We start from the raw sequence: 54,947 nt of genomic DNA, 5'->3' as shown, positions 1-54,947 counted from the left end.
GAAGGAAACCAGGACAGGCTTGAGCTGCTCTTCCTCTTAATGCAGTAGTGGCTGCCTCCAAGAAAACACATTTAACGGATTGTGAAATCATCCTGCAACTGTCTTGAAATACATGAAAAAATAAGTTGTGTCTCAGCCTGTCACAGTCAGCTGAGATGGTTTCTACTTGCTTTCCCAACTTCAGTTCGATCCCCTTTGTTCAAATTTGAGTGTTCTGGCTCCTGTAATTGACAAAAATGGTGGCAACCTTGAAAAGTCCCTTCAGAAACTAATCCTATGATGTGTGATGTCACAGGTGCTGCTTTTCCAATTTCCTACACCCAGTGGTATCTACATTATCTAAGTGGCCTCTATTAAGGTGTAAGTTTACTTCAGCTGAAGTCATCTGAAACTTCCTCCGCCTCACCTGTCTGACATTGGAACTGGGGGGAGCTGCACCCAACAATTTTTGTTACTTTCTGAAACCAACAATCTAACAAGCACACCCACTTCATGCAGTGACCGGCCAGGTGTGCATTTCCTGTGGGGGACACGTCTTTACATTCCTCACGTGGACAGAGACACAAATCCAAATAAATGCTAATATAATGTGTGTCTTTTTCAGTTAATTGTTAAGATAATGAGATATGCTATTGGTTTCAAAACTGGCCAAGGGCCACAGTTTTTGGTCACAGTCAAAAGATATTATGGTTCAATGGGTTATATTTTCCCTGCAACCCTGTACGCAGGATAAGCAGTTGACGATGGATGGATGGAGGTTATATTTTTTCCCACTATAAGGCTACTTATTCTGTAGCTGAACTGTGAGTTCTTCTTAGACCTCCTCCTTACCTAAACAAGGGCAGAAACTGCAAATACCAGGAAGACTGTTTCTAATCTATTATGGTGGTATTTAGATGTTTTGTCATTTAATTTCAACCAAAGCAAACTAAAATGAATCTAACTATTAGCTGTCAAAATACAGTAGCAGTTTTAATTGAAATAGTAGTTGATACAACAGCTTGTGTGAGTGTGTGTACTAAAATGTTGCAATATTGCAGCTTGTAGCTGCATTGTTATGAAAAGTGTTACAATTTCCACCTGACGCCTGCCTCTCTCTCTCTCACACAGACACACACAGACACTGCTCCCTTACCCCTTTAGGCTTTTCTCTACAGAGTCAGGCAGGAATATTGTATCTCCTCCCCCCTCAGTGGAATCTCCCTCGAGCATTCAACTTCACGCCCTTCTGAGATGGACATGGTGTATCGGATGTCAAGAACAGAGTGCTGCAGTTTGTCACTGTGTTCACGTAACTGCAACACATGCTACTATGTACAGTATGAAGTGTTTTTGTGTGTGCAAATGAATGATTTATGGTATCATTTCTTGTGTTCAACCAATTGGCACCTTGCATGGCAACCTCTGCCATCAGTGTATGAAGGGATGAATGTGACAAGTGTTGTAGAGCGCTTTGCGTGGTCGGAAGACCAGAAAAAAATCTCTTTACTATTTGCCATTTATTCTTTCACATGTTGATACCAAGGGAACATTCCTGTTTACACAGGTCATATATGCCATGTACACACACGCACAGAGTTGCATCACATGTTTACACCTGGACTGTCTCATGGGATACCATACTGATCAAATTTTGTGCGGTGAAGGAATTACAACAGTATCATTTAACTTTAAAGATCTTTCAATTAAAAATATCTAATATATAGTGAGTGGTGTAGGTGGGGCTCCCTCTTGTGTTCAGTATTGGTTATCTTAAAGATGAGAGAAATCATACCTAAAACTCACTTTTAATGGAGACATATTCTTAAATCATATAAGTTAAAGAATGAATGCAGGACTAACTAAGGAAAAAATGGAACAGAACTGAGGTGTATTGAAAAATGTCAGTGTTTATTTTGCTGCTGTAAGGTATTTTTAATCAACTTTAAAAGGTAATAAACACTCACTCTTCTGATCAATGTAATTTTTTTCAAGTGACCTAAGGTTTTTGTACACTACTATATATATATGTGGCTTTTAGGTGTTACAAATGCATACCTCTGACAGAAAGGCTCAGAGTGAAAGCAGAGGGCAGGCTAATCTGGGAATGTGTGGTTATGATGCCAAAAGGAGTCCCAGTTTACCCTCTGGGGCTAGATTAGGACAGCCAAACAGACAGCTGACAGTATTGATGTCTGCGTGTGTTTGGGTATGTGGCCAGAGCATTGCCTCTTACTTGGTTTCTTTAGGCAGTAGTTAGTTGCGCACTATGAATCTTTTTATTACCAAATTTACATCTGACTGATACGTGAGCCTGCAATGGTATACTGAATATTACTGCACTAAATATACAAAACTAAACTGCATAACCTACATTCAAATGTGTTAAAGACCCTAATAAGTAACAATTCATAATAACAAAGTTTTAACAGCATGGTATCACATTTGAGTTACTAATGACACACTGAAGAAATTTAACATCTTCAACCTACAGGGAACCTGATTTGATAGCATATACACCAGTATAACTAAATACAATAACAAAATAAAACCTTTTCAATATTCTCATTGAACTGTGTGCTTTTAAATCTTTTCTTTGCTAACAAAGTTAGCTTGCTAACGCCCCTTACAGCTTTTCAGTTTACTTTTACATTATGAGAAAGGAGACATTAAATCACACACATCCACAAAATGTCAACGATAACACAATGAAGACCAAGACTTATTTCTATGGTCGTCTTTGATGAAGACAAAGTAGCATTAGCTAGTAGTTAACTTTTTTAGTGTTAACTTGCTGGTCAAAGTGCATTCACTACTTTTTTAGAAGAGTTCGTACAGTGATGCTACAGCAGTACAGTACATGGCTGGACGGATTGACATTACATGCTCTGGCTGGTGGAGTTTTAAACAAGCGGGAAGCTTTCTGCGAACTGATGCGAATGTGGTCCCTTAAACCTGCATTCTTTCGAATGGCCAGCTGATGTATTACCTCAGTAAACACTTTCCTAATAAGTTTATGATCTCAGTCGCTAGTTTCATGTCTTCTTCAATACAGCATGATGTTCATTTAGTAAATTATGGTCCCATTTAGAGGGAAATAGACCATGAAGCAGAGTATGCTTCAGGGCGGGATTATCTATGATTGACAAGTTGTTACCACGGCGATCTGTCAATCAGGCTAGAGTGACTTGTACCCACGGCGCTGTGTAAATTTAACCAGCGCCGTTGAAAAAGTGTATTAAGAGTCGGCTGTTCACTTTCTCTGGTGAGTACATTTAATTTTAAGACTGTTGTTCGCTAGACCAAATTATAAGCCATGTTTAAATGACAGCTAACGTGAATTACAGATGCACCTAGCTAAGCAAGCTAGCTAGCTCCACACACGGCCGTTAGCTCCACCGTCTCGTCCAAATATGGTCACGTCCGGTGCCGCTGGTTGCAAAAACTCAACATGGTGGCGCCCTATTGGCCAAACTCGACGTTTCAAAATGACAAAATCCACAAATCAACGGGTGACGTCACGATGACTACGTCCACTTCTTTATAGTCTATGGTTTTAAATCTAAAGATAGTTTCAGCTAGGTCGCTAGCTGTATAGTGTGCTCTATAAACGGGAGCGGCACATACAGGTAGCCTACTTTGCAAAACATCTCTACAAAATCAAAGATTCTACAGATGTCAATGCAATTCGACATGTGTTTGGATTACAATGTTAACATGCTTGTACGCGTTGATTAAACAAACCTTTGTCAAGTCCAGCAATATTTTTTTTGCAACCTTGCTTGAACTTGAGCATTTGAGATACCATAATAGGTTAAGGTTGATGAGCCGTCAAGCCTCCACAGTCTTTTTCCATCCAGAATGATCAATGACCCAACACAGCGGCTGACAATGCTTTTCCGGACATCTATACATATTTGATTGAATCACAAGGTATCTAATGGCTGTTGTTTGTAAATAACTGCTCTGCCAAGGGGGAGGACTTGGCTCTTAAAAACATGATGCCGGTCTGGTCCCTGTCTTGATCATCAGTAATAATTTATTGCAGTATTTTCAGGTAATCTAGGTCGCCACACAGGCCTCTCCACACACAAACCTTGGACCAACCAGTGTTATAATCCCACCTCATCATATAAACATCAGGAAAACAGCGTGGTGAGAAAAATTTAAAATGTTGTATGTGGAAAATAGGGAAAAGATAGATAATTAAGTGGGCCAGGAAGTCATATTGAAGCTCCATAGTGCAGTTTCTCTACTATAAAAACAAACCAAAGAATGATAGGAATTATTGCAGAAAACTTGTAAAACCCTGTAAAATGAAGGATAAAAGAGCTTTACAAGAGCAACAGAAGTTTTTTTTCCCCAGTCGTTCTAATCTTTGGATGAAGAAACATCTTCTGACTGTCAGACACAGATTTATTTTGTTATGATTTGCTTAATTTACTCTATGGGTTTGCATGCCCCAGAGGCCTGTCTTACTTTGACTTCTGATGGTCTTGAATATAAGGTTAAGAGAAAAAAAATATGTTATAATATGTGATTGTTTTCTTGTGGTCTGTTTTACGTGGGAATAAAAAGGCGTATCTATAATCCCTAACACCAAAATGGTTCACACATGCAAAGTGTTCAGGTTCATTTATCCATATTTCAAGAAAGCATTTCTAATGGGGAAATGAAAGAGGCCAAAACTCACAAAACAACAGTTTATATACCAATTATATGATACTTTTATTTCCATTTATAAGTATTCATCTGAAGTGGACAATTTACATTACAGCCCATCAGCTCTCTGGAATTGTCTACAAGTCGATGTGCTGTACGTCAGCAAAAGAGGGAGAAGGGGAATGGAGGCAAGACTGAGGGACACCAGATAAGCCTAAAACAGGGGGAAGGACAGGGGGAGGAAATTGTGGTTACTGCCACCAGATCCCGGATTCAGCCCGAACCAACACAATGTTTGTCGCGCCATGATCACCATCATCGTTGTCATCATTCAGTCCAGTGCTGTTGTGCAGAAGGGAATGCTGGGAACTTGGAGGACTCAGTGCAGTGGACCCTGAAGAGAGGAGAGTGAGAAAGATGAGATAAGAGGAGTAAGACAGGGAATAGTTGCTCTTTAAGCTAGCAGGGGTAGGAGGGGTAGATAGCTGACCGTTCAAGTTTCTGAAGAATGTGGTCACGCTGCACAGATTGCATTTACACCTGGCTGAGATGCGATCCCAATGTGAGCCAGACTACCCCCAGATGTGGTCTGGATGGTCCAATCGCAGTCTGGTCACAATGATTTCTGCATGCATTTATCCCTTGCATTAACATTAGTTTTAGCCTAACCTAACAGGATGTCAGGATACAGATCACATGTTAATCCCAATTGTAAATGGGTTCTTATTTCAAACAGGCTGTCCAAAAGCACAGCTGAGCCTCAGTACAGCCCCAGAGCCGTTAGCCTGGCTCTTCCTCTGGTTACTTGTGTTTTAAAAAAAAAAGGGATTTCATCAAGTTATCATTAAAGCTTTTAAATGTTCATCATTTTTCACGAGGAATTCACAAAATATATAACAATCAAGCAATGAAGACAAGAAAGGCAAAACCAGCCACAGTGGTATAACCATGCAGTCAGGATTGTTTTAATCCTTATACAATTGAGGTGACAGAATTTTCTTTTGACATCAGATTTTTCTGTGAACAGTTTTTATTGGAACTGCATTCTAAAATTTTTCAGAGACACATCTGTCAAAACCTTGAGAAACTAAACCAAAACTATCTGCATGGCGGGGTACCTCTAAAGGGTGAATTTTTATTTATTCTAATTTGAGTGTACCGACCCTTTAAGAACAGACCTTTTTCACAGCCGACACTTTGTCATAAGTCGGAAAAGCACAAGTGTTCTCATAACATTAGCTTTATTCTGTTCAAGTGTCCCAGTAATCCATGACAGTGTGATAGTGAGCCGGGATTTGCAGTACCAGGACCCTGAAACTGAAGCAGCTAAATGGAATTCAGCTATCAACTCGGGAAGTGGATGTCAGGCCTGTGACCGTTTCTGTTGCAAATGAGGCAATTTGGAGGCAAGTTACAGAAATAGCATCATCCATTAATTAATTCCCAACCTGAAGCTCATGTCTTTGGCTAGGTCTGAATCAGCAAACTAAGCAACATCCTTACATTTGAGGTTGGAGGACGACCCCTCATGACGTCCCCTCAGCTGCACTCTTCACACAAGCAGCAAAGGCCTCCATCAGATCTTTGCACCCCTCGCCTCCCTTCTCTGCCACACTGGAAGAAAGATGACAATTCGATCACAAATCAAGATAACCCAGATTTCAGCACCATGGCGTTTCATTTCGGTCATTGCATTTCAATGTCACCTTCTCACACAGATGACACAGAGTTGAAAACAGAGCTTTATTTTAGCTTTTGTCAGCAGCAGTGGACTCAACAGAGTCCAGCGAATTATGTTGACAAAACAGACGCTTGTTTCATGTGCTAACAGATTTTGATGGCAGAAACAACAGCATTCAAGCAGTGAAAGTATTGCAGTCTCCCCATTGGTTGAGGACACAGTTGGATAAATGAATGAGGGAAAGATTACTTAAGTTATTTTCCTCCTCCTCAATATTATATACTAAGACATGGAAAATGCTATCAGGGTCTTCTCCCTCAAAAACTTCGATCGCCACCAGTTTTAGCACCAAAAAGAATGGATTTCCAGGGAAATGTTCCCCAAACGATGGCTGTTCCATATAGTCATGCAATGACTGATAAAGACAGAAAAGGTAAGGAAGACTGAATGGAGGATGACACAGAATAGGATGAGAAAGTGTGTGAGAGAAAGAGAGAATGCGGGTTACACAATATTTCAGGCTCCCACGCAGGAGCCAACACAGCAGCCGACACTGCCACAGAGCATTAGTGTGATGGAGCGAAAGGGAGGGAGAGGCAGAGAGAGTGGGCAGAGGGAGGAGTGAGGGATACAGAAAGCCATGTGGATGGACCCATCTGTTTGATAGGACACAAGTAAGGGAGGAGGGGGAGGGTGGGATGCTGGCGTGATAATGCAGAGATGACAAGACACTGATGTAAGAACGTGAGCCCACAGGAGGAGGGGTTTCATGATTCATGAATGTAAACCCTTCCTTTGGCTCCTCCTATTGCTTCATGACGTCTGAGCATCCCTCAGTTCTGCATCTCCTCCAACCCCTTTTCAGCACATTGAAAGAACAGAACAGCAATCCCCCATCTCCTAAACAACAATTCCTCCATACTGGATCATTTTAACTGCTTGCCATTCAAATAACAGTTTTGCTACTTATCCAATTTCTAGAAGTACTAATTTAAAGGATAAGGCTGGTGATACGGTCACGGTATAAGCAATTGACATTTAACATTCAGTAGTTATCTCTCTGTATAGTAGTTTCAATGATTAGAGTCTATTCTGCAAATCTAAAAAGTGTTTAAACCAACACATTACAGCATCCCAACGATTTTAATACACTAGCTTAGCGAAACAGGGCCATCTCTGCTGTATTGTGGCTGGGTGCCTGATGGTGATGTAACACACAGCTGGCCACTGCAGATTATCACTCAGCGCTTTACTTTGCTGGGAGCAAGTGAGTTTATGTCACTGCAAGCATGCATTTCTGGTGGTGGGTTGGGGGGGTGTTGTCAGATAATCATGCCACAGAACCAACTGATCCACCACAACACACACACACTTTTCAATCTCCATTCCAAGAGAAGCTGACTGAACTGTGGTGGGTGGAGGAATCATATTGACAAAGTGGTTGCAAAACTAGAGCAGCCCAAAGAAAACTGCCATTCAGATGTCACCTAAACCAGTTAAAACTGAAAAAAAAAAAACCATTTTCAGCACTATCAAACACAAAAAAAAGGTGTGAGACGAACTACGTACTGCAAATGTGAGCTCTCCTCAAGTTTGTATTTTTCCAAAATAAAAGCACAGTTTTGTTTGAGCCTCTAAAAAATATATCATTAACCCTGATAAAATCAATTTACTATGCAATAGATTGTCATCTGATTAATTATTTTCAAATCTATAAATCCTGATGCATGTCAGGACTGGGATTACAGAAAGCATCAGAGCAGGGCAGTCACATGTGCTGTACATGCAGAGAAGGAGAGAGAGGAGCCTGCAAAGCAGCCATCACCATTACCTATTGGATTATATGAAACAACGCCTCTGCTATTCAGTTTATGAAGTGAATTAATTGATGTAACTGGTGAAACACTAGCATAACCAGCACCTCTCCATTTGTAATCTAAACCAATTGAACTCTATTGAGCGCTACTTGCATCCAGACACTGTGATGTCAGCGTGTCCTGGTCTGACTGATTTGGAAGAGTGACGTCTTCCTCCCGTCTTGGAAACAATCAGGAAATGAAGGCTGAATTATTTAGACTGAGCTAGCTGTAGTCCGTCCTCTGAGACAAACATGCATAATAGATCACTGAGCAGGTGCAGCAATAAAAGACCAAAAATCAATCAAGTTTATTGTCACATACACAAACAATTATACACAATACAACATCTGGAGAAATTTGATGTGATGATGTAGAGGCCAAATATTAGTCAAGAGATCATGTGATTAAAGCTGAGTGTGTGGTTTCTTTATCTAGTGAGGGGAAAACAGGAATCAATGAAGTGTCCCTGGGCACCTCGGGACAGTGTTTCCCAAACTTAAAACAAAGCAATGTCTACTTGTGACCTGCTGTCACAAAATAAACACTGTTGAAACACAGAAGGTTGTTTACAACACTTACCACCACTGTTCTTAGTAAAGGATTTTTAGACTTCAAAGACTCTTAAAAACACCAGGAGGGAAAAATATTCTGTTTCCCAAGTTGTAATAATATTTCTTAATACAGGAGTAAGAAATAATCCATCTCCGTGCTCATTTTGGAGAAAATATGTTGTCACTTCTACCATAACAGGGTTTTTTAAAACAAAAAGTCTTTCAGAGGTAACCTGACCTCCTAGGCTTTTCAGAAGTCAGGGGATTTAACTTTCATCACTCAAATAAAATGGTAATACATGAGGGCTGGTGCTACCAAATACAGGTGGTCATGAAAAGTTCTGTTCAAAAACCTTTGTTACATCCGAGTTGGACTGCAGACTTACAGTTTTGAAAAGTGCTTGCAATTGTGGATTAACATATCTATAGTTCATACATGGATTTGTCTCCATATTGACAAGATTCTTCATGTGCAGAAAATCAAAGAAACTCTTTGGCCTTTTGATCAGGATTCATGATAAATAGTGCAGCAGGGGGGGTTGAGGGAGAGGGGGGAACATTGGTGCCAGTGTGACAAAACTACAGCACTCAGATTACTGACTTCTGCCGAGTCACCAAATTCCATAATGAAAACCAGCAGAGTTTCCACTGGCAAGAATGTACATGCATGTCTGCACATACAAAATTTTAATACACAAAAAATACAACATTATGGGGCGGCTGTGGCTCAGGAGGTAGAGCGGGTTGCCCGTCAATCGGAAGGTCGGTGGCTCCTCCAGGCTGCATGTCGAAGTGTCCTTGGGCAAGATACTGAACCCCGAATTGCCCCTGGCGGCTGTTCCGCCATTGTATGACTGTGTGAATGTTAGTTTCTGTTTGAGCACTTAGGCTCAGTGAATGAATGTGTGCGGTGAATGCAGATGTAGTGTAAAAGCGCTTTGAGTGGTCGAAAAGACTAGAAAGGCGCTATACAAATACGGAGCATTTACATTTACATGCAATCAGTAACAGAGAATGTGTACACAGGCTTGCCACTAACCAACATGTTAACTATAGAAGTTTGCAAGATACAATAGAGGATAAATATTAGCAAAGAACTAGTATCCATATCCTAGCCCTGCAAACAAGTGTCCACACTGCAAACAACTTTAAAAAGCTTTAACACTTTTCTTAAGACTGATACTGAGAATATTTAAACTCTTATCAAATTGAAGTTGTGTTCTAGATCCAAGTGTCTGTATGTTGAAACAATACAGCAGGTCTCTGCACTGGAGTCAATAAAAGCTAAAGTACATTTTAAAATACTTGAAAATGGTTTATACACTGTACGTGCAATACATTTTTAAAGACATGGCATGCTTTATTGTCTCACACACGCTTATAGCCTGTTGCTCGCACTTCACCTCTGTGTGACTTTGCTAATGTGACCTTCACAAGGTCATAGCCACTGCTACGATCTGACAGAAAAGTGCAATAAAACAATGGATTCTCTCTTAACCATAAAAAGCTGGTCCTGAAACAAAGAAAAAAGTATCCAATCTCACCTAGAGCAAATATAAAAGTTGTTTATCACCACAACATGAGGGCCTAAAACCAACATGGCCGACCCCATATGTCTCCAGTGTGAATGTGAAGTTGTTGCTTATTTGCCCTGCCTGGTTAAAAGCAGCCGGTGTCAGGCAGAGCAGTAACGTGATCTTTGACAGGGAACATTTCATGGTATCCTGCACATACTGTCTCACTCTTACACACCTCTGTCCATGGCATCTATAAATATATAGGGGCTCCAGTATTCATTACACAGAGTCAGCCATGTTACATCGGTTGGCTTGAAGTGTGGCCTGGTTAGAAATAAAATGAAAGGCCCAGACAGGTCAGCTGTGTGTTCTGATGGAGGAGCATTCGTGGCCACATGCGGAGCAGAGGATGGGGAGGGGCGGGCACGAGCTGAGTATTTGAAATTTGAACACACTTTCCCTTAGGCAGACCTAATAATAGTATATTTAACCTGGATTAAGAATATGATAAACAGGTTACTTTCACAGTGACTACCATGTCCCCCTTCAGTCTTAATCAATGTCAATCTTTGACCTATTGCCAGCAGAGTTCAAAGAATTTGAACAGTGCTTAAAATGGCAGGGCCCAAAGCTGAGGTCAATGACAGCATATTAAATTTACCCCACGTCACATGTAACAAGGGAATCTTGGGAACATGGTTAGCTTGCAATATTGAGAGAAGTTGTGAACGGCCAAGGCATTTCATTTAGCTCAAAGATTACACCAGGGTTGTGCATATGTGCAAAAGGTTGTATGAAGCCTTTTTTGGCTCCAGAGGGAGCTGTGTGAAGTCTGATAAACTGCCCTCAAGTGGTGCCACCTGAGTCAGCGTCGATTGGTTACCAGCATGTTACCAACTCTTGTGGGCAATATCTGTAATTGAAGATCACGGGATAAGGATGCAGAGCGAGCAGGGTCAAGTATCCAGTCGTATACTGTGAGGGGCCACAGTGGCCCTCAGATTAACATTGGCAGTTTAAGGCCCCATTTGCGGCTATCAAGATCACGGGTTGATGTTCTGCATGTAATGGCCCCCGCACACCTGCAAACATGAGCAACAGAACGCCTTATAATCATAAACCCACTTGTGGTGTGTTTTAAAGACTCACTCTCTAGAGTGCCGACCTTGAGTTCCCAGTATGGGTCTACTTGAACTTTAACAAGCAGCAATAAACAGCATGGACCCTCAGAGAATTTTTGTTTATCAATGTTGGATCATTTATATTGATAAAACCTAAACATAGACCTGTCAACAAATATTACTGGATGTCACACTAACTATCAAGCCTGCAAATTCAAATGGATTTTGAAGTGTCTTCAGACACTTAAAAAAGTGAAAATGGGGGGGAAAGTTAGCACTTTTTCACATGATTAGCCAACCACCCACACCCTGCAACCCCTCCCTCCCTTCTCCACATCAACCTGCTGTCTTATCTAAAGGCTTCACACACCCACTGCCACCTTATCAAGGCCTGGCGCTCTGGCTGGAACAGACTTGGCAGCCTTCACTATAGGAAAAAAGTGTATTCTGCACAAATATGATTCATAAAAACACAAAAAAGGCTAAATTACAATATCCAGTGTTCAAGAAACGTAGAGATACAAGTTAACCGCTCATGATAATCCATCGCAGTTTCGCAACCATCCACCAAATGAACCCTGTCAAAATGGTCTGTCCCAGAGAAGAGGTGCAGAGCGTTGATGCGCAGAAACCAAGATGATGTGCACCAAAGTGTTTTTACACTGCACTTCTCTGTAAACAGCGCGCACACACACACACAGAAGAGTGTCTGCTGCGAATAAATGCAACAAAAATATCACCGAGGTGGTATCGCTGACCGTTGACACAGCAAGAGGCAGAAAGAGACGACGGGGACAAATGGAACGAGCTAACGCGAGGTATCCTGGGTAAGGGAGGCTAGTGACGAAAGCAGATTCCCAGACTTCATCCATGCGTGTGGATGAGCATCAAACAATCACCCCGCTGCCACACATTATTAATCCCCAAATCACTCTGCCTTACATAGGGAACCCCAGATTTTCATAACCCTTGCCCTCTGCACCCAGCTGGGATGTCGAATTCAGTTACATTTCAACATGCAGGACTACATTCTCTCTTGGTGGTTTTTAGCGCTAACCACAGCCCGAAGAGACTCCATTTTAACATGGCGCATTTTGGGTTGCTAATTCAATCGGCACTTAGACCTGTGCATGATTAAATAAGCTCAATTTTTTGTTCTGTGCATGGATGCGATGCTCTGAGGCAACGTCCAAGCCCAGAGCAAAATGATGCAAATGTTCAGGTTTTTGCCACCTTCAGCTGCTCAACACCTCAGCAAATATGAATGTTTGAAGGCAACTCCTGAAGCCAGAGGAGAACATTCAGAGTTGGACCAACAATTGCAAGAGCTTCCTATGGGCTCACTGAGTTTGGTGTCATGAAGAACTGTTTTTCACTGAAAGTAAAAGAAACACATTTACTTATCTTCTGCACATCTTTTTGCAACATGCACACCGTCACCTACCATTTGTCCAGGTCAGCTTTGATGCTGGCACAAGCAGCAGGGACGGGGGCCTCGGCGGGGGCAGCGGCGGTCTCAGAGTCCGACATGTCTGTAGTGCTGCTGTGTGGTGTTGAGGGTGTGTGTCCTGTCCTCCGAACGCCTATGGATCCCAGAGCCGCCAAGAGAGACAGAGAGAGAGAGACACACACACAGAGACAGTGGAGTTGAGAGTGAGTTGCTAAAGGGGGAGGGGCCACAGGAGGAGGTGGGAGGAGATAAACATGTGAAAGGGCAGCACATGTGTGTACACAACGGTTAAGGGTGGGGGATTAGATGCAAGGGTGAAGGGGTAGTGACCTAGACTGAAGTACAAAGGCCGATGATTACAAAACAGGGACAAAAGAGGGGAAGCAGCGCGTTCAGGTCCCGCATGGATGTCAGGTTCTTCATGTGGTATGATAGTTCCAGTACCACCTCAATGCCAAGTAGGATTCCCACCCAACTGTACAGCTCAGGCATGGAGGAACACGCTTAAAACTGATATCGAATGCTCACCAAATACTACGTGTCAATGGTTAAACTTCATACATTTCACAGCCCATCTACAATGTGATGGAGTGAAGTAACTGGCGTGTGTGTGTGTGTGTGTGTGTGTCAGGGCGGTTTGAACATGATCAGAATGACAGGCAGTTTTCAAATAAAATAGAAAAGAATAGAATACACTTTATTTTCCCTGAGGGGAAATTTGTCTTGTGCACAGTGCAACAAAACGGAATCTGTCCATTGAGTTGTGCCACCTAGTGGCATCCTGCTGCTACCGCAGTCTTCATCACAGCACATGGCAGCCATGCTCCTAAGGTCAGGGAATGCGAAATCATCAGTCTTTCATGAAGGTCTTTTATAATCAGTTATCATTGTAGATATATATAATAAAGTATAGTGTTTATATATTGATTTTATTCAATCCCAAGTAGGAGCAGTGGCCACATTGAGACATATGTCCTTGTAGGAACCAACAAAAGTTTTCCCAAGGTCACAGTCAGAACTTAATAGAACTTCAAAACGCCCCCTGAAAACTTTATCTCTGGAACTACAAAATGTTCAGCTCCATTACCTCTCTACTATTACCTTACTAAAAAATCACTGAAACAATATAATTCTGTCTGCCTACTAATCAATTAATCGACTAATGGGTTTCAGATCTGGTTTGGACCCACACAGCTGCAGAACATGACATATCTTTTTGTGATGAGACTGAGATATCTGCCACTAATGTTGAAAACCCACAATAAGATTTTTCATCTGAGCCTACTACCAGACCAGAAGACCACCAAATGAACAATATTTTCTACCCTGACAACACTGGGTTAATAATGAGTACAGGACAGCCCACAACAACTGACACTGTGTCAGAAAAATATGTTTTTGGTTCTTTATGTTACCAAAACACTAGATTAATTGAAATTTGTATGTGGAATAAATTTGCCTCCACTTTATTAGGTTGCTGACATAAGTCTCTGTAGCCTTCTGTAAACTAAAAACGGAAAATATTTAATTAATAACAGATGTGTTTTTTTGTACTTTGGGTGAAGCTACCCTTTAACAGAATGAAATCCCAATTATGGCCGAGGATGATCTATTATCACTGCGACACACTATCGTGTTGCATCACTGCACCGCACTCCTCACTTACGCAACAACCTGCACAAGAGGATCTGAATCTGCCGCCGCTTTAGCACGCACAGAAAGGCACAAACTCTGACTCTAGAACTCTAGTGGTGCGACCACGTTCATCCTCTCCCTTTCTAAAACACATAAAAGTTGAGTTAAATGACTATATCGTTTACTTAACCTGCCTTTCCGGACGTCTCACCTGCCTCGTGCGTATCCACTCCACACCTGTTTAAACCTCCAAAATATTACGCGAGCCTAACAATTGTGAGATATGTAGTCCAGGGCGAATGTACTGGTGTATGCTTCACAACCTCCAGCAGCATATTGTTGAATCCTTGCAGCCAAAGCAAAACAGAGCAACAGATTATCATTGGTAACCTCTGCTCAACAACTGTGTGAGCGCAACCAACATTAACTGGGCTCTGTTGCTGACCCTGAAATAGTGCTAGCTACTCATTCATATTCCACAAAGAAGAATAAAAAAAGTGTGAGTGCCTAAATTACATTAGCATCAAATGCCAACCAATTAACTCCCTGCATGGAAAAACCTCCTCTTCTTGTCTCCTCTTACAGAAATAATTCATACATTCTCTGGCACAAGGACATAAAGCAGGTACAAATGATGATCACTTGCAAAACAGGAAAACAAGTCTAAAAGTGATACCATGTTATGTAGCCTTCTGTAAAGATGTAGTAGAAACTAAAAGGCTCCTCTGTGAAACATACAGAAATGTACTTCAGTGGGAAGCTCATTCCACACTTCCCTGTGAGGCAGTGTGCACAGAGAGAAGAAAGAACACCATGTACTTTAAGTAACATAAGTGGCTTCCTGTGCAGAAACCCAGCATATGAGATTGAATTCATAAAACAATGGCATTAATTCCTACCTATCTGCAGATGGGACGTCTTTGTCCTGGGTTGGACAGCTCAGAAAGTGTTTAAGTGTGCAGAAATCACCAGAAAACGCCAAGGGGGGGGGCTTTAGTAGGCTGCAACTGCTATGTAGTGAATGTGAGCTCATTGAAAAGTGGGTGTGTAGCTTTGGTTTACGTCCGTGTCTGCATGCGTGTGCATGCGTGTGCTCATGGTATGTGCGCTGCCTGGAGCTGAAAGAGAAAATGGGGGAGGGGTGAAGAAGGACAGACTTTAAAAAAAAAAAATTGTAACATGGATGGAGTGAAGAGAGCAACAGACTAAAAAAGATGACGCGCCGGTTTGAGATTCCAAGAGGGTTAAACACAGCTATACAGGGAGATGGGGGAGATGGGACATACGTGTCTGCCTGACTGTGGAATACAGCGGCAAGGTCGACGTCTCAGCCCATAAAAAGTGAAATATAGCTTCTGTCACTCTCACATTGTTTCCTCTGTCTTTACTTTATTTCAGCCTTTATTTCCTTTTTGTGTGTCTCTGTGTGCAGATTCCTCACTCATACCCTCAGGCTTCATGCTGACTTTGCACAAGAAGCACAAAACACACCCTCATCTTTGCATTGTAAGCCAAAGTCAGCAACATTAAACCTGTTTTCCAACAACAAGTGGACATTTGCTTGCAGAAAACAGGGATTTGAGCACAAACGTGTGTGGGTGTCTCAAGAAACTGCAACTACTGGAGGTGATACTTTGACTTCAAAGCCAGTCTGTAGGTCACACATTGGAGGAGCTGCTGCGCATGTGCATGTTTGCACATGTGCGGTCCATCATGTGAGATACTATTGATTGTATGGAAGAGACTCGAGGCTGGCAGTAAAACACAGGGAGGGAAATACACAACACATAGGGGACCTCTTGGCTGCTGAACAAGAAGGAGTGCGCCCATGAAGGGGTCAGGGGGCTGAACAGTTTAGTCCACAGGGAAAGAATGTGGAGATGTCCTTGAAAGGTGAGTTGATATGTAACTTTCTGAAGGTTTCCTGTAAAGGACAAAGGCACAATGAACTTAACAAACACACATAACATAGTTTTATGAGCGTAATTCTTGACTTTTCCTAGTTGTATATACACACACAAGAATTTCTTATAAAGATGATTTGTGACTGGTGTTGGCAAGACTTTTGATCCTGCATTACACCTCCCAAATATTCAATTTTGTTTTTTTACAGTTTGTTCACAAGAGGTTTAACAGGAAGGCTTACCTCTTAGGTCTTCACCAGACTTCAGAGCAGCTTCTTTGCCCAGGGCTGTGAGACTCTTAAATTCATCCTCAGCACTGCATCATGCAAAATAGTTAATTTCTGTATATATATATTTTTTTGTGTGTAGCATAAAAGGTACTACAAACTTCATCTCATTGTACAACCCTGTTGTAAAATGACAAATAAATTTACCTTGTACCTTATATGAAGGACTAAAATGACAGTATAACTAATAAATACATGTATGCATTAGTAAATGTATGTATAAATAAATAAATGTAGAAATGTATTAATAAAAACATAAATGCAAAAATACAGAAATAGCATTTTTATTACCTAAATGTATTTATTTTTATTTATGTATTTAATTATTTATTTCTGCATTTATTTATTTATTTATACTTGTCATTTATTGTTCTTCATATCATAATAATGTCGGGAGAAAAGAAATATGTGATGGGGAAAATACAGAAAAATGTTGCTATTGTTTCTGTTGGGGCCAGTGGGACCCCGACAATGAAGAATTAATCCCAACCTCAACACAAGGGTTAACTTTGGGAAAGTTGATTCATTTTCTCTTTATGTCATGCACCATACACTACTCTGTTCCCTGCCTTAGACAAAACCAAACACGCTAATAATCTGATCAGCCCCTAGCCTCTGCCCGCTCTCTCTGTCGCCAAGTCATCACATTATTTACAGTATATGGTATCAGCTGATCACCTAAGCTGTCATTCCACATATGGTCACCAGACGTCCCCATTCAGTTCTTGCTTCTGTCCGTTGACTAATCTGTCACCTGTCCTGCACAATTGTAAAAAAAAAAATGTTTTAAATCATGAAAACTTGGAGCAGTTACCATAAAACCTCTACCTGAGTGACTTTTTGGAAAATAAAAGTAATCCATCTGTTCATCCATAGCCAATAAAACATTAAATATTTCCTTATTTGGTGTAATGACAATGCCTGATCAAAAGTGATGGCCATGTTTGTGTCTGTAATTTGAGTTCAATCATTTTCTACATATTAGGTTTAATATCTTAGACGAAAACTATTTAAAGGAAAACGTTTTTTTTAAATCATTATAATTCTTTGTTTTAAACCCATCCAGCAGTGGGTTCTGTTTGATCCCAAACAATAAGGAAGTAAAGCCAATGTCAATACAACACAAAGGTTAAATGAATCCTATGTGTAACTCTTTACACTGTACATTACCAAGTAAATTGTTAACATAGTTCAAAATCGGTGGATTGTGTGGAATACACTGTTTGGTAAGGTGCAGAATTATTATTCGATATTAGAATAGAAAAATTGTAAATTAATTTATTTTTGGTTTTATTGCATATATTTATGTGTTATCCCAAGAAGAAATAGAGGTCTGTTAATAATTTAGATGCATACATGACCCTTATATGAAAGTTTATCTACAGGGGAACGTCCTTAAAAGACTGATTAATTGAGGACTTTGTGGAATTTTAGTAAATAAAAAAATGACATAACATTTCTTCTATGGAGGACATTACTTCCATATATAGATGATTTGATGATAATCTTTGCACAACACTTTCAAAACAATTATAAAGGTTGTTTATATCTCTCACCATTTTATGATTTTTTACAAACCACACAATCAGTCGATTAATGGGGAAAATAAGCAGCAGATTAATCCATCACGAAAGGAGTTATTAGTTGCTCTCCGAAAGAAAATAATTCAAAATGAGCTCTAACTCAACAAACTACAACAGTAAAATCCTGCTTTTAAACAGTCAAAGGGATTTTTTTCTGCATTGAGCACTTTTACTTTAAATTCTTTAAGTACAGTCTTCTTATACTTACAATAACATCTTCAGTGTTACAGAATATTTGTGTGGCATTAGTACTTTTACTTTGGTGAAGGATCTGAATACTGCCTCCACCACTGGAGAAGGAGGCAGGTAACTTGCACCTACTTTAACTCATTTATTGTAAATTAACCATCAAATTAAGTTGTAATGTAATAAGACTCGTGTCACATTGTTATTACAAAACACTGTGTGTGTACGTCAGTGTTTTTATTCATTAATGTAATTAACATCAGGGAGAAACTTTGCCACACACACACCATCATCAACCTGTGACTGCATCCTGTTGCATCCATTCAAATCTCCTTGACCATGTTTCTCATTATGAAGTGGACAAAAGAAGTGCCAGTCAGCACACGCTCACCCTGCTGCATAACCAAAATGTTGAAGCCAAGGAACTATAAAATGGGGGCAAAATGGAGAAAGAGAAAGAAACAGCGACGAGAAAAAGACGCAAAGACAAACAAACCGGTGGCAAAACAAGAGAGATGGCTCGCAGAAAGACTAGTGGAAGCAAACTCCTCATGACGGGTGAGACGAGCCTTTTGATCTGTGAAATTATTTGATGCTATAAGATGCTATTCTTTACATAATAACAAGAATGTAAATTTTTCCAGTGTTTAAAGACATTTGAATTCAACTCTGTACATCTTTGTGGCTTTCCATGCTCCCTAGTGTTGTATATGGTGGCAGCGTGCAGTGCCATCCCCATCAGTGACCTGCTGGACCGAGCCTCTCAGCGCTCTGACACACTGCACTCCCTCAGCACAACACTGACCCAGGAGCTGGTCAGTACCTGCTTTTGTGTTTGCACTGTCTGAGGGTCTAAGCCTTCCCACACAGACATGTTTAACCACCTGTTAAAGCCCTATTCAGCTGTGCTCATTGCTTCCTGATTGACAAGGCTCTGAATTTGCATGCGGGTCCTTGGGAACCCTGTTATACTTGCATGAAAGTCTGCAAGCACAGTGGGAGTAATATACTACATGAGACAAAAGAAAAGAATTAGCTGTGAATTTTCTAGGATGTACGATCTGGTTTTAATTTTTTTTACATGTTTAACCTTCCATCACAGTAAAACGTGTATTTGCCAGGTAAGCAGTTAATTGTGAATATAATAATCATCATCTGTCTCTTCCAGGACTCTCATTTCCCTCCTATTGGCCGCATGATCATGCCCCGCCCCTCAATGTGCCACACCTCCTCTCTGCAGACACCAATTGACAAGGAGCAAGCTCTTCAAGTATCAGTAAGTGACCGTATGTATGTCAGTTCTTCATTTCTTCCTTGTTTTTTGCTTTCAGTTTTCTCAGTGTTTTCATCAAGTTACCTGTACAGTCTTCTCTTTGCCTCTTTTATCTCCCTTTTTATTGTTGTCTCTGTCACTGTCATACATCAAATAACATCTCCTATCCAGTAGGAGTCAGATCATTTGATCAGAGCAATGTTTCTGATTATTATACTTCCTTAAAAGACAAAGCAAATCCAACAAATTAAACATTGTGAAATCAGTCGAGACTTGACTGAAGTTTCTATGAACACAAACAAACATTAAGGAGCTATCCACCATAATTTTCAAAATCCAAGAAACTGGCAGCCAAACAATTGGATTACAAATCTGAGAGATCAAAATGATGTGGGTGTGCGTCAGATGGCAACTGAACCTAACCCAAACAGCACTTTGAAAGCGTCTTGCAAAAATTTATTTATTTGATTTCAGAATAACAACATAAAAATAAATGAGCATTCATTGGGTGGATATGAATTGAAAATGAGTTAACAAGTAGAAAGACATTTTAATTTCATTGTGACATTAACTTTAAGAAATGTGTAATATTACCTCTGACCACTTGGAATTACAACATATTTGGAAGACAGGTTGTTGCCACACTAATATCTGCACATACCAGAGATGTCTTTGAGCTAGAGTCCAAGTCAAGTCTCAAGTCTCTCGTGGTTTTAATGAATGTTGCATCACCTGCTGCGTTCAAACCAGGCTGCTTACTGTATAGCTATAAAGGATTCTGCAACTGTAACCTGTTTTTCACTTACAGAGCACAACCATGTAATGTGCACACACAGACTCGAGTCCAAGTCTCAAACTCAAGTCCCCATCTCTGGCACAGACTATTGCAATTCAACACAACAGTTCTGTAATTCTCACTTTAGATATTTTCTCTTGGATTCTGACCTCATCTCCCTTCAGCTTATGGAATTATCTAATCATCATCTGTTTGACTCTTCACCAGGAGTCAGACCTGCTGTCATTGGCTCGCTCCCTGCTCCAAGCCTGGGTAGACCCCCTGGTAGTCCTGTCCACCTCCGCTAACACCCTGCCTCACCCTGCCCAAAGCAACATATCTAACAAAATCCAGGAGCTGCAGCAGCACTCCAAGAACCTGGGAGACGGCCTGGATATCCTATCTGGCAAGGTGTGCCAGCATGGGAAGAAAACCCCTCAGACACATTTTGTTTTGCTTTGCACCCATTTAAAATGTTAATATAAACTGTGTTTTAACAGCTTTCCTCCCTCTCACTTCCTCTGCCTCCTTTCTCCCTCAGATGGGCCCAGCGGCTCAGACCATCTCCTTACTGCCCTACAGAGGAGGCAATGACATCGGCCAGGACAAGATTTCCAAATTGACCAACTTCCATTTCCTGTTGTCCTGCTTCCGCCGGGACTCGCACAAGATTGACAGCTTCCTGAAAGTCCTCCGCTGTCGGGCGGCTAAATTGCTACCTGAGATGTGCTGAAGAGTGAGGCAGCCAGCTTGAGGGATGATTTTTTTCCCAAACTTGCCGTCCAAATAGTTTAACACAAACTACAAATCTCATATTTGCGCTAATATTCCTCTTGCTTTCAGAAGGTGGCGATAAGGAGCAGTTACATGGCACGCACAAAAATCTTTTCATCATCTTTTGTTTGAAGTGACACATTTTAGACATCACAGCGCAAGAACATTAACATCATCGATCCTATTCTCAATTTGAATGTATATTTGCCAAGATATAATGTCAAACACATGGTATTATTACCCTTATTGATTTTGTTGGAAGTTTTGCCCTTGTACATTCACCAAAGGGTTTACTTCTTAAACAGCTTCCTTACTGACTTAAAGTCAGTGGTTAAACAAGTAGGTAGGGGAGCAGCACATTGAACCTAGGAGTTTATACTGTGGTCCAGTCTTACTAATGGGTCACAGGAGGACAAAGCACGGTTTATACACTTCCCCATATGTTTCCAGCTGGTCTGGCAAAATTAACTGACCACATTGTGGTCACAAACTGAGGTAAATCTGTAAGTTATTTCTCCTGTGACACTTCCTTGTCCTTTATACCCTCAAAGCCAAGCTGCCAAAAGAGCTTTGCAGTGGTAGGCAGGGTGTTATTAAGTCATTCTTCACACTGGAAGGCAAGGCTTCTGTAGAATATCCCTTTCTCTTACTAACTAAGCTTGTCTCATGAAAAACTGCAGCATTTTTCATTTTAGATTTAATGACACTTTCTTGAAAGCTTTTTGCATGTGATGTCCAGCAATTAAAACATTTCTTCAAAATCTCTATATCAATAAAAATCTCTTGCACAGTTAACATCTCTGTGTCAGTTTTCTATTTGAGCACCAATTAGAGGCAGCGTTTTTTTTAATGATGTCATCATGTAGACTTCTCACAAAGTATTTTACAGTATTTTTAAACTACAAAATAAAAAAACACTTAGGCCTAAGTATTTTCAGAAAGAATATAAATATTTAAATATTGCCCACGGTGCCGTCAACGCCGTGACTTCACCGCCCAACAAGACACAGTGACATCAGCGCCTCCGTTGAAGGGACAGTTCACCTTTATCCTGTAGCTCAAGACAGCAGAAAGGCCAGTAACAAAAGAAAAATACGGGACTGGATCAGCCAGAAGGGAAGAAAAGGGCTTCAGCAACCACCTCTCATCGATTCTTAACACAGCTTCCTTCAGTTGGAGCAACAAACAAGAGGAATCACGGGACACCCCTCCTCTCACCCGGTTTCTCAACAACGGCAACAGCAGCCTATATTATCCAAGGCAAATGAAACCGGGACATCAGTGGCCCCCCATCATCCCGCTTCAGTATTCAAACCAGCCAGCATTAACAGGGGAACCTGACACTGCCAGCTCCCCTGCCTGCTTTTCAATAACTAGTAGGCCTACTTGTGCATCTTTCACCGGAGAGGCTCAGCAATGTCCGCATTGTAATATTATAAATGAGATAGTTGCCACACTTTAGTAAAACAGTTAGGCTGTAGTAAGTAACGTAACGGCTGGAGTGCAGAGCAGGAGGCCGGCGACTGGATAGCAGGACTGGAGTATCAGTCTAGCCGTCTAGCTCTAGAGCAAGGTCTAACAGAAAAGAGACCAGTCTCTTGTGGGCCATTTTGAAAATTGATCAAAGTCATTCTGACATAAGTTCATCTAATGTTTTTATCATTTAAAATAAGCTGTAATATATTTTTTAATTGTGTTATTTTTTTATTTATATCTATATTTACATTAAGGGAAGCCTTAAGATAAGTTATGCAATTGTTTAGAGAGAAAGATATTTATAGTTTTGGTTTAAGAAGTAAAATGCTAGATTAGTATGTTTGGGGTAAGACGCCCCCCTCACCTTGCCTCTTTATGGTTGATCGTTTGTAAGTTAGATGTTATTCAATGGAATGCCCCTTTTGCCAACTGGCAACTTCACTGTCAGAAAGTCTGAGGTAAAATCCTGAGGTTACATATGCTCACATTGCTAGTGCGCACGTTGTGTGCAGCAGCTGCGGACACAACATGCCTCGACAAAAACACCTTGATAAACATGTTCTGGTATTTTTAAGATCGCTCAAGGTAACCAGTTGTTTCATATTAGCCCATACAAAATGTTGCCTGGATGTTGACGTGCTTCATCAGTACGTGACTGGATGACTTGCAGTTAACATGTAGACCTGGGAGTAGATGTTAGTTATTGCTCAGGTGAGTTCGAATCCAGCTTGAGCGATTTTGTAAAAAGTCCATTTTCTTTTTTCGTATGTGGCTCTATGTAGTGCTCACTTATACAATCATGATCGCCGCAGTAGATTAAAGATGCGATTTGAAACTCGCCCGGAATATGTTTGTGAATGTGTGACGAATCTGAGGATGGAGTCCTGCTGCTGCTGCGCACAACATGCGCACGCGTAACCAGGTCGTTTGGAAACCAGTAGGACTACAACACCGGCCCAGCTCTCTCCAACCACATGAAGACAACACGATTAGACAAGTGGCCACATCTGTTTAATCTCTCTGAAAATGTCTCAGATATCAGATGACTCATGTAGAACATGATGTTACATCAATTATTGCCTATTAAAAACAGGTGTGCTCACGTTTACCTGAGGAAGACCATCTGTGGTTGAAACACTGTATCAGTCGTGTGCACATGAAATTTATTTACGTTACGTTACGTTACAGAAGAAAGCAGGAGTAGTTTTGAAGCATTATACAGTGTGTATGTACTGACCTCAGACCTGCGTTCACAGTCGCAGTTGATTCTTGGATGGATGTTGGCTCTATCTGAAAGCCATGCCTGCTGAGCTGCAGCCTGATGCTGCTCTCATCAGAGTCAGGTGGAGGCGTGGCAGCGGTAGGAAAACGTTTGGAAATGTAACGGAGTAAAAGTAAATATGTTCTCTACAAATAAGAGTAAAACGCTGCACAAAAACAACTTTGTCGGTACAGTTTTTTTTATTTACACAAAAAGTGACTTCTGTAGGCCTACATGTAAGGGAGGAACTGGCCACTAACCAGATCTGCCAAGGAACTATAAAATGGAGGCAAAATGGAGAAAGAGAAAGAAACAGGGACGAGAAAAAGACAAACAAATCGGTGGCAAAACCAGATAGGCCTAGATGGCTCACGGAAAGATTAGTGGAAGCAAACTCCTCATGATGGGTGAGACGAGCCTCATGATCTATGAAATTACTTATTTGTGTGAGATCTATGCTGTTCTTTACACTAAAATTTTTTAACAATGTTAAAAGCTTTCTAATAAATAAAATATTGGGTATGCAAACATCTGTAGGCCTACATCTGTGTTTAATCCAATGTGATAAGTGTTGCTGCTCAAATCAGAGATTTTAAATTTGGCCCACTGGAGCTAGACTAACAATATTGATAAAGGAATAGCCTACTTATCCGCTGGTAAGTAACTTAGGCTAACAAGAAATTGTACTAAAAAAAATGTTTGAAGTCATTGAGAAACAGTGTTTGTCCTCCACAGAGCTCAGTACATAATTTTAATTAATAACCAAATTTAAGGGATCCTTATCACAATGTTTATTAATGTTATCATTGTTATGTGTTTATGGAAAACAAATCTTGACCAATATTTTGATATATATCAAACACCAGGTAGACCTATCTGTTGCTAAGTGGTGGTGATTTCTCTGTTTTATCTAACAAAATTCATTCATCAATCATCAGCCATTCATTAAACCTTTTAGAAAACATACATTATGTTTGAAAGTGATGCTGTATTGATATCAGCTCAGAAATCTGTTACACCTGCTGGTTAGGACAAGCGAACCTATTTTGCTATCAAGGCATGTGTTAACATTTAATAAAAGGAAAAGGAGTGCTAGTGTTGCTGAACCACAGGAGCATTAACACTCATCTCTACAGCTCTGGCTGCTTTGGGTGGGCTGTTGCTGATATGGCTTTGTGAAGCCCAGTGCTGCGCTGTGTGTGACATTTGGCTTTACAAATACGGTAGACCTGACTGAAATGACAAAAGAAATCAATTCTGTGTTGTCTCCCTAGTGTTGTATATGGTGGCAGCGTGCAGTGCCATCCCCATCAGTGACCTGCTCGACCGAGCCTCTCAGCGCTCTGACACACTGCACTCCCTCAGCACAACACTGACCCAGGAGCTGGTCAGTACCTGCTTTTGTGTTTAAAAAAAAAAAAGCAGTTTATTGTTAATATAATAATCATCATCTATCTCTCCCAGGGCTCTCGTTTCCTTCCTTTAGGCCGCATGATCATGCCCCGCCCATCAAAGTGCCACACTTCCTCTCTGCAGACACCTAATCACAAGTGGCAAGTTCTTAAATTATCAGTAAGTGACTATATCTCTTTTTAGTCCTCATAACTTACATTTATCTCAGTGATTTCCTCATAATGAGCTATCTCAGCTTTCACCCAAATAACTGAAGTGAACATTTTAAAAGGGGATACAAATAACCATCATGTTTTTCGTAATCCAAGCAATTTGCCGCCAAACAATTGGATTGCCAATCTGAAAGGTCTAAATGATAAATATTCGTCTTGTACGGCAACTGACCTTGTTGCAATTAAACAGCACTTTGAAAGCATCTTGCAAAAATGTATTTATTTGATTTCAGAATAACAACATTCAGAAATAAATGAGCATTTATTGGGTGGAAATGACTTGAAAAGGTATCTAGGCTGCAAATGGAAAGGCATTTTCATTTCATTGTGACATTAACAAAGACACGTGAAATTCTTACTGACCTCTTCAGGCTATCACTTAAAATGACAACATCTTTGGAAGACAGGTTGTTGCCACACTTAACATCTGCCCAGACTATTGCAGTTCAGCACAACCGTTCAGTAAAGTGCTCACATCAGATATTTTCTGCATTTTGATCTCTTGTGTCCCTTTAAGGTACAGGCTGGATTTATATATTTCAACTTTTTGTATTCTCATCATCTGTTTGACTCTTCACCAGGAGTCAGACCTGCTGTCATTGGCTCGCTCCCTGCTCCAAGCCTGGGTAGACCCCCTGGTAGTCCTGTCCACCTCCGCTAACACCCTGCCTCACCCTGCCCAAAGCAACATATCTAACAAAATCCAGGAGCTGCAGCAGCACTCCAAGAACCTGGGAGACGGCCTGGATATCCTATCTGGCAAGGTGTGCCAGCATGGGAAGAAAACCCCTCAGACACATTTTGTTTTGCTTTGCACCCATTTAAAATGTTAATATAAACTGTGTTTTAACAGCTTTCCTCCCTCTCACTTCCTCTGCCTCCTTTCTCCCTCAGATGGGTCCAGCGGCTCAGACCATCTCCTTACTGCCCTACAGAGGAGGCAATGACATCGGCCAGGACAAGATTTCCAAATTGACCAACTTCCATTTCCTGTTGTCCTGCTTCCGCCGGGATTCGCACAAGATTGACAGCTTCCTGAAAGTCCTCCGCTGTCGGGCGGCTAAATTGCTACCTGAGATGTGCTGAAGAGTGAGGCAGCCAGCTTGACTCTGAGGGGAGATTTTTGACAAAGGAAAATATTCCCTAAAACAGCTTTATACATTCCAGGTAGGTGGGGGAGCAGCACAATGAACCTAAAGCTCATACACTTCCCCGTATGTTTCCAGCTGGACCATATTGTGGTGACAAACTGAGGTAAATCTGTGAGTTACTTCTCCTGTGACACTTCCTTGTCCTTGACACCCTCAAAGCCAAGCTGCCAAAGGAGCTTTGTGGAAAGCAGGTTGTGACATGAAATCCCTCCACCAGCATCTCTTCAAGTAATTTGTCACACTGGGATGCAAGACTTCAATGGAGATGTGTGATGACAAACTGCAGCATTTGCACTTTAGATTTAAAGACACCCCTTGACAGCATTTTGATATAAAATCTGTACATCAATAAAAGAGTATCTCTTGCACAGCAAAATTCTCAGTGTCAGCTTTCTTTTTTTAGAAAGTAAGCTTGCAAGACCGTCTTTCCAAGAAAAACAATATCAGGTGTTACAGCAAATCCCCCAAAACATTTGTTTACATTCGAATGATAATGTCCTCTAGTGGTCGTAGGAATTGTGACACGAGCAAAGGAGGAAGTCGTGTGATGTTATAGATCAAAGGATCTGATGTTGACGCTGAAGTCTGATGTTTTCCCTAACCCTGACTAATTCATGCCAATTGCCGGGTTATTGTCGTTATTGTGTATTGAACGTAAGCTCCTCTTTTCACCATTCAATGTGAATTTATCTGAGAATATTCTTAAATAAGGAAATCTATTCTGTGATTTTTAAAATCCCGTATGCAGCACCGCAAAGTGTCGTGAATCGGCTCAAAGACAGACACTTAAGATTTAGTCATACACTTCATTTAAATTAGGACTGAGATGCTTGATAATTAACTTTTTTTACTCTTAAGTCAGTTCTTAAGCAGTGTTCTTATGAGTGAGTCTGAGAAGCTTGATAAATACGGGCCCAGGATTGCAAAATCTGTCTTGTCTTTTTAAAATCACTTTTAAAATCCCACTTTTTTGTTGCTTTTTGGTATTCTTCATTTATGTTTTATAACATTTTAATTAATTTTACTCTTTGTGTTTTGTTTTTCTGGCTTTTAGTTTATTTTATTCTCTTTGTGTTTGTTTACTTATGTGTTCTGTTTTTAATGTAAAGCCCTTAAACGATTTTGAAAGGTGTTAAAATTAGTTTATTATTATTATTAAGTAAAGGATCTGAATACTGCCACCAACACTGGAGGATACAGGTAGCATTTGGGCTACCTTGCACCAACGTAAGCTGGAAACGTCTCCGCCGCCTCTGTGTCTCAGACCACAATTTCTGTAATCCAAGGCTCAAAAAAAAAGAGAGAGTAAACTCCAACAACCTCTCAGTCGTAGACATAATCAACAAAATAATTAGACACTAATTATTTTGTTGATTAATTATTAGAGGCTTGGCCCCTGTGGCAGATATCAACACTAGTTCCTCCATATTTGGCACCGACCAAAATCCCCGTAACCATCTCATCTTACTGGTCAGCTTGGAAGAGTTTCTGCTTCACGACCAGTAACCTTGCCATCATGTGATTTTGATATTGCAACGAAACCTGTTATGTTACCGATTCCCATTTTGTTGACAGCCATCAAAACACATAGCGTCAAAGTTTATCTCAGCGGCATTAGCTATTCTAAACTTCTAACCGGCAACACAGGCCTGGCCTCCTGCCTTCCACAGATAACTTCACTTCTTAGAGGACTTCTTTGTCAAGAGTCAGCTCAAAGTACTCACTGCCTTACTCTTATGGCAGACTTGTTGTCAGTCTGCGTCCACACCATCTGCTTCCGATACAGCATCCTGCATGTTGCTTGAACTTTAGAAGCTATGTTCATGCTTGCTGTCTAATCCATTCAGACTATCTTCATGCCCACTGTGACTGCATCATGGATAGTTTTAGTTTAATTTATGTTTGTGTATTTGTTGGTGTGACTGCAATGAATACAAGTTAACACAAGATTTTTGTAATAAACCTATTTATCGATCCTTAGTGAAAACGTTTGTGCATCTTATACTACACAGACATGTGTTTACCATAATTATACAATTTGTAAGCATACAGCCAATAATTCCACGAGGTAGACTTAAAACACAAAGACATTTTACGTAGCACTCAGTAAAAAGCCCAAAGTCAAAATGATTCACACTCAATGAAATGATACGCTGAATGAGGACAACTTCCCTCCAGGTGCCAATTGATTTTATTAGAATGCAAACAGTAAAAGGACAGTCCTGGATGATTAACAGCTTTCTTGTTTGCTGCTAAACCATACCTTGGATGTTTTGGTACAAACCAAGCAATCTCAGGGTATGAAAACTGAAACCCAAACGAAGTGCCTTGAACCTGCATTCTTTCAAATGGCCAGCAGGGGGAGACTCCACTGGTTGCAAAAAGAAGTCCCAATGTATTGGACTTAATGGCAAAATTATCCAACTTCTCACTTGATTTATTATCTCAGTAAACACTTTTCTAATGAATATGGTCTCCATCACTAGTTTCAAGTCTTCTTCATTACAGCATGATGTTTATTTAGTAAATTATTGTCCTATTTAGAGGGAAAATTACGATAAAGCAGGGGATGCTTTAGTGCGTGGCCATCTTGTGATTGACAAGTCGCTATTGTGACAATCTGTTAATCAGGATAGAGGCAACTCATATCCACTTCGCTGTGTAAGTTGACCAGCGGCGTTAAAAAAACTTTTTAGGAGTCCGCTGTTCATTTTTCCGATCAGTACATTTTGTTTTAAACCTATTTTTCGCTAGCCAAACTTAGCACCTTGCTAACCAAGCTATCTAGCGCCACCCTCTCATCCAAATATGGTCACGTCCGGTGTCTGCTTCCAAAAAACCAAGATAGGGACAGCCTAAACGCCAAACTCAAGGTTATAAAACGGTGGTCCACAAACCAATGGATAACGTCACGGTGGCTATGTCCACTTCCTTCATACAGTCTATGATGAAAAAAAGTTACAATGTTTAAGTAAAACTAGACTTTGAGAAACGTGTTGTCTGTATTTGTCACACTTGTATTTACAGCCATTTTTCCAGGTGTTTTCCGGATGAAGTGTGTCCTAACTGTATTTTTAAATGTTTAACATTTCTTCATTTACTTAGTTCTGTTAAAACTAAAACACTTTCACATTTAAAGGGCTCATTCAATTTAGAGCTGAAATCCACGTCTGAGATGGGATCCAGATTATTCAGAATGCTGGCATCAACTTGATCCAGATCTCTGTCTTAAATGTTGAAAAACCCAAATCCCGCATTTTGTCATGGTTAAAGGTAGAATTGGATTACCAAATCTGAAGCAAAACCTTCAGGATCAGAAATAACTTAAGCAGACTTGCTGTCAGTCTGCATCTACACAATCTGTTCCTGATACAGCATTTTTATTTAAATATGTCTGCATTCAAATCATCACCATCCAATGGTTGATGGGTTCTGAGATTGCTAATTTGACAGTAAACAATGCACAGAAGAGGAAGTCTTGGCCTAGATATCTGTTATCCGGATATGCTCCGACACAGGAAGCCCTGAAACATTGGCCATTGCCCCCACAAGATCGTCAGAGGGAGCTGAATTCAAGTCGCCATGTCATTATAAAACAGTGAGTGAACAACTGTTTTTATTCATCCAATGCAATTAAGATCTGGGAGAAACATTTTCCACCCCGCCCCTCCTCCACACACACACACACACACACACACACACACACACACACACACAGACAATCATCAACCTGTGACTGCATCCTGTTGCATCCATTCAAACCTCCTTGACCATGTTTCTCATTATGAAGTGGACAAAACAAGTTCCAATCAGCACACGCTCACCCTACTGCATAATCAAAAAGTTGAAGCCAAGGAACTATAAAATGGGGGCAAAATGGAGAAAGAGAAAGAAACAGCAGCGAGAAAAAGAGGAGAGATGGCACACAGAAAAACCAGCGGAAGCAAACTCCTCATGACGGGTGAGACGAGCTTGGCCTTGAAATTATTTGCAATTATTTGTGTGAGATCTATAAAATGCTATTCTTTACTCTAAAATAACAAGTAATGTATATTCTCTTTTTTTTTTCCTACAATGTTAAAAGCTTTCAAGTAGATGAAGAATTGGGTGTACACCTGTGTTTAATCTAATGTGATAAGTGTTGCTGCTCAAATCCGAGCTTTTTATTAACATTCATCAGTCATTCATTAAATATTTCAGAAAACATACAATGTCTTGAAGATGGTATAAAAGTGAAAATATGATGCTGTATTGATATCAGCTCAGAAATCTGTTACACCTGCTGGTTAGGACAAGTGAGCCTATTTTGCTATCAAGGCATGTGTTAACATTTAATAAAAGGAAAAGGAGTGCTAGTGTTGCTGAACCACAGGAGCATTAACACTCATCTCTACAGCTCTGGCTGCTTTGGGTGGGCTGTTGCTGATATGGCTTTGTGAAGCCCAGTGCTGCGCTGTGTGTGACATTTGGCTTTACAAATACGGTAGACCTGACTGAAATGACTAAAGAAAACAACTCTGTACATCTTTGTGGCTTTCCATGCTCCCTAGTGTTGTATATGGTGGCAGCGTGCAGTGCCATCCCCATCAGTGACCTGCTGGACCGAGCCTCTCAGCGCTCTGACACACTGCACTCCCTCAGCACAACACTGACCCAGGAGCTGGTCAGTACCTGCTTTTGTGTTTGCACTGTCTGAGGGTCTAAGCCTTCCCACACAGACATGTTTAACCACCTGTTAAAGCCCTATTCAGCTGTGCTCATTGCTTCCTGATTGCCAAGGCTCTGAATTTGCATGCGGGTCCTTGGGAACCCTGTTATACTTGCATGAAAGTCTGCAAGCACAGTGGGAATAATATACTACATGAGACAAAAGAAAGCAATGGCTGTGAATTTTCTAGGATGTACGATCTGGTTTTAATTTTTTTTACATGTTTAACCTTCCATCACAGTAAAACGTGTATTTGCCAGGTAAGCAGTTAATTGTGAATATAATAATCATCATCTGTCTCTTCCAGGACTCTCATTTCCCTCCTATAGGCCGCATGATCATGCCCCGCCCCTCAATGTGCCACACCTCCTCTCTGCAGACACCAATTGACAAGGAGCAAGCTCTTCAAGTATCAGTAAGTGACCGTATGTATGTCAGTTCTTCATTTCTTCCTTGTTTTTTGCTTTCAATTTTCTCAGTGTTTTCATCAAGTTACCTGTACAGTCTTCTCTTTGCCTCTTTTATCTCCCTTTTTATTGTTGTCTCTGTCACTGTCATACATCAAATAACATCTCCTATCCAGCAGGAGTCAGACAAGTTGACCAGTCCAATGTTTTTGATTATCATATTTCCTTAGTAGACAAGCATCAAATCATTGAGTTTCTATGAAAACAAACAAACATTAATGAGCTATCTCATCTTTCACCCAAATAACTAAAGCAAAGCATCTTTATAAAATGTACCAGATTTCAGAATGACAACATGTTTGTTTTGGCATTTATTGGGTGGATATGAGTTGAAAATTAGCAAACAAGTGGAAAGGCATTTTGATTTCATTGTGACATTAACTTTAAGAAATGCATAATACTTACTGACCTCTGCAGGCCATCACTTGGAATTACAAACTGTCTACAGCCAAGAAACGGTTTTGTTCTCTATAGCTAATTTCTCCCTTTATAACAACTTTGCAAGGGGCAGATTTATATGTAACTCACCAGTTTAAATTATATTAAGGCTTAAAGCCAGAGGCATCCACATTGATCTTCACAACAGCTCCTCAGAAACCTATCTGTCACGTCACAGACACTGTGTCCACACAACCGTTCAGTAAAGTGCTCACATCAGATATTTTCTGCATTTTTATCTCTTGTGTCCCTTTAAGGTACAGGCTGGATTTATATATTTCAACTTTTTGTATTCTCATCATCTGTTTGACTCTTCACCAGGAGTCAGACCTGCTGTCATTGGCTCGCTCCCTGCTCCAAGCCTGGGTAGACCCCCTGGTAGTCCTGTCCACCTCCGCTAACACCCTGCCTCACCCTGCCCAAAGCAACATATCTAACAAAATCCAGGAGCTGCAGCAGCACTCCAAGAACCTGGGAGACGGCCTGGATATCCTATCTGGCAAGGTGTGCCAGCATGGGAAGAAAACCCCTCAGACACATTTTGTTTTGCTTTGCACCCATTTAAAATGTTAATATAAACTGTGTTTTAACAGCTTTCCTCCCTCTCACTTCCTCTGCCTCCTTTCTCCCTCAGATGGGTCCAGCGGCTCAGACCATCTCCTTACTGCCCTACAGAGGAGGCAATGACATCGGCCAGGACAAGATTTCCAAATTGACCAACTTCCATTTCCTGTTGTCCTGCTTCCGCCGGGACTCGCACAAGATTGACAGCTTCCTGAAAGTCCTCCGCTGTCGGGCGGCTAAATTGCTACCTGAGATGTGCTGAAGAGTGAGGCAGCCAGCTTGACTCTGAGGGGAGATCTTTCTCACAAACTGCTAAGTAGTTTTGCATTATGAGCTTTTAGATAGAAAAGGAGCGGTTACATGGCGTGCACAGGAAATCTTTAGTTTGAAGTGACCCGAATTTCATTGTCAATATGTAGATGCTAAGATATAATATGAAATGAAATGTTTTATCCCTTATTGATTTTGTTTTAAAAAATCCCTTATACATTTGCAAAAATGTTTTCATTTTTAAACAGCTTCCTTACTGACTTAAAGTCAATGGTTAAAACAGGTAGGTAGGGGAGCAGCACAGTGAACCTAGGAGTTTATACTGTGGTCCAGTCTTGCTAATGGGTCACAGGAGGACAAAGCACGGTTTATACACTTCACCATGTTTCCAGCTGGTCTGGGCTTTATACCTTCAAAGCGCTTTGCAGTGAAATATATATGAAATCCTCCACCACACTGGGATGCAAGGCTTCAATGGAGAATATCTTTCTCTTCCTAACTAATGCTTGTATAATGACCACATATGTATATCAATAAAAATGATTTCTTGCACAGAAAAATTCTCTGTACCAGTTTTTTTGCATGCCAGCAAGACTGTCTTCCAACAAAACCAGGTGTTACAACAAATGCCACAAAACAACATAGGACAAAGTCCTCTAGTGGAATTATGACATGAGCAAAGGAAGAAGTAGTATGATGTTGTTTTAGTATGGAGCAAAACATCTCCAGACAGGTGGAAGCATAGCTGCAGGAGTTCAGTCGCTGTGTATTGGAGTATCTCTGTTGTTGGAGCTAGCATGAAAGACAGGGCAGTCCAGGAGAGCACAAACCACACAAACATCCTGTTGATCCACATTGTTGCCGGCGCTGGTGTTGAGCCAAGCAGGTAGAGAAAGCAGCCGAGTGGGGAGTGGGAGCCCCGGTGGTAATGTTACAGGTTAGCTAGTCCAAACAACAACACCGGATAATCTAATCATATGCCGATGTGGCCAGATCAGACTTAACTTAATTCTGTCAATTTTTATTTTTTTGCTTTTCATGCATTATACAAAATTTTATGATATTAATACTAGGGCTGGACCCGAATATTCGACCGTTGGGTACACATTCGAATTTCAATTTTGAGATTCGATTATTGAGATTTTTTTCGCGCGCCTGACCTCCGCCGACAGCAGTGAAAGTAATGCACCAGTTAACATCAAAGGGAAAACCAAATGAAGCCCTCAGCTGTGTGGGAGCACTTTAAACTGAGTGATGACAGCAGTAGTGTGGAAGTTATGGTGTTTATTAATTTTACAATTGCTTAATTTCATCACAGATCAAAAGAGTCAAATTTCCTACATTTTAAAATTAATCAGTAAACTGTAGGCTAGAAACAAACAACATAATGAACACATTTAAATAATTACATTAGTCTGATTGTATAAGAAGAGCATTTGGTCGTTATGATAAAAGTTCAAAGTGAGTTTTTCATAATAACGTGTTAGATTTAGTTCTGCTATCGGAAATACCGCTCTCCGTCTGGACCCCCGCTCAGCTAAACTATTCCCGGATTCTGCTCTGGACCTGCTCCTATCACATTCTCTCACTCTGGACACTCAGCTACGGTTCCCGCCTGCACAGCAGCCACCAACACGGTTCGGCACGCATCCATTTAGACTCTGCCTTGCTCTTCACCTGCTCAATAGGCTATCTGATCCTTTTAACCTGCAATAAATATTCCTCTTTTATCTAACTCCTCCCTTTCTTAGTCCTGCACTTGGGTCTGCTAGCCTAGCCATAACAAAGTTAAAAACACAGTTATAGTAGGCTAATATCCATTTACTTAGCCTAGCTAGAATAGATAAGAATAGAATAAATAGAAAGAGCGCTCTCTCTCACTCGCGCACACACAGACGCACCAATGCCGTTATGTCTATGGAAGATTTTATTGGACTTTACTCTTATTTGTAACCCACAGAAAACAATCCACAAATGTGTACTATGATGCGCAAATATTTCACTCTCTACAAATGTGTATTTTTACATTTGTGATGCGTAAAATGATATCCACAAAAATACAGAGTGACTTCTACACACAAAACAGTTTTTGCAAATTGCTTTCTGTCAATTTGTGGTTCATTTGTAACTTCTATTTTACACATTTGTGGAATTTAGTCCAATGTGCACTGTGGATATCTGTAAAAGAAACTTACACAAATATCTCACTACCCAAAACATGTATTTTTACATTTGTGTTGTGTAAAATCATATCCACAAAAATACAGTGCAATTAGCAAATATGTACAATTTACTCTGTACACACATATTTTAATTTCACATACAAAGTGTTATTTACGCATTTGCGGATCATTTCCTGTCAATTTGCAGGTCACGTTACATTTGTGACTTCTTTTTACGCATTTGTGGGATTTTGTCCACTCTGTACCACAGAGATCTGTAAACAGAGATCTGTAAATGTGAGAGCAGTTTATTAGCTACACCAGCAGGTGGCGGTAGCGACATTGCCTCTCATGAGTTGTAAGACTATCCATTGCAACTTCTGCTTCCGAGACACAACTGAACTCTTCTCTATCTAAACTTTTCTGTACAAGTATATATAGTTTACTATTGGATACTTTATCAGCCCAAATGACACAGCTAACACAAATTAGACCACAGATCTCCATTTGATAAGATTTTGTCCCAGACACGCTTATCAGATAGGATATTTGCTTTTAGATGTTTTATTACAGAAAGTGTATGAAACCCATGACCCAAATAGTCATACGTTCGTTCATTGTTACTTATGGATGGAATTATGGTGAAAACTATTTATTCTTCTAATTTTAATTACTGTCCCGAATTTCGCCCATTCTCATCTGGTCACCCTAGAAAGATCCCAGGGGTGCACACACACACACACACACACACACACACACACACACACACACACACACACACACACACACGCACTTCTGAAACCAAACCTGACCCAGGTCCACCAAAAAGCCCAGACCGCCCCTGCATACTGTGGTTTATTTCCACAACACTGAGCAGCCCTCAGTGTTGAGCCGCGGCGGCGGTGCAGGCACAGCTGAGCAGCGTTCACACTTCATCAGACTGGTAAACCGACACCTGTCTGCCACATTCACCCCGCCGTCTCCTTTCTGTGTGCGCCTGCTGAAGGTGTCGCTTCGGTCTTCAGGTAGGCTATGAAGAATAAACACAGCCAACAGGCACAGACAGAGGCTCCGAACCGACTCGACATGTCGAGCTTCGAGGTGACTCTCCAGCAACTCAACGATCTGCTGACGGACGACAGCGGCTTTTACAGCTGGCCGACTAAACACTTCCATGAGGTTTACCCGAGGATCTACGTCGGCAATGCGTGAGTCATTGTTGGGATCATTTTGATAACACTCTTTTTTTCTCTACACAAAGAGATGTTATTGGTAACATTAGAGTGAACATGTCTGCATAAACAATCCCCATAGATTCTGTACCTTGTTTTCCTTCGACCGCAATTAAAAACAGTCAATCCCAATTTCATCACCCCTTATTCCTCTAATTATCTTATTAGCCTGTATTCTATTAATGTGGTGTTACATATTTTACGACGATTGAAGCAAAATCATGTGTTCCAATAGGATCATTATTATAATATAGCCTACCACAAAAGACGATAACGTCGACTAACCTGCAGCAAGAGATCACCTTTAAAATCATTAAAGCACAAATTAACGCATTGTGACTTTTTACAAGGAGCCTATTATAGGGTCCTACATGTGCTCTAGAATTATCTAGAAGTAGGCTATTAAAATTAATGCCATGACATCCCATAAGGTCATTAGGATCTAATGTTACCATAATTAACCACTTGTGTGTTTCATTTAGGTTATATTAAAAATATGTAGGCTAGGTTTTCCTGCCTGAGAGTGAGTGTCTGCTCACTGACCGTGAAGGCATTACACAACTGGAGCCATGAGGGTTGTTTCAGACAGAAGCTTGTTTAAATTTTGAAGAGGTAGAGGAATGTTATAAAAAGGCAAACAGCGTCAGAGGTTGCAGGAATGGAGAATATGTAAAATAACTTGTGAGCTTAACAGTCAGTCCCCTGTTGACTAAAACACCCCAGAGTGCCCAATATTTCAATCTCTGCAATTACTGACCTCTCCCTGTATCACTGTCAACATTAGGTGAGACACACACACACACACACACACACACACACACACACACACACACACACACACACACACACACACCACATGCATTATATTTCAATTTTTTATCTTTCTATTGTGAGACTTACCTTGTTAACTACTCATCATGTGTTAAAATAATAGTTAATCATTTTAGGAAATGTGCTGTGAGTTAGCTGAGAAGATCACCACTCTCATGTCTCTGTAAATTTGCAGATAGACTCAAAATAGAGGGTAAACAGTTAGCCTGGCTCTGTCTAAAGGTAACAACACCGATAAATAAGAGACTGGAACCAGCAGCTGATTAACTTAGCTTAGCTCAACTTGTTGTTTTTACACTTCTACACTTTTTATACATGTTAAACAGACAAGATTTAACATATTCATTTGTGAGCATGAAAGGTGCTGGTATGCAGATTTATTTTACCTCAGACAGTTCCAAGCGAGCAATTTCTTGCTGTTTCTATTTTCCCCCAGCTGGGCCAGATGTTTGCTGGTCCTCTCGAACTCTTTAAATATTCATTCAATAAAACACTTTGGTCCAATAGAGATCCATGCAATAAAAGTTTAATGTAGAACCAATACAGAGTACATGTGAATCAGTCCACATTTTAGTGAAAAGTAAAATCTTCATTGCAGTCAATCAAAAGACATATTATTTAGTAATCATCCAAAAGATTAAAGCCTTGTTGTAATTATTGATAGACTGATTGATCAGCTGCACTCACAAGGCTGATCTGCAGGCAGCCTTGTCAGAGTGGCCGCATTGGAATGATATAAGTGCTCCCCCTTGTGAGTTTTGGTAGGGTGGTGAATAAGTCACCATCGTATTTTATCAATGTTAACTCGTTTCTCCCATCTCATTCTCCATAGAGAATATTATACAGTTAAATCATGTCACTTCTAACAAACTGTACCCCACTCTCCCTTAAACACCAGTCACGTTCTGAAATCTGCAGCATAACCCAATGTATCTTTCTATTTCATTAATTGATAAATATTCAATCTAAAACTAAAATGTTACTGGCTAAAATAACCGTGGATATTATGGCTGTATGTTGCAGTCTGCACTGTAACACACTGTCTGATGGTTGAATTTGGTTGAATTTCTCTTATATATCAAATGCTGATTAACAAGACCTCTTATTTTTCAATAATGAATTCTATGATTAATAGAAAATAATTCCACTTCAATATTCTAAGCTAAGCTCACTGGCTGCTGGAATTATAACTCTTGAAGAAGCTTGAAAACACAGCCTTTCCTAACTGAGTTATTAGGAGGAGAGACTTGTGAGTCATCGCAGTGTAGTTCGGGAGAGAAAACCCCTATAGGGTCTCCTTTATTCCGCTTGCCTTCCTATAGGAGTCATAATGGACGGAGCAGAAACACTTATCTGTGTCTGTTATTAGACCAGACGCCCTCGCAAATATAGTCTGGAACACACAACTGCACCGACACATCTCTGTGAAGCCTAGTGAAGAGAGCATCCGCCCACGCATCGTTCTCTCTCAGAGCGGGTGTTTTTTTGTTTTGATGTATCTGTCCTGGTTCCACTGGTAGACTGTGGAGGCGTGACATAGCTTTCAGTATTAGCACCAGTGTGCATCGACTCTATTTTTAGCTCTCTACATCTAAAGGACAGGAGGAGCCAAGTGGTACAGCAGTCTCAGAGGTTCACAGTGGAAAGCAGCAGATCTCTCTTTGGTACAGCAGTGCATTTGTATGATAGAAGAAGGATAAGGGAGAATGAAAGGTTAAGTCTAATTGAAACCCACACGAAAACTGACCCTGTCTGTGAAGATTGTCAGTAATCCAGATCATAGTTATCCACTAAACTGAAGAAGCCTATTTGATGAGAGGAAAATGTCTTCATGTATGTTCAACCAAGTCCAGTTGCCCTTGATTTTAACCCACCTTGGACACGATGCTAAACACACTCAGCATTAGTAGTATGTGTGAATAAGCTCTATAATTTCCAGCGACCTGACCCGATAAGCTGATGAAGATGGATGGATGGATGTGTTATAAATTGTTTTGCTTACCCATCTGATGCAGGTTTGTGGCTATGAACGTGATGCGTCTTAAGCGCCAGGGCATCACACACATCCTGAATGCTGCGGAGGGAAACTCCTTCATGCACGTCAACACCAACGCTGAGTTCTACGCCGGCACGGGGGTCATCTACCATGGCGTGCCAGCCAGCGACACCGACCACTTTGACATCAGTGTTTACTTTGAAGAGGCAGCAGACTTCATCGAGAAGGCGCTGGCATACAAAAATGGAAAAGGTCAGAGGATAACAGAGCTGAGGTGAACTGAATCTGAAATGGTGTTTGTTTTTCTGTGTAAAATGTGGATCTGTGCAGATCTGACTGCTTTTCTCGTATTCCTTAATTGATCCGATGATGACACTACTAATAAAAGCTATTTTTTTTTAAACTCACACTGTTTTTATTATGTTGAATACCACTTATACCAAAATATAGAAGAATGATACTGTACTGTACCTGTATTTTAAGTAAATGTAACTTTTGAGTACAGAGCTGCCAACTCTCACGCACTGAGCGTGAGACTCATGCAATTGACACTTTTCACACACCCTCACGCCATACATCAATTTTCTCACGCACTGGAAAAACGAATTTTGCCCATAACTGATTGCGTCGACTCTGCGTGATTTTACTCCAACCAGCTGATGCGACATCGGCGGATGCTGTGGCAGGAATTAAGCGAACCTGCTCTCGCGCAGTGAGTGACAGTTCGTGATCGGGTAATGTAGCTGGTAGAGTTTTGCAATATAAAAATGTAGAATCTGAAGCACAGCCTTGCTCTGTTGGGAATGTGAACTGCACAGAGCTGCTGAAGTTAACGAGAAGTGTTTTCAGTTAGTTTCGTTTTTCACAGGTCTCAGATACAGTCCCAAACTGGTTCTATGTCTGTTTGTCAGGGATTCTATCCTATCAGCAGAGCAAGTAATGAACAGCAGAATATTATAGTATATATATTGTGAATTATGATTAAATGATGACGTTATTATAAAAATATTTCTGGAGATGTGAGATTACATAGATATGCTGGATAGATGCAAAACGTTTTGAATATTCAGTCCAGGAGTCTCTAACTGAATTAAAATAAATAAATTTATCCTTGAGGTGAAAAAATGCCACATTTAAAGAGGAACACAAAGGGGAGCGAAAACTAAATCATGAAAATTTTCACCAGAATGCAGGAAATTGAGTGTTCAATGCTAAAAGACCTCCCCTCTAAATAAGTGGCTACTCCATTGCTAAAGGAAAATCTATGCTCTTACTAATTATGTACTAACCTATAATATTCCATACATTCTCTAGAATTAAAAGAAATACAGTCTCTGGTTTTGACACATAGATTGTGGGGGGAAGACTCCCCCCAAAATTAAGGCTATCATGTCTGGAGGTTGTCGAGTATCCTGATCACACTGATCTGACCATGATTATTGACTTGGCTTTTCTTCTTACACAAACATGTGGCTGTGGCATGCAGGACTAAAGAGTGATGACCCCGACCCCTGCGGTGAGATATGACACAGACGGCATAAAATGAACTGATCTCCATCACAGAATCTCACTCCAGACTAAATTGAAAAGTTGGCAGCCCTGGAGTATGTCACATGTTCACACTGAAATAGTGAACTCTCCAAAAAGTCAGTTGTCAACGCAAAGTAATTTACTGACTTTTTGACTTCTGCTGGTGGATGTGTTTGACCCACTTGCAAAGTGAAAAAGGCATACTATACAGTCCCTGATGGGGGGCTGTAATTGAAGGTCAATATTAAAGCTTCACTAATCAATGTTATATAAACAACCGGTCACACGACTGTGTGTAATGTGAGAGGGTTCACTCAGACCACACATAAGTATCGCTTGAGTACAATTTACTCTGATGTAGTTCATTGTTTAGGTTTTTCATACCTCAAAATGTACTCTTAACAACTTTTTTTCCAGCTGCAGCTAGCAGCTTACACTACAACTAACTAGCTGGTAAATGTGGAGCATTTAGCAACTAAAGAGCCAGAGTTGGAAACTGTGCTACGTGGAAACTTATCTGACAGGAGAGTGAATGTTCGACTTCACCCAAATAATAATAATAATATTCTCCATGTCTGCTGAATCTGTAAATAGACACTGGTTTGTTAGCCATACCAACTTTACAAGGTGACAATATGACTATGTGTTTATTCTATACCTTTTCCCGCTATACTGTAATCCCAAAAAACGAATGAATGCAGCTTTGAACTCCAAGGACTCACATGCTCTGTTGTGAGTTTGGTCAAACTTGAACAGTTACTCTTCTTTTCTTCCGCAGGTAAAGTGTATGTTCACTGCAGGGAAGGCTACAGCCGCTCGCCCACCTTAGTCATAGCCTACCTGATGCTTCGCCAAAACATGGACGTCCACACCGCGCTGGCCATGGTGCGTCGGAAAAGAGAGATCGGACCCAATGATGGCTTCCTTCGCCAGCTCTGTCGGCTAAACCAGAGGCTGGCTGCTGAGGGAAAGTAAGCAAATGAGGCAGACAAGGGAGCAGACAGACTGTAAAGAAAGAACAAAAGTATGCTTCATTGCACTTCACTTTCTTTCACTAGTTTTATAGCTTTAACGAGCCTCAGATCTGTGAGGGAAAGTTCTGGAAGTGAGGATAGTGGAAAATGTTTTCTGTAAGACTAAGGCTGACAGCACTGAGTGTATGTATAGTACAAGATAGTACCTCTTACACTTAAAGTATGTACAAACAGTATTTTAACGTGTGTGTGCTCAGAGTAACGCTGGTGATACCATTTGCTGATCGTACAATGTAATGTGTAAATCGAGGTGCACTGCATTCACTAAGTGTGTTTGCATACGCTCCCCTATATTCTGAAAATTTGATTTACCTGCAGGTCTAAGTGACACTGAATAATAATCAGTAAGCATATTTTTTGTGTTCTGTATAGTTTGGTGTGTTTTCATGCTGCTCACTATTCCAGAGAACAATATCAAAGTATAAAGGGAATGTTAATACACATTTAAACTTCACTGTGGGAACTGGTGAAAAAAAATGGTGTAACTGATGTGATACTGCCACCGCCTTTTCTCATCCAGCCTTCTGTCCCCCCTGTCCATCTCTCTTCCTCCCTCCTGGCATCGTGCCCTTTGTCTTCTCACTCCTGCAAACACTGCCAAATCTCTCAGTCCCAGTCGCTCCCAGAGGGGATTTCAAGAGGACACTGTGATTTTTCATATTGAATAAGATTATCAGGGTAGTAGCATCATACAAAATTAGTTTTTGTCCATAATGCCTAGTATGTTTTAGAAAACTGCACAATCTTTGACTTACTGTATATTGCACTCAAGTCTAAAAGCCTCAGAATTAGTCTCAGTCAAAAATGTGTCTTGCTGTTATGGTGCTTTATAGGAATTGTTGACACTATTTCATACTGCAAAATAATGACAACAGGTGGAAAACGGTAGAAACAGCTAATCGGCTCTGTCTAAATGCACCTATAAAGGGAGCAATTAACATGTTATATCTTGTTTAACCATCCGAAAACTGAAATATGCTGGACTGTTTGTTGGCCTGGCACAGTAACGTCTGTAACCCCCCGCCCCCGAGAAAACCACCACGTTTTGTTTTACCATGCGTAAGTGTAAACAGACAGGATATAACATGTGAATTATTAAGCTTTACAGGTGCAAGACTACAGCTACCCAGGCTAGGCTGTTTCAAGTATTTGTGCTCAGCTAAGCTGACTGGCTACTGGCTGTAGCTTCATATTTAGCGTACAGATTTGAGAATGGTATCAATCTTCTCATCTAACTCTCGGCAAGAAAGCTAATAAGTGTATTTCCCAAAATGTCAAACTATTCCTTTCTTGCCAACTTTGAGAGATGATTTGTCCCACATTCTTACATCAGGCAACTCTTGACAGTTAGAAACATGCCATGTCACATGTCAGGTGACCTATGACTTTAAGCCAAATGCTCCAGTGAGTAGAACAAAGCCGCTAAAGTCTCTGATTGTAATTTAAACACTGCCAGAATGTGAGATGTCTGTAACTTGAACATTATTGGATAACTTCTCAGTCAACACCTTTGCACATTTGTGTGTATACATTTTATAGTATACAACAGCATGCTTTGTAATATACATGTTAGCCACAGCGCTGTTTATATTGCTTTGTTATTGTAGCTATGTACATTGACTGAGTCATAGAGTGCATATTATTTGTCACAATGTACATTATTAAGGGTGTGTCTTGTAAATCACTATGCATTACTGAGTAGGATGTGATGTAATTGGTTATGTCTCAGATTATGACACTGCTTACATGAAGTGCACTTTATCTAATGACACTTGTGATTGTTGTTGCTCTCTTTTCATACAATCAGTAATAAACTGAAAATTACAACGCTGATTTTCAAAGTATTGATTACTGGTGTGACTAAGTGGATTGTTGACTGAGGCTGCTTTCTTGTCGTCCTGTCTGACTTACTTCTGTAAGTCTGAAGATGTAACACTTAATACTATACTAACATACAAAGGCAGAGATCTGTCAGAAAACCTTAAGTTGAGAAAAATGGGTTTAATGTTTTCAGGCTGACTGGGTACAAAAACAGATGGCTAGAATTTAATGTCATCATTTTATGTATCCTACAAATTGTTGACATAGACTGTGTTCAGGGAACATGAGGGAAACACACAATATAAACAAACAAAATCCAATATTGACACTTTACATTGACCATTTGTTAGTACAAAGTCCTTGCAAATGAATGTAAAAAAAGTATAATTTAATACATTTTAATATAATATAGGGATAACAAACTAAATGACTAAGATAATGGCTTATAGAGCTAGCTTTAACTGGGTTTAGCTGTGTGGTTCTGTTCTGTTTTTAGCTGTGTTTTGTTGTAACTGGATATTTAACAATATGTTTTCTTTGAAGTCATAGCATAAAAGTATATGGTAAAAAAAAAAAATAGTTTCTGCACTTTGGCTTTTTTAATTGCAGTAGGGTAGATGATGGACTCCTGTTCAGTAATCATTTTGTCCTGTAGAGGGAGCAGTAAGACTACTGTAGTTGTCCCAGTGCTAAGATCAGTCAACAAGTCACATAGTAAGGTTTCATCAGCATCAAAATATCGTACAAATATTAAAAGCGTCAACTACTAATAAAGCTACTTTTCAGCATTATTCTGTGATACTTGAATAAGCTTGCTTGGTTTTAAACTGATGCAGCTTTACCTGAGTAGTTTCTATAGTACACTACTACATTTTCATATACATTACAAAAAATTATCTACACATATAGAATTTAAAGGAGCAGTCCAACTGATTATACACATCAGTTTATAAAACAGTAAACAGTGGTATACCTTCTGTGGCTTATCCAAAACCTTCTTTACAAACTAGGAAATAGCTGTGAAAAGCTGTGAAATATGGTCACAGTCTCCCCTTCTGTTTTTCCAGGACATTATGATGTGGCGGTGAAGTTGATCTTTGACCTTTTGGGTAAAAAATGCCAGCACTTCATCGTTGTATCCCATTAAACATCTGTGTAAAATTACACACAATTTCTACAATTTGCTACAATTTCTTCTCCCTACTTACATTCGCAACCATCATATTGAAACTTGTTAAAATGTGCAACTTCATCTCTTTAAAAATTGTCATTATCCTGAACATCAAAACAAAACCAACATCACTCACAAGTATTAACACCACCCTCTACTCTCTGTTGCTTCCCTCTAAATCCCTGTAACTCCTGTAAATTCTACAAATGGCCTTTTAATGGGAACCTACTTGTCTCTTATTTACAGTGTTTGCCATCCACATGTTTTGGAGCTCCGTTGTGGGGCCTCTCTCCCTTAAATTTTCTTACCTACTCGTCTATTTCTGTCACTTGTCCTCTCATCTTCATACATGCTCTCTCTCTCTCTCTCTCTCTCTCTCTCTCTCTCTCTCATGTCTGTCCTGGTCTGACGCATGGAGTTGACTCAAGGACATGTCTGTTAGGAGAGGAGGTTAACTCTCTTACATAACACCAGCCTGCATGAATGAATCCATGGGGGTTGGGCAGCCATGTGTTTTCAAGTGCATGTGTGCGAGTGGTTTGTAGGAGTCAGGTGGATGCGTGTAGTGAAGTTTGCCTCCACCATGTAGACACTCAGTATTTGAAACAGTTTATTTCTAACTGGAAGACCCATTTTTAGCCTCTTAAACCCTGCTTTGCAGCCAATCATCATTCAATCCAACACAAAGTAATTTGAGATTCTAGGGGAGATCCCAAATTTTAAAATATACCACATATGCATAAAATGATGCACAAGACATCCACAGTATTTACAATTGACGCCATCATGCAGTCATAAAAAAGTGGAGCATTAGATATTTAATTCACATGCCTTGAAAGATAAACTGGAACAAGCTGAAACAAAATATATATACAGAGTCAGACAGTGTGAACGCCAACATGTTAACAAGAAAAATGTTAACCGGTGATGTTTATGCAGGTAATGTTTGCTGTGTTCACCATTTTACTTTAGTGTGTTAGCATGCAACCATTAGCTAATTAGCACTAAACAGAACACACACAGCTGAGGCTGTTGGAAATGTCACTAGTTTTGAAGGTATTTGGCCGAATTATCCTCTGAGGAAGTTTCAGTGCGATTCATCCTGTGGTGCTCAGCTCCACTCATACTGTGGAACATCTTAGGAGGTATGCGTATTTGCTTTCTTTGCTTAGAGTTGGATGAGAAGATTAATGCCACACTCATATTTACTGTGAATACCAGCGGCCAGTTAGCTTGGCTTGGCACAAAGCTCGGCTTTGTACGTTGACCTTACAAACGTTACATCTCGCTTGTTTAGTTCGTACACAAACTTAACTATGTCTTGGCAGGGTGCAGTGATTTCCTGAAGTCTTGTCCTCACTGTGAGGTTGCCAGACATCCAGCAAGACTTTAATTAAATCAGTGAGCTTTAGAAGTACTAGTAGGCAGATTTTGTTAACCTTTGGACGGAGCAAGGCTGATCACCACGTGAATGTGGTATTAATCTTCTCATCTAACTCTCTGCATGAGAGAGAATATGTGTATCTCTCAAAATGGTAAATATTATTTTAAGGGGAAACAAAAGGGAAAAACTGGAGGTATAGCGGTTAAAATAAGAACAACAAAAACCTACATTATTTAGCATTTCAGTAAATAGGCTTATGGGTTTTGTCCCAACAATGATCTGACCTCAGAAAATATTCATCTCCGATGATGGATTTATCCGTTTTTTACCAGCTCAGAACATGATGATAAAACATGTTATGTAATCACATCATATGTGTGTGTTTATGAATCCGATGCAAGCATATGCATGAAAGTGAACGCGTGTTCTTCTTAGAATTTGCGAAATGATCAAGAGTATAAGGAATGTCAGTTACGATGAGCATCATCAAAATACACTGTTCTATTTTTAGAGCCTTGCTGGAAGCATTTTTCCTTCAGTTGAGGGGAAAAATCTGTAATGGGTGTCCCGGTCTGTCAGTCTGTGTCTGTGTAAAAGGATTGGTGTGTCTCTCTTCCACACACACACATATGCACGGAGTCATGTTTCTATCACTTTCGGGGACATTACATTGACTTACATTCATTCCATGGAGATTTACCCAAATTCAAACCTTCAAGCAAGTCTTCACCCAAAAATGTGATGAATCACATTACGGGGACTTGCATAATGTCCCCATAAGGAAGGCGAGTACCCACAGTGTGCCTATATAAAGAGATTCATGTCCCCACAACATCTGTAATAGCCAGCCACACACACACACACACACACTATCCATGCCTGTCTGCGGCATGTAGGCTCTGTACAAGCTGTGCCCTTCTGTATTTTTTGGGAGGGACGGTGGGGTGGGGTGGATGATCTGTTGACTTTGGATTGGCGGAGGGCAAAGCTGCTCATTGTTACATCATCTCCTCCACAACAACCCTAAAACAAATTTGACACTGACTGACTTCTATGATTCTCAGAGTTTGCAATGATTAATGCATGTACATTCTAGTTTAGCAATTTAGATTTTAGTGTTTAAATTGAAAACAGTGAGAGCAAAACATTCCAGACATGGACTTCAATATATAAAGTAACTCAATGTGGCCGTATTTAATTCAGTTTATCAAATAAGTTCTATTGTATCATAAAAGACTGGAAGGTTTTACCGTACAATACAGACAACAAGCTTTTACATGGATTACATGTTTCCGCTGACAGTAATCTGAAGTAGTGAGAAGGGCCAATATTTCACATTAGGGGACAGAATGAAGTTATGACTCAACTCCAGCATAACAAAAGTCACTGCATGTATTATTTCAGTTCTTTCTTCGTTATGGCTTGTCTGATGCTTTACAGAAATTATTTCTGGGGTCTGTTGGCTGAGTTTCATATTATTTGTTTGTAATTGTACATTTAACCAAAAGTGACGGATGTTGGACCACTCAGGCTGTCTTAGACTTTACGATGGGTTCAGGCACAAGGTGCTGTGTTGCTGCTGCTGTTGTTAATGTGGTCTTCTCTGTAGAAACTGGTAATGAAATAAAGTAACTGTACATAATGTAACTGCTGAAGGTAAATGCTGCCTTCCAGATGTTCCTGGCAATGTTAGAAATAACAGAGCAGACATTTGTCACAGAAAAGTCTACACATGCTGTATAATTAATAGTGTAAACATAAGTGTAATATGCACTGGCCTGAAGTTTTTAGCTACGCTTTAGGAGTCGGCTGTTTTTTTCCTGCCAAATTGACAAAATTAGCACCACAGTTAATGTGAATGTACAAATGTGCTAACCAAGCTTGCTAGCACCACCCTCTCGTCCAAATATTGTCACGTCCGGTTCTAAATAACCAAAATGGCAGCTGCCAAAATGCCAAACTTGAGGCTTCAAAATGGTAGTCCACAAACCAATGGTTGATGTCCACTTCTTTTATACCAGTCGTTGGCAAATAGGTGGCCCGCGGGCTAGAACTGCCTAAATTGATGACTGGCTTCTGTAACGGCTTGAAAAAAATTTGTCCGATGCAAGACTTATTTGCCGTTTTATACAGTCTTTGGTAATGCATGCCCTACCTTAGTTTATATTGTACTTTATTGGTGCATATTCCCAGTATTTCCTGGGATCAATCAAATTACCAAAATTTAGTTAACATGCAGGGAACCTTTGGGGCCTCCAGGTCCAGACTAAAATGCCGAATCTGAAGACCTAAAACAGGGAAGTTTGAAAATGCTGCCGACTCCATTTTCGAAAATGGAGGACTTTAGAAACGATGACGCAGACACTCACATTTGGCTTCCTGATATGTTGAATCAGTCAGGCAAAGCCAAAACACAATACTACGGGCAGTGTTTCTGTTTTGGATTGTTTATTTAAATATTCCTACTGTGCCAACACTTGGCTTTGTACTCCAATGTTACTATCAGTAACAGTTCCACCTTGTTAACGGTTTGCCGAATCTTCTGCAATTGCGGAGTAGACAATCCGCTTCCTGTTTACGCCGGCATGTGCATGCCCGCATAATGTCGTCATGGAGGACTCAAAGAGGACTCCAGTGGCAACCTGTGAAGCTCTGGTGAACTCCATGCCCAAGAGGGTTGAGGCAGTGCTGGAAAATAATAGTTGCCACACATATTGACACTTTGAGCCCAATTTGGACATTTTCACTTAGGGGTGTACTCACTTTTGTTGCCAGCAGTTTAGACATTAACGGCTGTGTGATGTGTTGTTTTGAGGGGACCTCAAATTAACAGTTATGCAAGCTGTACACTCACTACTTTACATTGTAGCAAAGTGTAGCAAAACAATTTCTTCAGTGTTGTCACATGAAAAGATATAGAAGATAATCAAATATTTACAAACATGTGAGGAGTGTACTCACCTTAGTGAGATACTGTATATACAGACTTCAATTTTGACACAAAGCTAAAACGCTGGTGTGCATGTAGCCTAACAGAGCTGCTGTCAACATCCATGATCTGTGCATTCATAGACTGAGGTGCACTGTTGGATTCAGGCTCACAGGACAGCATCACTGCTAGAAGCAGATGTAGCAGCAGAGCAACTGTCACCAACCATCATTTGGTCAGTCAGTTGAGTTCATTTGCAGAACTGAATGTAGGCGGAACATCTCCAGCTGACTGGAGAAACAGACAAGGGAGGACTGGTCATTGGGACTTCCGGGAGTTTTCCTGGTGGGCTGCTGGTCGAATGAGCCAATAAACCACAGAGTATTAAATAAAGACAGAAAACTAATTTGTGCTTCAAACTCATAGATTAAAAAATGTGCTGAAAAGTGGAGGGAGAAAAAAAGAACTCCATCAAAGCAGGTGCAGCAAAGCGCCTCAACAATACAGACTTTTCTTCTGGTGCTGCTGCTACTTCTACTTCTATATCAGTCGCAAAATGAGGTAGTGTCAGTTACACAGGTATCAATATTACATTAATATGATGGCTTCCTGTTGTCGGCCCTTGACTACTACTAGGACCAGTATACAAATAAAGGTATATTAACATCCTACCATTAAGTACTAATATTATATACTGCCATTTTAATATTTTACTGATGGTGATATGTTTTAGTGGTCTACTAACATAATAACCTAATACTAACACGAGTTACTCATCTAGGCAGAGGATAAACCTGCTGTTGACAGAAAGTCAGCGCCACTTCAAATGTGAAGTTTTTCACAAGGCCAAAAACAGAGGTGTCAGACTGCTTCTTCCATTTACTTTATTTATTGCACTCAAGGACTGATTGCTTTACTTGAGGAGAGCTAGATAGGTGTTTATAAAATGTTTTTTAATGTTACTGGAGCTTTGTGTTCTATTTTTACACCAAGTGAGTAACCAATGTTTTCATTAGAATACAATGTCTTAACTCTCAAAAAGGATTTGATAGTGCACATATAGTTAACACTGATATTTTAGCTAATATAACATACTAATCCAATGTTTTTGCATATACTCTACAAATATATTATAAGGCCCCATTACAAGTTATGAGAAGTGAGTAGAAAGGGAGTCCACACACTTCTAGTATGGGGCTGTTTTTCATGGTCTGGGCTAACCAAACACCGTTGGGATGAACTGAAACTGCAAATCAGGCCTTATTGCCCAACGTCAGAGTTGGGCCGCACTAATGCTCTTAAAGGCAAAATGGGATCTAATTTCTGCAGCACGTTCAAAATCTTGTGAAAACCAGAAGGGTGGATTCTGTTATAGCAGCACATAAAAAATGAGCAAACCACCTTTGGTCCTCCAAATTGTTTAGATACAAAAACAAAGCATGTCCCCTGTGTGACATAGCTTCCAAAATCCCTTTTCCTGTTTTTGGGCTGCAGCCACCAAAATGGCATCAAAAAGTTAAGATTCTCTTTCAGACATACTTCTGTTCTACAATATGTAACACAGTGTGCTGATGCATGTAAAATCTAGAGTCCCTTTAATGGAATCATTAATGAAAGCTGGTGGGGAAGAGGGACGTAGTGAAATACTGAACTCATAACAATGTCCAGGTTCATTGGGGTGAAAATCTTTATATTAGTTTAGGTGTCCATCAGTCACATGTACTGTCAAAACTGGGGAGTCAAAGAACTCCCTTAATGTTTCATGCAGCTGGACTAAGACAAAGTAAGCAAACTGATCTCAAATAATTTTATAATATTGAAAATGAATGCCACATAGCCACAAACACAAACAGCTTTGATGCTATTCTCTGATTGTGCCATGAATGATTTTGTTACAAACACAAGACCAGCATTATAAAAAACACCTTCAAACTCTCGTTGGGTTTGCTTCAGCCCACATGTCATACAACTTTACATTCAACCCTGTGCAGTGCCAAAAAAGTATGGCTGCTTGGCAAACAGGAAATAGCCCACTTGTGCAGGGCCTTACATGATGTCTCCCAGATACGTAAATCAGGGCTGAGTTGTGTGTTACTGCATAAAGTATCTGTGAAGGGGAGCTAGGCGGAGCAATGACCAAAAACAAGAGAGGACATTGTCATCATGGGAATCGTAATTTCACTTGGGGTTTCTTGTTCACAGTACTATTTACTGGCCTGTAGAAGTGTGTAATTGCATGTTTGCACTTGGAAGAGATTTGAAGACTTGAAAAGGAAAACATCTCTCTTGGAAGGGGGCAGGAATAATGTCTGGACTCTTTGCAGCTAATGATGCAAATGGCCAAACTGCTCAATGCACCCCAACTCTGATGAAGCATCAGTCCTCTCTTGGTTTGTCAGGTCACAACACATGTGGAGAAGGAATAAATATCTGCCAGCTGATGATAAATACTCAAAGCATGGCTTCTTATTTCATGCTATCAATTCCATATTGACATAACAAAGCGAGTGGAGTCATTTTCAAACATTATTTCTGGAACCACAGTATTGTCACAATGATGAATTTGAGAACCTGAATAGATCCTGTGAGCATTTGTTCTAATATCACCAACCCCCATTTTGAGTGTCTATTCTATTTTTCAGTCTACTTTACATTTCAGGGACTTGAAAAGGCTTCGACCAGGAGCTCCGAACTAAACTCTCCTGATAAAAAATGATAATTGTCCTGACATTTCCTTTGCTTGAAACTGATGACTTCCCCTCCTTTACTCTGGCACAGAAGTGAACCATTTTGTTTGTTTTTACTTTTTTTTTTTTTTTACTATGAAACGAATTAGCATAGCATTGCCCTGATTGATCCAAATGGCAATCAGAAAACAAGCATTTTAAAAGTAGTTTGCTTGTCATCTTGCTGACAGACCTGACAAAGCATGAAATCATACGTTTAACAAATCAGCATCATGATGTGGTTATTTTGGCATCCTTTTGGTGTTTAATAATCCAGCATTCAAACTCATGTTTTTTTGTGTTGGTTTAGGCTAAGGTATGGAAGCCCCGAGATGCAAGTGAGAAAAAAAATCTGGTGATACATTTTCAGAGTCTGATATAAATTGTTTTTAGATCAAGTGGTCTTGACCATACGACCATATGTGACGATTTGGGAGTGAAAACGGGTTGGAAAAAATTGTTGGCAGGTGAATTTTTTTTGTCAGGATCAAGCATTTTTGTTGTAATACTCATTTTGGCCACAACTGGCTTAAGTAAACTACCCCATGTTCTGAATAGGACTGAAATCATTCAACCCCAACATAGGACACAAACTTTTTACGTCAAACTTAGAACATGGATAACAAAAATTTATTTTTTATGTCACTTGCCACTTGGTTATGTAATCTTTCAGTTTGCTAAAGGGACGGTAATCTGACGTTTTTGGAAGAGCAGGGAAGGTTTTTTCAATTTACACAGATTTCTTTTATAAGGTTATAGGTCACACTCTTAAATTATTTATGTCTCTTTAGTAATTAATAATGAATCACGTTGTACCAATACTTCTATATATTATTTTGAGATATAGGGGGGAGAGTATTTTTTTCACAGTTAAGGGAAGGGTCCACATAAAATAGCAATACTGCAGTGGAGGATATTGCATTTTATACCTCCCCCACACCAGTACTTGTACAGTCCCTTAGAAAAACAAACGTGTCAATTGTACAAGTATTAAGTACTTTGAAAGCTGTGACTTTGACCCATTGGCCCACCTTACCCAACTGGGTAACAGGGAACAGACACCAGACAGGTGTTAGAGCTAAGCAATGTTTATGTTTGGGAAATAATATGTTGATTTGTCATATAGGCAACAAGCATTATTCTAAGAAGCTGAACAATTGTCTTTAAGGCCTAAAGCACCTTCAGTGTTTGTAAATTGTGTGTAAGCATCTTGGTTTTAGAAATACTAATTACTCGAATGTTGGAGCAAAAAAAACATTCAGTTCGTAATTCAGTTACAGCTAATCAAATGCCAAAGGAAAAGCACCCTGAGACTGAATTGACATTGATGTTCACGATAGTGTATGTTCTGTTGTATGTGTGCTGCAGCTCCTCTAATTGCTGATATAAGCTAGATTTAAGAAAACTCTCAAGATAATCTTTGCTCCATTAAGAGGATTTTAGGCTCAATGGTAAGTAAGCCTATGTACTGGTGTATGTTTCCAGCGTCTCAGCCGGTAACTGACAAAAAAGGCAGGAAAACCCAAATGTAGGGGTCAAAACTTGAGCATTTGTTTTTTTCTGAGTTATTTCTGAGAAATCTACAGTATTAATCCGAACCCAATATTTGGGTTACTAAAAAGTTATACTTCGAGTAACGCAAGTCATCTATAATTAAGTGCTAGCATACACACTGTCGAGCTAGCCCTGGTGCCAAAACCGTCATCAGACAATGTAATATAATGTGACCAATGGACCTATTCTTACAGATTAGTTTCATAGTGTTATTATGAATGTTTAACACATTTCATTGCAGATTACAACACCATAATAAGGCATTTAAAATGTTTAAATGCTAAAATGATACATCCTTGAAAATGAACAGCACGCCGTTTTAAACATTTATGCAGGGTTTTGTTTTTAGCTAAACTGTAGTTGATTTGAACTGTGGCCCCTGGGTGATGTTTGAGAACTAGCTACCACTGCACCAACGATGGTCTGAGAGTGCATATACAGCCATTTTCTCACAGTGAAGCATCAACACGGATAGACATTCACTTACCAAGAAAATCAGATGCAAAGTAATAACGACATAAAAGAATAATCATAAAAAACAGCTTTTTTTCTTTATCCAAAACACAGTCTCCAGTTTATCTCCTGCTTTACATCGCTCAGTGTTTTTAGTCCTCCCACCACAAATCTTTTATAAACATACTATATTAAAAAAAGAGGACTTAACAACTGTAGTCTGTTATGCTATCGAGGTATTAACCCCACCAGCAAATGCATCCACTCTAGAATAAGCATAACAACGAACACTTGGTGCACAACTAAAGCAACATCAACAACATCAAAAACAACATGAGTGTGGGACTTGACAGCGTGTCTTTAATCATACAATTTCAGTATTTTACATTCCACATGTGGACATGTTTCTGCAGGGATTGTCGTCTTTCTCCAGCCTTAGTGCTAGTATGAGTTGGGGTAGGTTTCTGTGAGTGTGTGGGACGGGAAAAGGATGTAAATTAGGGTCAGGACTGAAAGAAAATAAACTGAAACTAGAATGGAAACGGGGGGGGGAATGGAAGGATGGGAAAAGACAGATGTCAGGAAGAGAGAAAGGGTGATGTTGACTGATGTTTTCCCTGGATAAGTAATAAAAGTAGTAGTATTAGGAGTAGTTTCTTTGTGGAAATCACATTGCAGGAGAGTTGAACTGCTCTGGGGTGGTTGTGATAGTGTTGTGCCATGCTGCTGAGCTTAGCATCAAGTTCATGTTTTAGTTTACTGTAAAACGTAACATTAAATTTAACCCTACCTCTAATCTAAGAGACAGAGAGAGAAAACACAATTCTGTGGTCACTGTGCGGAAAAGACGGACACCTTTCGGTTTTATTTTGCAGCTTGGCTAGGAAGTGCCGAAAGTGATACATGGTGTACAGGTAGTAATACAGT

The 54,947-nt window shown here is 40.2% G+C and overlaps 4 protein-coding genes and 1 long non-coding RNA gene across 14 annotated transcripts; 4 read left to right on the top strand and 1 right to left on the bottom strand.

The window, feature by feature from the left end:
* Window positions 1-4,677: 4,677 nt before the first annotated feature.
* Window positions 4,678-23,969, bottom strand: LOC119882536. Of its 3 annotated transcripts, none has more exons than XR_005440517.1 (4): window positions 23,951-23,969; window positions 12,815-12,953; window positions 6,145-6,255; window positions 4,678-5,035 (listed from the first exon to the last, which is right to left on the bottom strand). It is a non-coding gene; the product is annotated as an uncharacterized LOC119882536 (long non-coding RNA). The 3 variants fall into 3 exon arrangements; XR_005440516.1 differs by lacking the exon at window positions 23,951-23,969 and adding an exon at window positions 15,355-15,495; XR_005440515.1 differs by lacking the exon at window positions 23,951-23,969 and having other exon boundaries at window positions 4,680-5,035; window positions 12,815-13,028.
* Window positions 16,049-33,749, top strand: LOC119882467 (prolactin-like). Of its 4 annotated transcripts, none has more exons than XM_038692530.1 (7): window positions 16,049-16,348; window positions 18,773-18,973; window positions 19,118-19,230; window positions 19,584-19,691; window positions 20,692-20,874; window positions 21,005-21,204; window positions 33,198-33,749. In XM_038692530.1, exons 2-6 carry the CDS (start codon window positions 18,859-18,861, stop codon window positions 21,194-21,196), a joined length of 711 nt encoding a protein of 236 aa, XP_038548458.1. In that variant the 5' UTR covers window positions 16,049-16,348; window positions 18,773-18,858; the 3' UTR covers window positions 21,197-21,204; window positions 33,198-33,749. The 4 variants fall into 4 exon arrangements, with proteins under 4 accessions (XP_038548458.1, XP_038548452.1, XP_038548439.1 ...); XM_038692524.1 differs by lacking the exon at window positions 33,198-33,749 and adding an exon at window positions 26,694-27,126 and having other exon boundaries at window positions 16,051-16,348; XM_038692511.1 differs by lacking the exon at window positions 33,198-33,749 and having other exon boundaries at window positions 16,058-16,348; window positions 21,005-22,032.
* LOC119882507 (prolactin-like) lies at window positions 23,951-27,126 on the top strand. Of its 4 annotated transcripts, none has more exons than XM_038692562.1 (6): window positions 23,989-24,073; window positions 24,203-24,381; window positions 25,249-25,361; window positions 25,439-25,546; window positions 26,181-26,363; window positions 26,494-27,126. In XM_038692562.1, exons 2-6 carry the CDS (start codon window positions 24,339-24,341, stop codon window positions 26,683-26,685), a joined length of 639 nt encoding a protein of 212 aa, XP_038548490.1. In that variant the 5' UTR covers window positions 23,989-24,073; window positions 24,203-24,338; the 3' UTR covers window positions 26,686-27,126. The 4 variants fall into 4 exon arrangements, with proteins under 4 accessions (XP_038548477.1, XP_038548497.1, XP_038548490.1 ...); XM_038692555.1 differs by having other exon boundaries at window positions 24,007-24,107; XM_038692549.1 differs by lacking the exon at window positions 24,203-24,381 and having other exon boundaries at window positions 23,951-24,073.
* Window positions 30,612-33,217, top strand: LOC119882495 (prolactin). Its single transcript, XM_038692540.1, has 5 exons — window positions 30,612-30,711; window positions 31,301-31,413; window positions 31,766-31,873; window positions 32,685-32,867; window positions 32,998-33,217. The coding sequence occupies exons 1-5, from the start codon at window positions 30,627-30,629 to the stop codon at window positions 33,187-33,189; spliced, it is 681 nt and encodes a 226-aa protein (XP_038548468.1). The 5' UTR covers window positions 30,612-30,626; the 3' UTR covers window positions 33,190-33,217.
* Window positions 33,750-36,232: 2,483 nt separating the features above from the next.
* LOC119882442 (dual specificity protein phosphatase 3-like) lies at window positions 36,233-43,823 on the top strand. 2 transcript variants are annotated; one of them, XM_038692489.1, is made up of 4 exons: window positions 36,233-36,567; window positions 39,438-39,670; window positions 40,905-40,934; window positions 41,727-43,823. In XM_038692489.1, exons 1-4 carry the CDS (start codon window positions 36,392-36,394, stop codon window positions 41,921-41,923), a joined length of 636 nt encoding a protein of 211 aa, XP_038548417.1. In that variant the 5' UTR covers window positions 36,233-36,391; the 3' UTR covers window positions 41,924-43,823. The 2 variants fall into 2 exon arrangements, with proteins under 2 accessions (XP_038548417.1, XP_038548424.1); XM_038692496.1 differs by lacking the exon at window positions 40,905-40,934 and having other exon boundaries at window positions 36,235-36,567.
* Window positions 43,824-54,947: the final 11,124 nt, after the last annotated feature.

This window comes from Micropterus salmoides, unplaced genomic scaffold (genome assembly GCF_014851395.1).
Source record: "Micropterus salmoides isolate LMB-PRFRI ecotype aquatic unplaced genomic scaffold, ASM1485139v1 Ms_hic_scaffold_10, whole genome shotgun sequence".
In the NCBI taxonomy this organism is placed as follows: Eukaryota; Metazoa; Chordata; class Actinopteri; order Centrarchiformes; family Centrarchidae; genus Micropterus; species Micropterus salmoides.
The sequence above is the reverse complement of the archived record's forward strand: the minus strand, read 5'-3'. Positions and strand labels throughout refer to the sequence as shown.

Bases quoted from the DNA above. Each gene is read 5' to 3' on its own strand.
- LOC119882507 (XM_038692549.1), top strand. From the start codon at position 24,013: ATGCCTGCTGAGCTGCAGCCTGATGCTGCTCTCATCAGAGTCAGGTGG. The intron at 24,074-25,248 runs GTAGGAAAACGT...TTGTCTCCCTAG, and splicing joins CAGGTGGAGGCGTGGCAGCG to TGTTGTATATGGTGGCAGCG. The intron at 26,364-26,493 runs GTGTGCCAGCAT...TTTCTCCCTCAG, and splicing joins TGGATATCCTATCTGGCAAG to ATGGGTCCAGCGGCTCAGAC.
- LOC119882442 (XM_038692489.1), top strand. From the start codon at position 36,392: ATGAAGAATAAACACAGCCAACAGGCACAGACAGAGGCTCCGAACCGA. The intron at 39,671-40,904 runs GTCAGAGGATAA...TGTGGCATGCAG, and splicing joins GGCATACAAAAATGGAAAAG to GACTAAAGAGTGATGACCCC. The intron at 40,935-41,726 runs GTGAGATATGAC...TTTCTTCCGCAG, and splicing joins TGATGACCCCGACCCCTGCG to GTAAAGTGTATGTTCACTGC.
- LOC119882467 (XM_038692530.1), top strand. From the start codon at position 18,859: ATGGAGAAAGAGAAAGAAACAGCGACGAGAAAAAGACGCAAAGACAAA. The intron at 19,692-20,691 runs GTAAGTGACCGT...ACTCTTCACCAG, and splicing joins AGCAAGCTCTTCAAGTATCA to GAGTCAGACCTGCTGTCATT. The intron at 20,875-21,004 runs GTGTGCCAGCAT...TTTCTCCCTCAG, and splicing joins TGGATATCCTATCTGGCAAG to ATGGGCCCAGCGGCTCAGAC.
- LOC119882495 (XM_038692540.1), top strand. From the start codon at position 30,627: ATGGAGAAAGAGAAAGAAACAGCAGCGAGAAAAAGAGGAGAGATGGCA. The intron at 31,874-32,684 runs GTAAGTGACCGT...ACTCTTCACCAG, and splicing joins AGCAAGCTCTTCAAGTATCA to GAGTCAGACCTGCTGTCATT. The intron at 32,868-32,997 runs GTGTGCCAGCAT...TTTCTCCCTCAG, and splicing joins TGGATATCCTATCTGGCAAG to ATGGGTCCAGCGGCTCAGAC.